Below are 56,815 nucleotides of genomic sequence, written 5' to 3'. Positions count from 1 at the left end.
TTCGGTAAAGCCACAACAATATCAATGGTGCTTTCGTGTGCACTTTCGAATTCAGCCACTTCGCCTGCAGTTGAAGAGTCGTCGCTTACGTTTTCATAAATGCAGTTAACTATTTCCTTATTAGAAATTGAGTTTTCGGCTGTGACTTCACGAAGATGATCGGAAACAGTTGCAATCGTTGATTGTTCATCTTCATCAGTCCATTGATCATTCGAATAAACCAACATATTCCAGCACTTTTTTATAGCATTAGATGACACTTTACCCCATGCATTAGAAAGCAAACAAACTGCATGCCACAAGTTAAATGCTTTGTTTTTGCTTTCCATACTTCGGCCTTCACTTCCGATTAAATGAGCCAACAGATTTTTTGAATTTATTATTATTACTACTAAAGAAAACGAGCGTTTTGTGCTACACATTTTAGCCCTTGTTATTTTGTGATAAGAATCTTGAGGTCGTATAAAAAATGTGCGTTTATTAAACCCGCATTTTCCATCCAATTACGGTGAACTTTGCGAAGGCGTGTCAAATAATTTTTGATAAAGTTCTTTGAAAATGAGTTGGGAACCGATAATAAATCAAAAAATTCAGTTAAGTTTTTTCGCCAAATTTTCACAGTTGCGGGTGGTATTTTCTATATCGATGAAACATATTCATTTAGGTTTTATGTAGAGCTTTGAAAGTAAGTTTGATTCAAATCGAACATAACTTTGAACTTCATCAAAAAAATTTTGAATCGCACTTTTCACCGAAGAAGATTCAAAACACGTCGCAAATGATTTTTCATATAGATCCTTGGATATGAATTTAAGCGCCTAACGTTACCCACTTAAGCTTTGACCCTCATTTCCACCAAGGAGGAATGCATTTTTGGAAAGGTGTGAAAAACCCCTTAAATGAATTTGAACAAAGATCTTTGAAAATGAGTTTGAGGTCGATCGGATGGTAAAGAAAAAAGTTTCATACAAACTCCGCCTTCATCACATAAGGTAACTACAGTGAAAATTTCAGCTTCCCAAATCTAACTGTACGGGGTGTGCGTTGATCACCAATCAGCCAATCAAGCAGTCAGTCAGTCAGACAGGACAAACAGTTTTATACATAGAGATTTGTGTTCGCGCAGCACTAAACATTTTTTGGAATTGTTTATTTCTATTTTTCTTCTTTTTTTCCGCGGCGTAATTTTTATTTTTTTTTGCCCTGAACACATTAAAAATGGTTAAAGGGGTCTAATGTGTTTGTGCAAATGTATGTAACAGGCAGAAGGAAGCATCTACGACCCCATAAAGTTTCTTTATTCTTGATCAGCATCAATAGCCGAGTCGAATTAGCCATGTCCGTCTGTCTGTCCGTCCGTCCTTCTGTCCGTATGTATGAACGCAAGGATATCCGAACCTATAAGAGCTAGGGACTTAAAATTTTATCTGTAATTCCTTCTAGTGCCCGCGCCGATCGAGTTTGTTTCCGATATTCGATAACTCGCCCCGTTTTCAAGTAATCGATAAAAATCGATATCGAAATTCTGTTTTTTGAGCAATTTTGGTAAATAATAAGAGCTAGATTCCTACCTATCGCCACCTCCACGCTACAACCTCATAGTTATAAATCAAGTGAAAGCACCAATTTATGATTCCCACCCATATAAGCCACAATTTCAATGCAATTGTCATTTTGAAAATACACCAATATTTTATAGTACAATAAGATCTACTGCTGAAAATTTCATCAAGATCGGTTAAGAAACACAAAAGTTATGTGATTTGGCTGCCCACGTGATTGCGGCAGCTAGCGCAAATTGCAAGAATTTCTGTATACTTCTACACACACACTTTCATGTGAACCTCTTACTTGCACCATAACAACAACAACAAGTAAGAGGTTCTAGTCGGAAAATCCCGACTAGGAGATACACTGATCCCTCTTCTTCCAACACCAAATGCAGATCGCGCTACGCGCTCGTCTGCTTTAGTTACAATAAAGACGAGAAGGAATGGCTATCTTCGGCACGCCGAAGATTTAATACCCTTGCAGACCCAACCTTTTCATAACGCTCATAGTGCTTTGCCCGTATCTAAGAAGCACAGGGAAAATAGTTAATGACAGTTAATTAATCGATTATGGTTAAGATGTCTTGAAAAATAAAAAAGATTTCCATACAACTTAATTTCGACCGATCGTTCCTATGGCAGCTATATGATATAGTTATCCGATCTTAATAGGATTTTGCATATATATGAGGAGCATAGCAAAACTGATAAATGCCGAGTTTGCTCAAGATATCTTTATAAACAAAAAAATGTTCCATACAATAACTTAATTTTCGACCGATCGTTCCTATGGCAGCTATATGATAAAGTGGGTCCGATTTTAATAGAATTTTGCAAATATATGGGGAACATAGTAAAACTAATAAATGCCGAGTTTGGTCAAGATATCTTAATAAACAAAAATGTTTTTCATACAAGAACTTACTGTTCGACCGATCGTTCCAATGGCAGCTATATGATAAAGTGGTCTGATCCAGCTGGTTTTGACATATGAACTGCGTGCAACAGAAAGAGGGACTTCTGCAAAGTTTCATAAAGATAGCTTTAAAACTGAGAGACTAGTTCGCATAGAAACAGACAGACGGAGAGACGGACATGGCTATATCAACTCGGCTGTTGATACTGATCAAGAATAAATTTACTTTATGGGGTCGGAGATGTCTCCTTCTATGCGTTACACATTTCACGACAAAATTATAATACCCTCTGCAAGGGTATAAAAAATTAAAAAATAAGTTTCCTTGGCAAGGTTCGAGCTCGCAACTAACCGAAATATTTGCCGCCGCCTCTAACAACAGCCACACAAATAATTAAGTCTAAATGAGAAAAAAACGAATTGAAATAGCAGCACAGAAAACAATACAATCGCAAATGCAATGATTTGGATAGAATTCAAAGCTGACGCGCATGAATGTGTGTATGTATGTATACAGAAATTCTTGGAATTTATAGGTATAAAATGAAAGATACTTGACATATACATATGTATATACTATTCTAGAAGCTACATGTCAAGTTTGGTGACTCTAGCTCTTATTATTTACCAAAATTGCTCAAAAAACGGAGTTTCGATATCGATTTTTATCGATTAATTGGAAACGGGGAAAGTTATCGAATATCAAAAACAAACTCGATCTGCGCATAGACTAGGAGGACCTACAGCTAACATTTCAAGTCTTTAGCTATTTTAGGTTCTGTGATCCTTGCGTTCATACATACGGACAGACAGACGGACGGATGGACAGACAGACGGACATGGCTTAATCGGCTCGGCTGTTGATGCTGATCAAGAACATATATACTTTATGAACTCTGCATTTGCAGCTTCAGACCCGATTCCGGCTCTGCGCGAATTCCACTTGCCACAGACGCCGCCGCTGCTACGTGGTGCAGTCTGTGCTGCCTGGCGTGCAGTTCCTGGACGGCGTGGTATCGGTCGGCTCCGCCGTTTGAGCTGAGCTTACGATCTTCGGATCGAAGGTGCCCGCTGCGCGAGCAACTTAAACCAACGATTTCACAATAATCATATTAATTAGCATTAGCTTACGTACCGGAAAATCGCTCCAGGCACTGCAGGTGTATGCATGTCTGTGTGCAAGGTGCGCTGAACATTTACTGAAAACAAAGAACTGTAGAAATAACAAAGAAATCAAGAAAACCTTGCAGACATATGGCCTCCAAATGTTTTTATACGATTGTTCATTTGGGAGCTTTATAAAATTAAAGTTAGATTTTATATAGCGCTGCAGAATATCTTAGAAAACAACAAGATACGGCAGCTAAAGAGCATAGTGTTACTAATACATGTCTAGGTTGGTTAAGATATCTTAAAAACCAAAAAGTTTTCCATAAAAAATTTCATTTTCGCCCAGACGTTCCTTTTGCAGTTATATTATATAGTGGTCCGATTCCGCCGATTCCGACATCTAATTCAAATTGGACCATGGGACTAAGCTATATATCTGCGAAATACATATCAATTTTTGTTTAACAAGATACCTAAGCTAACTGTAACCCCAAAATGTAAGCAATATCTTATTCAATGCTGGATCATTTAGCTGCCATTGGAACAGCAGGTCAATAATCTAGAAAACACCTCTTGGTTTCTTAGTATATATGTGCATATAACAACATGTGCTATTCCTTCTGCTGTTACATTTAACCAGCTGTTTCTGTATGCTATTTATTCTATGTAATCCCAACTCACCTGAACTGAGGAGCGACTCTTGGCCAGATTACAAAAACGTCTGCTCGAGAGATTGTGGAAATGTTTTGAGAGGAATACCAAGGAATTTCTGCGCAGCACATCTTTGCAGGGCCTGAAATATGTGTGGGATAATGATTTTCCAGGTTGGGTGTAGCTATATTTCGCCAAGGTGTTTGTTATCGTTGTATGTCTAGCCATGTGTTCAACACAAGCACGCCAGTTATCATTGGTATCAGTTCCACCCTGACACCATCACAGGATATACCTTTCCCGGCGATAACTGTGTGCATGCAAAAACCAAAGAGCTCAAAAGTAGCCAACTTTCGACCGTGAGTAAATTAATCTATGTGTATACATCCCTATATGTTTTTTTTAAAGATCTTTGGAATATGCGATTCTGCAATAAGGATTTCAATTTTACGAATTTTAAATCCTTGAAACCTAGCTCCAAGAGCGATACGTACGTGAATTCTATTGTAAACGGTTCCCAATAATGCAAGGAGATGATCGTTCCGTGTATTTTCGGACAGAAGAGCCTGCCCTGCACTGATATCTTCCGAGAGTTTTACGTTGATGAGGGCTTATGCTGCGTGTTCAACTTCCTTCATCCGTACTGTATATACAAGCATAGGTAAACCTTTTTATTAAAAACCATATAAAAAAAGGAGGTTTGGAGGATTAAGTGCATCTTCAATACAGGACGACACGTCTTCCAAAGGTCTCTCAGAATTACCATGGATTGGAAGCCCATTAGCGGCTATCCAAAGCATCTGCCAGCGGGCATATATCCTCGTCGGGGCAATGGCATAGGCGTTGCCAATGGTCTTCAAATTGTGCTCAATCGGCATCCACAAATGGACAAGGACAAGGTATGACTTACACAAAATTTCATAGTAATAATTTCAAAATAATAATAAATGGCTATGCCAACATATTTTAGTCCAATTACATACATTATTTTCTTCTTTGGGTGCTCTTGTACATCTCGATTGATCAGCCGCGTCTGAAGGAATCCGGTCTGCCAATAATGCTCGGCTCGAGACTAACTATAGGATCGTGCCGAATAGCTATGAGGTCGTTCCAAACTTACGTAGCATCGATCGGAAGAGGCGCCAATGCAATTTCAGCGACGAGCGGGAGCTGCTCTTTTATAAGTACTACACACGCCGTAACTGTGAGGCCGAGTGCGATGTGATGTACTTATTGAGGCTCTGCAACTGCAAACCATATCACCGGGGGCAGCTAGCGCAAATTGCAAGAATTTATTTATGCATGTACACACACACACACACACACACATTCACGCGCGACTTCTTTGAATTCTATCAACAGCATTCAAGTTGCGATTGTATTATTTTCTCTGCTGCTATTTTAATTAGTATTTTCTCATAAAGACTCAATAATTGGTGTGGCTGTTGGGAAGAGGCGGCGGCAGGTAGTGCGGTCTGCTGCGAGTTGGAGACCTACCGAGGGAAATTTTCTTTTTTTTTGTTTGCTGGTGTGGCTGTTGAGTAGAGGCTGTGGCAAGTTGTGCAGTACGTACCCAGTTCGAACCCTACCGAGAAAACTATTTTTTGTTGGCTGGTGTGGCTGTTGAGTAGAGGCATCAAGTAAAACAAATGTATCTTTATTACTACTTAAGTATTTGGTGTTGGAGTAAGAGGGTTCAGGGTATCCCCTAGTCGGGAGCTCCCGACTAGAACTTTTACTTGTTTTTTTTTTGGTATTTTAAATTTCTATCTCTGCGTTTAATTTGGCAATGTACATTAATATTCTACCAGCGGGTATTTATTTATTAATGGTCGACAAAACGAGTGTCTTCCTAATTATTCAATACATACATTATGAAAATTAAATGCTAAAAGCCTAGTTAGAATACACAATTTTCTAATAGCTTCACCGACCGATGGAGGTGTTTTATTTGCCAGTCCGGCCAGCTGTGCCCCTTTTCACAGCTAATTTTGTCAGTAACACTATTAGAGCCTACAGCTAAGAAGAAGGGTATTAGTAGAGAAAATATAAAAATAATCTTAATTTACTATATTACTTTAGAAAATACAATAAATAGGAAAAAGGAAAGTAAAAAGTTGTTAACAAAGTAATGAAATGTATGCTAGAAAAATAGAGTGTTAAGTAGATAGGAGAAAGAGATAGTAATGGGAAATCACCGACCCGGTGGGGGAAAATTTATAGCCTGTCCGGCAAACTATACCCCTGCTCATAGCTGTGAATGATCAGTGACTTCCCGAAGGTATCCTGAAAGCAACGATTTTATTGGGGTAGACAAAGTTCGGTAGAGAAAACGTGATGCAAACTATTGTAATTTTTACTTAACACGGGAAAAGGATTGTGTAAGTTTCGTTATAAAAGGATCGTTAAACTCTGTAGACCATCGTTTAATGAATCCAAGTACACCTTTTGTCCATTAACGATGATATCTATATGCAGATTGAAGCTGAGTTTAGAATCAAAGAGAACGCCTAGATCGTTAACTGTTAGAATACGTTGCAATGGAGTATTGTCAATTGTGTAACTAACAAGATAAGGTGTAATACGATTAAAGGTCATAAACATACACTTTGAACAATTTAGATGCAATTGATTGGCCGAGCACCAAAGCTGCATCGCGTTCAAATCATCTTGTAGACGAGAATGATGTAGGGGATTATGATAAAATAAGTTTCACATCGTCCTCATACATAAGTACACGGGCATGTGAAATAGCCGAGGGGAGATCATTTATAAACAAAGTAAAGAGTAAAGGTCCAAGATGACTACCTTGAGGAACACCAGAAGTATTGTGAAGCTGTTTTGAGGTAGTCAGCCTCAGCATTACTCTTTCTGTCCTATCTTATAAATAAGAAGAAATCCAATGCAAAAGAGACGGGGGGAAACCTAATCGGTCAAGTAAAAGTAAAATATCATGGTGCACAGAATCAAACGCCTTACTGAAGTCAGTGTAAAGGACGTCAGTTTGCAATTTAGAAATGAAAGCATAGTATACAGCTTACAGCTAAAACCGGCAGTAAAAGCACAAGCACCAAGATATATGAAAAAAAAAAACGAAATAAAAAGTAAGACCACCTCAGCCAAAGGAGTGGATAACGGAAGAGACAGCGGATTGGTGAAATAGCTGTACTGGAGTCGTCACCAGCAATAGCAGGTCGGCGTCGCAAGTTTTTCGCACCGATAGTGACGCCACGCCACCGCCACCAACTCTGTCTGCTGGTGTTGAAGCTGAGGCAATGAGGAGTGCCCAACGTAGCCAAAGACATCCAGCGAAGGCAACGGGCAACTCAAACGAGGGGACTTCTAACCAGGTCACCAGAAGGGGCAAACTGGCGGCAGGGCGACGACTGACGACTCTCTCACCTAACCGACATCTCTTTGCGGCGCAACGCGCCAAAAGTGACGCCACGCCACCGCGGCCGTTTTGCACGACGAATGTAGAGGGAAGCCATAAGCAAAGGCAAAAGCAGCGTAAAGCAAATTTTTGACGGCCGGCATTTGCGCGCGAAAAGTGACTCCACATCGTTTGCACCTCTTGCTGAAAACTAAATACCAAAAAAAAAATTTGTTAAAATCAAATGAGTGTTAAATAGTATTGTCATTTGCAAAAGGGAAAATAACATTAAGAACAAATATTACCCAAAACACGCGCCACGTTGCACGACGAGTGAAGTAAAGCCAATAAGCAAAGGCAAAAGCAGCCACGCCGTTTACGCCGTTTGCTGAAAATGACAAACTACAGCACAAACCTCTGGATGCGTGAAAAAAATAAACAAAATTTATAAAACAAATAAATAAAAATAAACAAAAAAAATAAATAAAATTAAGAAACAACTATATAGGAAGAAACAATAAATAAACATTACTAAAAATGCAAGCAAAGATTAACTTTAACCAATAAACAATAAAAACAATTAATTAGCAAACCGGCTGAACAAGTGGCGTGTGTGGCAGAAACGGTACGGCATGTTCAACGGATTTAAACGATTGCGAGCGCTGACAAAACAGGAAAATGTCTAATCAAATGAGCAATCGTCAAAGTCGCCGAGGGAAGAACTCTAAGCAACATTAACTACTCTAAAGAGACCAGCAAACCCAAGGTGGGTAAAGTGTCGGATAGCCAAAGCGATAAGGAAAGGAACACAGCGACAAGGTCACTGAGGTCGAAGGCAACCACTGAGGATAAATCTAGAGGCGGCATCCCGGGCAAGTCTAAATCGGAAGAAAAAGGTTTGAGTACAAAAACAACTAACACTTAACACTTAATAAAAACGACTTAAGATAATTTAAATGAAAATGAATATGACCAGGCCCAAAGGTCCATTTACTGTATTCGTTGACGCTACCGGTGAAGATAATTCGAGAAAAGCCATAATCCAGTTCGACCTCACTGAAGCTCTCCACAAGCTAAAGGTGGACGGCAAAGAGGAGGTCTCAAAGGTGGGTCACGGTAGACGCAACATCAGATGCAGCTCGGCTGATAAGTCAAACAAGCTAAGCAGGCTAGAAGAGCTAGCAAATCGTGGCTACAAGCCAAAAATTTTCAGGCACCACCTGTTCAAGGCAGGAATTATTTTCAACCCCCACTCACATCTCCGAGGAATCTCGGGGGGAACTGATATCCTCGGTAGTCAAGATTGCTAAGATATCGAGGGTTATGATAAAAGGAGAGCCTAATAGCAGGTTAGTCCCCACGGGCAGGGTGAGGATCTGGTTTAGAGGCACAATCTTGCCATCGGAGGTCAAGTTTTTGTACTCGAGGGTGGAGGTCCGTCCGCTTATACACTTTAAACACTGCTTCAGATGTTTCAAGTTCGAACACTTGGCGCAGCACTGCAAGGGGAGTTCCACATGCTACAAATGCGGAGTGTCACACGAATGACATCCTGTGCACAAGAACCTCCTGCGCCAATTGCAAGGAGGATCATGTGGCCACCTATCCGCAATGCAACGCTCGCAAAAAAGCGTTTGCTATTTACAGCTGCATGGCCATTAAGAACCTCTCTAGATTTGAGGTCAGGCACAGGTATCCCCATCTATTTGCCAAAACAAGCGCCACATCGGCTCAATAGGGTCACCCTTTCTTCAATCCGTCCGCAAGGAAGGGGTGGAACTCCGAGCCGTTGCAATACGGCCAACTATCCACTACTTGGAGCTACATGACTTTATAAACAGAAGCAATGTAGAGCTAGATATATACCAGATCTCCCTATTATCGACGAATGACCGATGATAATTCTCCAGCTTATTATCCAAAGTCTGAACCAGAACAACAACAAACAGCTTCTAAATATGTTCCTAATCCACAACAACATAGACTTTGCAATTCTATGGGTAAGGGATAGCGCGGATTGTAGCATCCCAGTACATAAGTTTCACGGCAGACCTCGGGACGATGGGTAAGGGGAAATCGGCATTTTTATCCGTAGTCATATAAGATAAAAGTCATCAACCTCGACAGCAGCATTGAATCAATAGGAATACAAATGCGCAACCTTAAGTGCAACATAAACTTTAGAGAAGGAATCAGAAGTGTGTTCTCGGTGGCCTCCGCTCTATACATGTAGGGACGGCCATTCGATGGATTTCACAAGCACTTGAGTTCTTTATGTTCTTATTATTTTATTTAAAGAAATTGGTGAATAATCGTAAACTTATAATTATTGTACATTTTCCAATATGTATGTATTTCAAAAGACAACGAGCAACAGCGAACACATCTTCACATTGACTCTTCTAGCTTAAAACTGAGCTTCTCCTTCTTGTATTTTTATCGATAAATCTATCGTGGATTTAATATCCATAGCAGGGTTGCATATGGTAAGTGATTTTATATTACCAAATGAGTATAATGCCAACATTATACTCGCCTGTTTAATTTAACTGATTGTAAGTTCGACCACTCCTAGTTCTGTTTCCAACTCCTACACTCGGCCATACTGACTCTTCATTCGACCCGAATGACGAATCTTCTGTTAAATTAGCATTTGGCTCCCATTTTTTCATGTATTCTGCTACAGTTGTAGTTTTCCCTGGACCTTCGTGGTCGCCTACCTTTTCTACGTCATATCTACCATGGTTTTGAATCTTTACTATTTTATATGGACCAAAGAATTTAGGTTTCAATTTTAAACCAGTACCATACTGTGTTCTCTTAATGGCTACAAGTTCGTTTATTTTATAATTGGACTCTTTTTTGCGATGTTTATTAAAAGATTTTCGGTTTTCCTGCTGTATTTTTGCTATATTTTGCAGCGCTTCTTTACGAACTTCTTCTCTTTCGTTACTTAGCTCCTCTATAGCAGCTTCTTCTAATAGTTCTTGCAAGTCCGATATTCTTTTAAGTTTCATCTCCACACCAGTCAACAATCTAAACGGTGAAACTTTAGTGCTTCTTGGCGGCGTACTGTTGATTGTTTGTTGAACGATATCAATATGCTTATACCAGCTACAAGGATTTTCACGACATAGTTTAGACAACATTGGTATTACGATTTTGTGGATACGTTCTACCTGGCCGTTTCCTCTTGGAACTCCTGTAGCTATCGTAAGATGCTGTATACCTTCTGTTTCACAGTACTCCTTGAACAAGTTTGAAACGAAAGCTGCACCCCTATCTGATATTATGCGCTTAGGATTTCCAAACACTGCTGCCTGCTGTCTTAGTCGATCTACAACTCCTTCTGCGGTGGTATTTTTTGTTGGATAGAGCCAAACAAATTTTGAAAACGCATCGACTATCACTAGAATATAGTTATAGTTTTTACTTGTCTGTTCTATTGGACCGACATGATCCACATGGTACGTGCCTAAGGGCTTGTCTTCTTTGTCAATTGGTGCCAAAAACCCTTCTTTCTTGCCTGATTTGCTCTCAGATATTATGCATTCTACGCAACTTTTTACATTTTTGGCACTTTTGACGATAGCTGCGGAATATAGAATGTCTTCTCGATTGCTTCTTGAGTTCGTTTCGCTGAGAAATGCCCTTGCTTGTGTGCAATTCTTATGATTTCGTCTTCCATCAGCGATGGTACTACTATAAGTTCCTTGATGGGATCCTTTTATAAAATACCATGCCTAACATAAAAATCTTCGTATGTGCTACAATCCAAAACGGTTAGCACAGCTCGGACCCAATCATCTCTCGCTTGTGCTTGCTGCAATCTGTGCTGCAGTGAGTCTTCAAGCATAAGACAGGATACGCGGCTTAAAGCATCAAAATGCCTCATTTTGCTGCCATTTCGATGCTCAATACTGTAGTCAAAATCTTGAAGGAAGAGTGCCCAACGCGAGACTCTCAATGGAATGTCTCCACGTTTTTTCATAGTCAAAGCGAAAGCGTTACAGTCGGTCACAATCTTAAATTTTATGCCAAGTAAGTAAACGCGCCACTTTTTCAAGGCCTCCACTATAGCCAGCACCTCAAGCTCATAAGAATGATATTTCTCTTCTGAGGGTTTTGTTTTTCGACTTAAATATTGAATTGGATGCAACAATTGATCGTCCGAGTCTTTTTGCAAGAGTACACCACCATAACCATTCATTGAGGCGTCCGTATGCACTTCAGTCTGAGCTTTCGGATTATATAATCGCAATACTGGAGTGCTAACTAATGCTGATTTTAATTGCTTGAATGCGACGAGTTGTTCTTCATCAACTTTAAACTGCACGTCTTTCCGTAACAAATCGGAGAGCGGTTTGGCTATCAGCGCATAGTCTTCTACAAAGCGCCTAAAGTACGATGTTAATCCGAGAAAACGCTGCAAACTCTTTAAGTCATGCGGTAAAGGAAAATTTTGAACTGCCTGGGTTTTTTTTACAGATGGTCTTATTGTGCCTCCCTGTATAACGTACCCTAAAAAGTCAACTTCCTTCATGAGAAACTGGCACTTGCTCCACTTAATACGCAAGTTAAACTCTGCTGCTCTGTCCAGTACGCGCTTTAACTTTTGGATACCTTCATCTATATCCTTGGAGGGAATTATAAGATCATCCATATAAGTTACGACTGTACCATCCTGTACCAGATCTACAAGAATTGCATGAATGAATCTGGAAAATACAGCTGGGGAGTTCGATATTCCAAAAGGGACGAACAGGAATTCATATTGCCCTGCACTTGTTACAAATGATGTAAATTTTCTCGAATTCGGCTCAATTGGAACATGAAAAAATCCGTTTGCGAGATCAAGTGTAGTAAACACACTTTGGCCCTGCAATCTCTCAATCACATCGTCCATTAAGGGCATTGGAAAATTGTCCCTCGCGATCTTTTCGTTTAAACGCCTGTAGTCACAGCACAATCTTTTGGTACCATCTTTTTTCGGAACGAGGACAACAGGAGATGCATACTCCGATGTACTTGGCTGTATGATCTTTTCTTCTAGCCAAGTTTTGATTTGCGAATCGACAATAGACTTGTCCGCATGTGATATGCGCCTTGGGCGTTCGAAAACTGGACGCTCATCATTTAACAAAATTTTCATTTCAATTGGACATTTCTTCTTCATTTCAGGTGAATAGTTTTTAATTATTGCTTGAACTGCGTCTGCAACAGGTTTTTCTAAGTGATATAGATCGATCTCAGCCTCCTGATTTTCTGCAAAAAAACATACATCTTTGAATTCTTGTAGAAGCTCTATGTCTGGCTTCTTATTTTCGACAGTATCTTCTGTTATTGTTGATGTCTTGTCAATTACTCTCTTGTTTGCATTGTCCTTCACTTTGGGTCGAAATTCTACAAAATTTTCCGATACTATTAAGTCCGCTTGCTTCAATACGCTGTTTCCTATTACAGCTGAGTATTGAATGTCGTCTCTGCTCGTAACATGAAAGGTTATATCCAGTAAGATACCATCAACTTCGACTTGAGTGACAAAGCTTCCCAGTGTATTTAGCTCACTATTACAGATGCCAACAAGACATTGTTTTTCATTATTCAGTTCAACTTTTCCTAGCTCTTTAAGGATATCATCGCGTATCAGACAGAGGTCACAGCCTGTATCGATTAATGCAGAGAAGCATATGTTCTTACAAGACAACTCCTTAAAAATGCATTTTCCACTACTGTTGGCCTTGTTTATCATCGTGTTCGCATTTTTGCCTTCTTTCTTCTCCACTGCACGCGATCCTGAACAGTTAGCTGCCTTATGCCCTGGTTGAGCACACTTGTAACATTTTATTGGCTGTCCACATTCTCTGGCTAGATGTGATGGATCGCCGCATTTGAAACATTTCTTAATTCGTTCTTTATTCAAGTCAGGTTTCTTTTCTTCGGTATCGTTATGCATCCTACCCGTATTAGACGCTTGAGGGCGACTACTACGGATTTTCTCATATACCTTGATCTGTTCTTTTAGTTGCTGCAGAGTCTTGGCCTGATACAGATTACTTTTGTTACTCCTCGAGTCAGGTATTCCCTCAATAAAATATTCTATCAGGCTTGAGTCATCCAGGTTAAGAGGTCCGTCAATTTCCATAAGGCTATACAGATATTCTATATAATCTTCACCTTGACGCTTACGCCTATTCCGCAACATGCGGTGGACGTCTATTGATGAAACTACCGTCCCAAATTCTTCCAATAGCGCTTGCTTTAGAGATATCCAATCTGAAATTCCATGCTGACTGCGCACGAATAATTTTGCTGCACCTTTTAGTAATTGCTTTGAGTAAATAAATTTCTGAAGGTCGTTCCACTGCACTGCCAAAGCGTTATCTTCAAATTCATGAATCCATTTTTCAACAGCTGGTTGATTTGACCCATTGAATTGCGAGAGTGAATCTTCAATGTCGCGTAATGTAAACGTTGTTCGGACTATCTGCATTGGTGAGCTTTGACGAGTATGAGCCGATCCAGCATCGTCATACTCAGATTCATTGTCGTCAACCTGCAACCCATAATATTCTAAAAGTCGGTCTTGCAAAGTTTGCTTTCTACCTGTGGTTACCAAACTAAGTGCCGATAACTTTTCTTTTAATACGTTAACTGTTAACGCCAAAATTTCGTCTCTGTTCATTTTGTTATCGTCGTTGCTCGCTTTTCACAATGCTTAAAATTGAGTCTTACAAATAAACAATTCAATGTACTTAACTTAATGGTATAAGTAATTAAACTCTTATGAATCAAATTTTAGTTTTTTTTTTCAGCAACTTTAGAAATTATTAAATAATTATATTCGTCTGTCTCAACTTATACATTTACTTTGTGTTTGCTTACACTTAATTTCTTCTTTGTTATAATTTAATTCGTTAAAAATTTTTCACTGATTAAACTGATTTAACACTCTTTACTCAACAACTAGTTAATTATTTTCATATAATGACGAAATAACATACTCTGTTGTTGATCTGCAACTTGATACACCCAGTCACACGCACGTTCCAGTCACACGCTCGTTTATTGAAAGATTCCGCGCTCTTCGCTCTTTGCCTCTTTGATCTGCAACTTCTTATTTCATCACGAAGTGAAAACTTTGCGCTATCCAGCCTTTGCTACGCAGAATTTAAAACATCGCCTTCTCGCTTGCGCTTATCGACCACTGTCACGCAATACACGACTGTTTGTCCTCTTATTTCATCACAAAGTGAAAATTTTGCGCTATCCAGCCTTTGCTACGCAAAATTTAAAACATCGCCTTCTCGCTTGCGCTTATCGACCACTGTCACGCAATACACGACTGTTTATCTCGCTCTTACTAGAGCTCTCTAGGCATACTTCGCCGCTGTCGCCATTAATCCTAGACGATTCTTGACTTTTTCCATTTTTTCCAGGGCATTCGAATTTTGATGAATTTTCATGCACCCGCTTCGTTTTATGCTCCGATTAATAGTCTTGCATACGTTTGTACTCGTTAATCAATTTACGAATTTCACAATTTCTGTCTATCCCACTTCTGACACCAAATTTGTAGGGACGGCCATTCTTTATGTTCTTATTATTTTATTTAAAGAAATTGGTGAATAATCGTAAACTTATAATTATTGTACATTTTCCAATATGTATGTATTTCAAAAGACAACGAGCAACAGCGAACACATCTTCACATTGACTCTTCTAGCTTAAAACTGAGCTTCTCCTTCTTGTATTTTTATCGATAAATCTATCGTGGATTTAATATCCATAGCAGGGTTGCATATGGTAAGTGATTTTATATTACCAAATGAGTATTATGCCAACATTATACTCGCCTGTTTAATTTAACTGATTGTAAGTTCGACCACTCCTAGTTCTGTTTCCAACTCCTACATACATATCCTCCTTCATAGGAGGTGACTTAAATGCAAAATCCACGATATGGGGGAGCAACAGCAGCGATAGCAAAGGGCACATACTAGAAAGGGCAGCCTGAGGGCTAGCTTTATTTGCCTAAACGACGGTTCTCCTACTTTCTCGCACAGCCCAGTACATTTCTCGGCGCTAGACCTATCCTTCTGTAACGCAAGCATGTCTAATATTACCTGGGAGGTCAAGAGAGACAAAATCTCCAACAGTAATCATTTTCCGATTGTCATATTAGTAAACGACATAAGTGCAATTACAAATAGCAAGAGAACGCTACATCACGAAGTAGTCAGGGGGCTCAACGCTTGCAATTTCTCTAGTATAGAAGAACTATACCAAAACGTTGCCAGAATCTCAAATGAAAACGCCATAATAGTCCTTAGCTCAGACCGATATGTGGCCAAGAAATAGTGGGACACAGCGGCGGAAAGACACTTCCGGTTACGGAATGCGTGCCGGAAAAAATTCTACCTCACAAAGAGATTTGAGCCGAGAAACGGCTTCAGGCGTATATCAGAAATGCAGAAAAACGAATTTTGAGCAGTTTGTGCAAGACAGGGTTACAAATCTAAAATTTTACATACAGGTTAAACCTATAGGCAACACCTGGTCGGATAAAGAAAATGAAGATTTCCTTAGAATGGGTAAACACTCCCCGTCAGTCCGAGCTGCACGTTACAAATATCACCGCCTGTCATAGGAATCTCGGGGCAAGTCCCAGAGCGAAGACTTCCTGATCTTTTTGGGGGCAAGAAATCCTAAATCAGCAAGAGGTCTGGGCGGTTTGTCCTATAGCCTGCTCCAGAGGCTATCAGCAGAAAAGAAAGTAGAGCTATTCACACTTCTGAATGAAGTATGGCAACGACAAACAATCCCAGAAAGCTGGAGACTTATAAGAATTGTACCGATCCCAAAAAACAAGCACAGACCCGACAAATATATGTAACTATAGACCCGTTTCGCTGCTCAGTACTCTGTTCAAATCGATAGAAAGGCTAATCAAAATTAGGTTTGACGCGTACATTTCGGCCAACTCGCTCTTGCCCGCCGTATCCTACGCCTTTAGAAGGCACATGTCCACAGCGCAATGTATCAACGAACTACTAAATGAAATTCAAGAGCTGAAACCTCCAATAACGTATTGTTGGACAGATTAGCACACAGACTTGGGGCCATGGGATTCAGTGCAAGCGAGGTTACTTGGATCGCAAGCTTGCTCATTAGGCGGAAACTCACCAAGGGTAACACGAGGGTAGTGGTGGACAGGTGAGTATGTCAAGGCAGCTGTCTAAGCCCGACGCTATTCAACCTATACCCAGCGGAGCTGCATAGCTTGAACGACAGCAATTGTATACTTTTCCAGTACGCGCAATTGTATACTTTTCCAGTACGCGGACGATTTCTTCTTGCTATGTTATCATGCAAATCTTCAAGAAGCCAAAAACAATCTAGTAGGAAAAATAGGAAACTTTGAGGAAAAATGCAACTTCCTCACCCTTTCTTTTAACCCCACAAAGTCTAAAGTCATTCACTTTAACAAGCGTAGAGAGCCCCTTAACATCAGCCAAAATGGCGTACCGATCCAAGAGGTAGACCAGATAAGGTATCTAGGTAGAACAGTGGCAGCAAACAATTCGGCATGTTCCCATATCAATAGAGCTATTTCGGATGCAAACAGGTCCGCATGTTCATCTTTCAATAACCTATCCAAAGCGGCATTAAGAAAAATCAAAACACTTTGTAATGCGCACCTCAGAAGGGCACTAGGTCTCATAAAATGCACTCCGATACGCATCGTCTACCACCTGGCCGCGGAGCTCCCTCCCGAATACAGGGTTAAATTTCTAACGCCAAAAGAGTTGGCAAAGGCCATCGCCTATGACCTGCAAGTATGCGAGACGCTTGATGGTGATAAGGTGCTAAATAGCAGCTACTACAAGGTATATAGAGAATTCGCTGGGATACTCCAAAAGATAGAACCGCTCTATCAAAGCATAATCCGACAAAATCAAGTCCAGCACAGACTTCTTTAAAGGCGTAACCAACAGGAAGGGGCATACCATTAGGGAAATTATTCTACAAATCCATAGGGAACAAAAAGGAAAAGCTGGTCTCTGAAGGGTTTGAAATATATTATACGGACGGGTGCGTCACTAGTCGTCACACCAGCGGAGCCTTCCTACAGGCCAGAACAGGGCAAATTTCTAGTTTCTACACTGACAAGGTTCTTTCATCACTTTCAGCACTTGACCACGCCCTAACTTGGGGCCTACCACGTGTCGCCACACTAACAGACAGCAAAAACGGTGTTGCACTGCTAGCCAAGCCTGACCCGGATGGCTACATCGCCCACAACATCCGGGAAAAAATTCAGAAGGACAGCGCCCTGCAAAAAATCGAATTTCACTTCATCCCAGGTCACGCATGCATCGCGCAAAATGACACGGTGGACTTAGCCGCTAAGAATTCTCCAGGACGTGGAGCTTTCATATCAGTGAATTAGACTCTCAAGGACGCCTTAAGCATCATATACAGAACAATTAAAAGCGAACGGGAAAAATAATATGCAGAGTTCACAGCCACGAAGTTCAGAGGATTCTACGAAATGTTCCCATCCACCCTCAATAAGCCGTGGTTCACCAAAAAAGGAATAACACTAAAACCAAAGGAAATTAAACTATTTAACAGATTGCTCAGTGGTAAAGTCTTCGACAAACACTACTGTAAGACTACAACTACGGCAAATTTCTGACTTGGAAATTTCCGCCGCAAGGCGGGCGGCCAAATAACCCCCCACTCGACACGTGTGGCAACCTAAATCCAAAAAAAAACAATTCTAGCAGACTGGTCGTAGTTGACCGATTCTTTACGAATCCATTGGTCACAGGGGAGATTACTGATTTGCAGAAATGCTGCAAACTCAAAGTTATTATACCCCCGTAATTTTGTATATAAGACTTTCCAACTTTCTTGTGGAGAGGAAGGAGAATTGGAAGGTTTTAAAGATTTTATAGCTAAAAGGCGAGAGGAATGGGAAATAATAGGAGCAGGTACGGAACTAGAGGAAGTAATAGTATAAGGGTATGAATTATTATTAGAACAGACCTGATTGGAAAAAATTAGCAAAGAGGTTTGCAGAATCAGAGTCATTGCTTTTCAAAACGGTAAAAAAAGCTCGGAGCAAGCCTTCAGCTCTGTCTCTTTGTTACTCAATGGGGCTACTGCAGGTAATAAGGGGTCAACATTCATTCACCAATTCAAACCCTAAATCATAAAAATAAGGGCGCGCGTCAAACGCCTGCCAATAATGATATTTTTAAATTTGTGCCTGTGTGTGGGTGTAGAGCTCGAAATTTATAAATCACAAAATATTGTCAAATTTGCATCGGACAGGCAGGCAGGGACCAACAGGCACACAAGCGCATAAATGCTTCTATTCATATACAAAATATGCAAGTATGCGTGAATAGCAAGTCCAAAAACTTTTAAATGCACACATGCCAACGTTTAGGTACACTTTCCAACAATAACGAACTAAAACGAAAGAATTTCGCATCGACGTGGCAAACCCTTTCATTATTTCACATTACTCGTTCCCTGAAAAGGGAAGAAATGCCACCGATTTTTGAGAAAAATTGAATTTGTGGGCATATTAGCTTGTGCGGACACTTACACACACAAACATTTAATCGGTACATAGACAAATCGAGATAAAAACAGCAATGCTGTTCTATCGCACAAATCATATGGATGAGAGTAAGCCAAAGCAGTTTCCTGTAGAGGGAGCGAATAACAGCGAGGTCATATGTATTTTTACTCTCTTGCTGTGAGAGCATGCGGGCATGTCTCGAACCCGAACAAAAACGAAGGTGACTTTGGACCAGCCGCACGGAAAACGCTTGTCCCCGTCTTTAATACTGTTTGTCCAGTCGATATGCTATTTCTTATCGTTTCGAGAAAGAGCTTTTGATCCAAAAGCCTCCTCTGTCTCTTTATTACTCAATGAGGGGTTGCAAAGCAGAAGAGAGCAAAAATTGAGAGAGAATTGGCTCGCGCTCTCTCAATTTATTTCTAATTCTTTTGCTGAAGCCGACGCGTGGATTTTCATGTGAAGAGTTCTACCAGTGCAAACGTACAAAACGAATGCGACAGTGGCGGACAAAAGGCTTCGGGAGCTTCTTAAGCAGTTTGGTTTGGAGCACCTGCTTTCTTATTTAAAGGGTACGTAAGTACATATATATGTACATGATGATATTACATAGATATTACATATATTTACATAGATAATACACATAAGTTTTATTGTTGCAAGCGATACAACGTCATCTCGACGGCGGCGTCTTTGCTATTTTCTATGATTTTGGAAATGTATCGGCGTCGATTCTCATGCTTTTCTATGTGCACACACAGTATGTACATACATATGTACGCATTACTTTGCCCGTTTTGATCATACTCTTGTTCTTGGATGATAAGCTATTTCGTCATAAAATAAATGTAACGCACTAAAGGTGACATCTTCGACTGAAATATATGTGTGAAAGCAATTAAATAATTACATTTTTACATTTATTATAGTTTAGAATAGATGATGAAACAATAAAAAATGTTTCGAAATGGCTAGACTCGACGCAAGAAGTTAATTATCATGCACGAATGGTCCTAAACAAGGTAAGAAATCCATTTCCACTATTTCAACGTTAATTGAAACAGATCGTACACTATCTTTTCTTTTCATAATTTGTAATATTAAGGTATAACTAGTGAACAACTAATACTATATAAAAATAAAAAATAAGTATACTTTTGTTTTAATTTTATTATGGGCGTTCCTGGTTCAAGATTGATTGGGGCTTATATCAAGCATAAATTAATCTCCTACCAATATTAAGGTATACTTGAAATATGATCAGAAAATCTTGTTTAAAGACTGAATTGGTCTTAAATAAAGACCAAAATGTGATTAATACAAGTATTTTAGGTCATAATTTTGTATGATTTAAGTTTGTTAGCTGTTGAATCAAGATTTATATAAACTTATTTCAATCTTAAACTGGGATTTTCTTAAGGACATATTGGTCTTATATTAAGAGTCTTCAAAACTTGATTCAATACTATTCCGTTCTTAAATTCAGCCTAATAAGGCTGAAAACGTAACAAACAAAGCTTGATTCAAGTATTTTCGTACTTAAAAATTAATACTTGAAATAAGAATTACATACTTGAATCCAGTATTACCGGTCTTACCGTACTTTTATGACCAGGTTGACTTGATTCAAGTACGAAATTCTTGATTTTTTCTCTCTGTGTACGGACGGACAGACGGACATGGCTAGATCGACTATATATTCTTTATGGAGTCGGAGATGCTTCCTTCTGCCTGCTACACACATTTGCACAAATACATTATACCCTTTTTAGCCATGTAAATGTAAATCTTACGTTGTGCATTATTCTGTAATGGGCTCAGATAAGCGGAAAAATCATTTAGTCCCAGCTTTAAAGCTTGTGGGTACAAGGTAAACAAATGTATCTTTTTTGAGGATGATCACTCATTCGTTTTATTAATTAATTAATAAGTTAAAACACAACTGGCTCATAGATTTAATATCTTCATTGAAGCAACAAAAAATTTCAGAATATAAAAGAGAAGAGTCAATGGTGCAGCAGACATGGCAAATTGGAATATTATTAAGACGACGTGAATAACAACAATTGCAAATATTCTAATAAACAAAGGGTTTGTAAAGATATATTGAATAACAAAATTGTGTTCCTTACAAGAACCTACTTTTGGACCGATCGTTTTTATAGTAGAAATATGACATAGTGGTTCGATATGACCAATTCCGGCCGCAAGACGGACCTATTCAAAGTTTTAAGACGACAGCCTTAAAACTGAGAACAGTTTATATAGAAGCAGAGAGACAGACATGCTTAAATTGACTCAGCTGTTGTTGCTGATCAAGAATATAAATACTCTACTAGCGGGTGCAACCCGGCCTTGCCCGTGTTGTAAAATCAATTTTTTCAAAAAGCTTTGAAAATGATTTTGAAACTGATCGGACGGGAATCAAACAACTTTTATGTAAATCGGACAAAACTTAAAATTCACCAAAAAAATCTTTGAAATGCATTTTCCACCGGAGAAGTTTAGATTTTGCGAAAAACGTGAAACGCGTCTTAAATGATTTTTCTTTTAGATGTTTGGAAATAAATTTGAACACAAAACGTCATCCACCAAATCTTCGACCCCCATTTGCACCAAGGAGGGATGGATTTTTCAAAAAGTGTGCAACACCCCTCAAATGAATTTGAACAAAGATCTTTGAAAATAAGTTTGGGGCCGATCGGATGGTAAACAAAAAACTTTCATACAACCGTTTTCCGCCAATTTGCCACTGTTGCGAGTGGAATTTCCCAAATCGCTGAAATACGTATTCATTAAGTTCTTATGTAGAGCTTTGAAAATAAGTTTGAAGCAAATCGGACATAACTTAAAACTTCGCCCAACAAATCTTTAAGTCGCATTCCCCCCGAAGATGTTTGAATTTTCGGAATGTGTGAAATACGTCTCAAATGAATTTTCTTATAGATCTCTGGAAATGAATTTGAGCGCGAAAAGTCACCCACCAAATCTTTGTCCTCCATTTCCACCAAGGAGGAATGGACTTTCCTAAAAGTCTGAAACACCCCTCAAATGAATTTGAACAAAGATCTTTGAAAATAAGTTTGAGGCCGATCGGATGGTAAACAAAAAAGTTACATGCAAACGTTTTTCGCGATTTTTCCACACTTGCGGGTGGAATTTCCCGAAACCCTGTCTTAACGTGCACCCACATCACATAACGCAACTACAGTGAAAATTTCAGCTTCCTAGCTCTTACGGTTTGGGCTGTACGTTGATCACCAATCAGTCAGTCAGTCAGTCAGCCAGCCAGTCAGTCAGCCAGGACAAACAGTTTTATATATAGAGATTAGCGGGTATAACCCGGCCTTGCCCGTGGCACGTATATTATAAAATCAATGTATTCAAAAAGCTTTGAAACTGATCGGACGGGAATCAAACAACTTTTATGCAAATCGGACAAAACTTAAAATTCACCAAAAAAATCTTTGAAATGCATTTTCCACCGAAGGAGTTTAGATTTTGCGAAAAATGTGAAACACGTCCCAAATGATTTTTCTTATAGATCTTTGGAAATAAATTTGAACACCAAATCTTCGACCCCCATCTGCACCAAGGAGGAACGGATTTTTCATAAAGTGTGATACACCCCTCAAATGAATTTGAACATAGATCTTTGAAAATAAGTTTGGGGCCGATCGGATGGTAAACAAAACACTTTCATACAACCGTTTTCCGCCAATTTACCACTGTTGCGGGTGGAATTTCCCAAATCGCTGAAATACGTATTTATTAAGTTCTTATGTAGAGCTTTGAAAACAAGTTTGAAGCAAACCGGACTCAACTTAAAACTTCGCCCAAAAAATCTTTAAGTCGCATTCTCCCCGAAGAAGTTTGAATTTTCGAAAAGTGTGAAACACGTCTCAAATGAATTTTCTTATAGATCTCTGGAAATGAATTTGAGCGCGAAAGTCACCCACCAAATCTTTGTCCTCCATTTCCACCAAGGAGGAATGGACTTTCCCGATCGGATGGTAAACAAAAATGTTACATGCAAACGGGATTTTTCCACACTTGCGGGTGGAATTTCCCGAAACCCCGTCTTAACGTGCACCTACATCACATAAGGTAACTACAGTGAAAATTTCAGCTTCCCAGCTCTTACGGTTTGGGCTGTGCGTTGATCACCAATCAGTCAGTCAGTCAGTCAGTCAGTCAGGACAAACAGTTTTATATATGTATAGAGATTGGGTCAGACATGTCTCTTTCTTGTGCTACACATTTCATGACAATATTATAATTTTCTCTTTAAGCGTATATGAAGTGAGAAGAGTTTTCCGATATCGCTTAATCTTGAGGCTTTCTTAATTTACTTAAAAAATATATTTAAGTTTTGGAGACAAACCATACCACTTGCCAATCTCAAGCAATTATATCATATCTCTACGAAACAATAAATCGGAAACGGAGATTTTGTTTATGCTTAATAACTCACAAAGCAGTCATAAATAAGAATTTTAGGTATTCAAAGAATTGTTTTCTTATGTAAGTATCTTTAAATCTTCGACGGATATTGCCAAGGGTTCTGTAAGTTCATAATTATTAGTTAAAATTCTCACAAATTAATTTACGGTACTCGAGTATCTCCGAGTCGGAGACTGTAGACTAAGGGCATTGTTACATACAAATTAATTTTTTTTTTTGATTTTGACAGTGTTATTAAACGACCACTTTGCATGCTAATAACACGCAGGGTTCAGCCACCCTTTTCATCGATTTAAGACATTTTCATTTTCAACGATCTGGCAGTATGCTCGCTAGGGTAATAAATTGCTGCTTACATTTCAAATTGTTAATGTGAAAAAGAAAACAGTTTAACCAGTCAGTAACTGATGTATGCGCAGTGAGTTCAGAATACACAGATCATTTTGATTTTAGCTGGCCTTTGAACGTTTTATTCTGCCGAAAATAATCGATATGAGTACTAATAAGGAAAATAGTTTAGTCTTTAGACTTTAGGGCGAACTTTTTTATTTCCTGAATTAACGCATGCGCAGCAAAAATCCGTCACCGGTTGATTCAATTCAACTCATATATGTATATAAGTACTGCAACACCCTGTGAACAACCCCCGAAATATTATAGTGATAAGACAACCCAGACAGCCAGTCAGCCACACTAGAATTACAACCTCTATCACAAATATACATACATATATGCGAAGAGAAAACGGTTTAACTTTACGCGCTCTCTTGCATTCTCATGATGTTCTCCCATGCAAGACTTCAAGGTTTTACAGTTACGAAAATTTAAAGGGCTCCATCAGCTCGGACAGTCAGTTATTCGACAAAGTTTGCCACTGTCGTGTGCGCTTCACTTGAGAAACGGAAGAGAAACAGGGATATGCAAAACGGCAACGTAGGCAAATATAATAATCACAAGTTTTGCCCCTCTCCCAATGTGTGCTACTTATGTGTGTGTAAAAAAAAAATCAGTAAAATTTTAGTGCAAATGTCTTGAGAATTGTGAGCCCAATGCGTAAATGTTTTCAAATGTAATTATATAATAAATAAAAGAGCTGCAAAATAATCATCCCTGTCGAGTGGCCGTGCACCTCAAGTTGCTAAAAGTAGCCAACACAGAGAAATAATTCATAGAGGCTCTGTCTACGTGTGTTAGTGTTAGGAGTAGTAATTTGAGTGACGTATTTTTTTTTTTTTTAATAACTGCATTGTATGGACGCGACGACAATCTTCATCCGGAAGTGATTTGTACACAGCTACAATGACCCAACCATTGGCAAGACCACCAGTAAGCAAGGAGGTAAGCGGAAAATGTTGCCACTCGGTAAATAACAAAGTGTACAACAGCTTTTCCTAATCCCCGATTTTGCTGTCTCTTTTATAGACATTTGTGCAAATCGATTTTAAAATAATCAAAACTACGCGCAGCAATGAAAACAAAACAAGCTGTCCAGAGAGTCGGACTACTAAAGACACTCGCCGCCAGCTGCGTACCTTGCATAGCGGCAGTGTTTGGTTAGTCCAGCTTGTACTTGAAAATTTAGTTTTAAATAACTTTTCTGGTTAAAATAAGTGTTTTTTCTCTTAAGACAAAGGAAAGGGGAGGGGGTGGTATTTGTATTGGTAGAACCTATTTACCAACTAAGCTGGTTCTGGCATCCAAATTAACTAAAATATCGCCACAAACTTGCGCTGGAAATCGATATTTATGGATTTTACACAAGCGGGGGAATAATCGAATACGTGTAATAGATATAATCCTCCATCTGCCTGTTATATACACTTGCACACCCCTTGCCCTTTTTATACTCTTTTTCACAAAGTCGAAAAGAGTACATTGGTTTTATTCAGTCGGTTTCCCTGCCCCTATGAAGGTAATTTTTACGCGATAGAAGCTAGCCATTTAATTCTTACAATATATGTATTTTACTTGTGTATATATCCGCGTCAGATAAAGTGTTAAAATCTTTGGACCACGCCCACTAGAGTGTGGGCAAGACCCTATAACTCTCAATAGATCTTGATATGACCGTCAGTACCAATCAAATAAAAATATTTAGTTTTAAAGGTGGATTTACCAAATTGCTACTGCTACTGATAGATTCGATATATTTGACAACCTCAATTTCCACCTGTATACTACTTATGGCATATTTTAATGAATGACATAAAAATATTGCGGCCAAGTCCACATATGGCTCCACATAAATTGCCAAAAAGAGATTTATTTTTATATTCCCATTTTAAAATGTATGTTGTTTACTTTGTGGTTTAGATTTACAAGCCCAATAATTAACAAGTCTAGTCAGGAGTATCGACAAGGAGATACCCTGAACCTTCTTCTATCAACACAAAATGCAGCTCGCGATACGCTATTGTTTGTATAAGCATTTAACAAAGTTACTACCCTATAGCGCTGTCGAACGTGCAACTCAATTAAATCGTCAGAACGCCTCATACCCCTCAGTCATATCAAGAACTCAGTTTCGATGAAAAAAATACTGAAATCAAATAACAGCTCATACGCAGAGCATGGAATACGATGCAATTGCAATTGCAATTCTATTTGTATGAATGCATGTGTGTGCATGTGTACACATATGTACATCTATACAGAAATTGTACAGCTTTGAGCTTGCAGTCACGTGGCTTGCCATATACAGGAAGTACACGTTTTCTTTAGTATATTCTGTGTTTCTTAACCGATCTTGATGAATTTCAAGCAGTATATCCTATCGTGTTATAAAATATTCTTATATGCTCAACAGCATTAAAATTGTAGCTTGAATTGGTAGGTAGTTCCAATTGATTTATTTATTTTATTTATAGCTATGTGCGGAATAGCTATAAAAGGAAAGAAACATGATTATTATTAAAACTTTTCTCGAAGCTACAGCTGCAGGATTAAAACCTAGAAGATTTCTCAAAAAATCGGATTTATATATCGATTTTAATCGGTTGCTTGGAAACGATTTTGGAAACGAAGTAAAATATGACGCGATACTAGAAGGAATTACGATCAACATTTCAAGTTTCTAGCTCTGACAGGTTCTGAGTTCGACGCGTGCAGACATACGGACAGACGGACATGGTTGGATTGACTTGGCTATTAAGGCTCGATGCATCTCTGAGCACATAGAGTATTTATAAGAAGGTGCAGGGTATCTTCTATTCGGGAAACCCCGACAACAGCACTCTTACTGTTATCATTTGATGACGCTTTTTTCGGTTCCAGGATAGTACGCCCCTTGTCATTCATTCAGTTAGGCGACGAAAAGCTCTCTACAGCCGTTTGTTTTTTATAAAGCTTCTGTTTAATAACCCTTTTCTTTATCGTGGAAAAGTGCACAATTCAGAGTAGGTTGATGGTATTCTCCTTTGCATAGAGTGCTCCTTAGAAATACAGATTTGTCCGCTTAATCTGTATTACTGTATCGTCACACGATAGAAGGAGAGTAAAAACCAATTAAAAAAATTTATATTGTTTTTGGTAAATGACCATAAAGCGTAAAAATAAAAAAAAAAACCGAAACTATAACGAAAATTTTATCAACAATGAACTTATTTATTATTTAGCACAAAGCAACAAAAAAAAAATTCTTGGCAAGATCACAACGGACCACGATTAAAGACATTTAAAGGTTTCGTAGAAAAGGGTAGTGAAGAATTGTGTAAATAAATATGGTAAGAATAATAATTTTTTTTGCATTTCCTTTGAATCCTAAATTATTGATTTGTTCGTCATTTGGGCCATTTCCTTACAGCAAAAATCAAATCAATGCAATAATAGTTGACAAAAATGGTAGGATAATTGTGGTGAGGCTTTATCAGAAGCCATAGGAGTATATGAATGGAAATGGCAAACAGCAGGCAATGTCCAAGAAAATCAAATTAAAGTCTAAAGCAAGTCAAATTAGATAAGCATAAGTCACGAATAACTATTAGCGAGACAGAAAGGATATTTTCTAATACCCTAGTAGCCATTTTCTATATTAAAAAGGGTTCAGATAGGAGCTACCATATACCTAGCGACAAGTAGAAAAGTAGAAGATTAAGAATTTCTTTTAAACATATCTATGTATATTCTCAAAGCACACATCCACACGCATGCTGCAAAGTACCATCTTTGGACAGCTGTTGTGCTCCCTCTTCCTTAAGCTCGTAGACTATGGGAAATGCATTCAATATACTAAAAAGGAAGGAAAAGGGAAGGTTATTATCGATACTTATTATAACAAGTAATAGGTTCTAGTCGGGAGCTCCCGACTAGGGGATACCCTGAACCCTCTTCTTCCAACAACAAATGCAGCTCGCGCTACGCGCTCGTTTGCTTTAGTATAATAAAGAAAAATTAAAATAAAAAAAATATTGTACCATAAAATATTCATGTTTTCTTAAAATGACAATTGCATTTAAATTGTGGCTTATATCGTTGGGCGGAATAAATTCGTTTATAAACTTGATTTGTAGCTATGAGGTAGTAGCGGGGAGGTGGCGATAGCTGAAAGATACTTCATATATATATACTATTTTAGAAGCTACATGTCAAGTTTGGTGACTCTACCTCGTATTATTTACCAAAATTGCTCAAAAGTCAGGATTTGGATATCGATTTTTATCGATTACTTGGAAACGGGGACTAGGGGACTAGGAGGACCTACGTCTAAAATTTCAATGGTAATGTGTACGTGTTTGATTGTAGCGGTGTACTAATTATTATGACTATAAGTGTATTTAAATGAGGAAGTATATGCATAAGTAAAATCTTATGAACGTTGGACTACTACACCATATTTTGTGATGGTATTAACCCCTCTAAGGGTATACAGTCTTTGGTGCCGAAGATAAGTGTTCTCTCTCATTCAACCTGCACAACATGATGGCAAACTGAATAAAACATGTGGTAATCGAGGAACGAAGAGGACGGTTTTATAGTTCTCATCGTGTTCACACTGCAACTTCAACAAAAACATAGACGACTAATGACCTATAGGATAACCGGTAGACGGTGTCATGCAGCTATACGAATACGTTCCTTAAGGAAAATGGTATTCGCTAGAGCCAGAGCTTTGGAGTATTCTGGTAAAAGGCGATGGGCTTGCCGGTAGGTTGGGCAGTCGGACAAATGACATTAAAAATGTTAAAAGTAACCCCACGACGTACTGCCAAACAACAACCACCCCAAACGGCTCGTGCGCCAAAGAAAGGCAAAAGCTCTTTTACTCTCTATCATTTTCTCTTACACTTACTCTTTATTTTGTTCTTACGCATGCGTAGATTTTGAATTCTCTTATATTTAAACCCGTTTGGCTGTCAACAGTTTAGTTTCCGCTTCCATTTTGTACCTTTCCCTTTTCACTCTCTTTAACCATAGTTCTTATTGCACTCCGCTTTTTATACCCCTGCAGACGGTATTATAATTTGAAACGAAATGTGTAACACCTGAAAGGATACAACTCCGATCCCATATGAACAATGATCTAAGATATATTGTTAGTTATTAGCATAATTTAACATGAATAAAATGAAACTGCTTTTTCCTGCACACAGTGTATATCAAAGTTAATCAAAAGCAGCTTTTGAAAAAAAATATTTTTTTTGGTAAATTTAAGATCTAAATATCAATATTGTATTGTGTATATATATATATATCGGTTAATTCATATTGAGTTGATTAACAGAAATATATCATACAGCTTCATTGTGGACATGCCAGGCTATTGAATCTTGTCTTATAATAACAGCTTACGCTATTTAACCTTGAAAAGGGATTTTAAAAAATAAGTAAGAGTGTGCTAGTCAGGATTTCAGGGTATAATATATATAAATTCTAGAATGTTAGGATAGTTTAAGATTTAATATCATTTTAAACATTTTTGAAGTAAACATAATTTGAAGTTTGCAAATTATGAATTTGATGAAAATATAAACAAATAGAATATTTTCAATAGATTTATCAATTACAATATACTACTGTGATATTGATAAGATTTAGCTCATATATAAGCAGCATCGTTTAAATAATAAAAGCCTGGTTTGGTTAAGATATGTGGATAACCAAAAAAGTTTTTCATAAAAGAACCTACTTTTCGTCCGATCGTTCATAATATAGTGGCTAGATCTGGCCGGCTCCGGCACATGTACTGCGTGCAACACAAAGACGGGTCTATGCAAGGTTTAAAGATAGTCGGGCATTTCGAATATAGTACTCTTTCATGCTTACAACTTTAAGGCCATATGTGTATATGTATTTATGTCTACAAGGGTATGTAGAGATGAAATATACTACCACTTTTATATAAAAGCACTATTTAAGTAAGACCGTATTTTTGTCATTATTTTAACGACCACCTACGTTATATCAATATAGTTATTATATATTGTATACATTTGTACATATTTAAGAAAAAACAACGCTGTTGCATCACCTGTTTACGCGTGGGCCACAAAAGATATTTTGTTCTTGCGCTTAATTCGTTCAGTTTTTTGTTTTTATCAATGTTTCGACTGGCACAGCAAAGCACGATTCATGGTAAACGACAGGGACACTTGACAAATGCTCTCACGCCGGAATGCTACTTGATCATTACCCGATTTCAATGAGTACAGGGAATAAAAACAAACTGCGTTAGGTCTTTCTGTGCAAAAGTCGGCATGACCACAATGCTCATTAACGATGACCGATTGAACGCTTGAACCGCTTATACTCAAAAACGTACTAATAAGCTAAATATTGTTTTTTACACCCTTGTAGAAAGATTACAATTTTTTCATAAAATGTCTAACGCATAGAAGGAGACATCTTTGACACCAAAAGTAGGAGTAGGCTCTTTTATTTTAAACATTTATACCCTGAACCCATTGAAAATGGGTAAAAAGGGTATAATGTTTCTGTGCAAATGTATGTAATAGGCAGAAGGAAGCATCTCCGACCCCATAAAGTATATATATTCTTGATCAGCATGAATAGCCGAGTCGATGTAGCTATGTCCGTCTGTCTGTCCGCCCGTCCGTCCGTCCTTCTTTCCATCCGCAAGGATCTCAGAATCTATAAGAGCTAGAGACTTGAAATTTTAGCTGTAGGTCCTCCTAGTACCCTAGTACCCGCAATTTTAGTAAATAACATGAGCTAGAGTCACCAAACTTGACATGTAGCTTCTAGAATAGAATATATATACCAAGTATCTTTCATTTTGTACGTATCGCCACCTCCCCGCTACCACCGCAAAGCTAAAAATCAAGTTAATTATCCAGCTTGTATTGCCCATCAATTTAAGCCATAATTTATATGCAATTGAGTATTTGAGAATACACAAATATTCTATATTCTATTCTACAATAAGATGTACTGTCGAAAATTTCATAAAGATCGGCTAAGAAACACAAAAGTTATGTGCGCACGTTTTAGCAGCAGCTAGCGCAAATTCCAAGAATTTCTGTATACATGTACACACACACATTCATGCGCGCCTGCTTTGAATGCTATCAACAGCATTGCAATTGCGATTGTATTGTTTTCGGTGCTGCTAAATAATTATTGGTGTGGCTGCCAAGGGAAAAGTTTTTTTTTTTTATAACTTCTAACCGCGTAGCGCGAGCTGCAATTGGTGTTGGAAGAAGAGGGTTCAGGGTATCCCCTAGTCGGGCGGACCCGACTAGAACCTCTTACTTGTTTGTATATCAAGATATCTTGATGAAACTCAGCATTTATAAGTTCCACTATGATCCTCATATATACGCAAAGTCTTATTAACATCGACTCATAAAGCTGCCATAGGAAAGGTCGATCGAAAAGTTGGTTCTTATATGGCAAAATATTCTGTTTTCGAAGATATTTTCATCGAACTCAGAATTTACGAGCTTCACTGTTCTCACATATCCGCTGAAATAAAATGTCTACAAGGGTATTATATCTTCGGCTTGCCGAAGATACCAATACTTTCCCGTTTTTCATATAATTACCAATACAAGTAAGAGTGCTCTAGTCGGATGTGCCCGACTACGTGATACCCTGAACCTTAGCGCTTGTTTTATGTAGCACTAAGAAAATAAATTTTAAAAATGTACTATTCCCTCTTCCAGTGTCGAACCCACAACCAACTTCAACCCACTGAACTACTTGCCATCGCCTCATTCGTCACAGCCATACCAAAAATCGAATTTAGGGAAAAGAATTTAACTTAAAAAGCATCACATACACAGAGCAAAGCAAACAATATAATCGCAATTTTAATTCAATTTATAAAATTCAAAAAAGAATCATTTATTAATGTTTGTGTGTAATTTAGACTTTCTTTGTCTGCAGAAAATCATATTGTACTGTAAAATATTCGTATATTCTCAGAAAAACAACAGCATTGAAGTTGTGGCCTTATTTAATGGGCAGTTCCAATTGATTTTTTTTTTTATTTTACGTGATGGAGTAAAAGTTGGTGACTCAAGCTCTTAAAATCCAAGAGATTTAATCAAAAACGGGATTTCGATATCAATTGTTATTGATTGCTTGGAAATGGGGGACGAGCATTTGTAGGACCTTCATCCCAAATTTCAAATCTTTAGCTTATAGATTCTGAGATCGAAGCGAACCAAGAATATATGGGGTCCAAGATTTTTCTTTCTTCCTGATACATACATTTGCACAAAACTTATGACTCGAATTCAATGGGTTCAGAGTATCCCTGTTGCTTGGCCAAACTTTAAATACAGTTGATTGCATTTGAGAACGCATACGTATCTATGATAAGAGGCGAGGATTTTCTGAAAAGTGTGAAACACGTATCATGAATTTTCACAAGCTACTTGGAAATTAATTTAAGCCCGAGACTTCACCCACCAATTTCTTGACCTCCATTTCAAACGAGGAAGGACAGATTATCCGAAAAGTGTGAAACACCTCACACATGAATTTGAATAAATATCATTTAATGTATTGTACAAAATTGTAAAAGAAAATTTCTGTAGTGATGGTCTTGGGCTTTGGTATTTGCATTTGTATGCCATATTTATGATCTTAAAATTTAAAAAAAAAATCGGACAACAGGAATCGAATTTACCCACGATAGCCGCAGCCTCAAATGCCCAGAAAGCGGGGTATGTGTATTTTTGTGTATGACTGTATAGAAGTATGAGGGAATGTTTGTGACGGTAGCTCAGCGCTAGATTGAGGGAATCTCCAAGTCGTGCACTCCCGACTAGAGCAGTCTTCCTTGTTTTAATATGATAAAATGGATTTTAGATCAGCAGAGTCTATATCGCATTCAAATTAATTGCAAACAGACTTTTTCTTTACCGTTGCAGAATTCACTACCATTACTGTTTGAATAATGTCGCATGAAAAAATAACAACAGTAAAAAACGTATATGACAAATTATTATCAATGATATCCTTAGCACTCACAACTAGTTTGAGCGCATAGACTGGCATCAATAAATACAGCAATTAATCTTTGAACATAAGTTATTAAAGGCTTTCAAGCCAGCAATTTGTTGTGAGGCTATGCGGCAACTTAGCAGCAACAGCTGAAGGCAGGAGCAACGACAGCACCAGGAGTGTGAGCGAATGGCCAAACACCAGCTTACACTGCCTGTAAGAAATAGATAACAGTTTACAGCCTTAAACTAGCAAAGCCGCAAAATGCAAAAGGAGAACAATGTAATGGCGGAAAACTGTCAATTCGTAGGTCCATATCGCTTGGAGAAGACACTGGGCAAGGGTCAAACCGGTAAGTAGCCAACAATAATTTTAAATTCTTTTTACCAATTTTAAAAATAAACTTCTTCTTTTTGGTCAGGTCTCGTTAAGCTAGGCGTACATTGTGTGATTGGAAAAAAGGTAGCCATTAAAATAATCAATCGTGAGAAACTTAGCGAATCAGTGCTCATGAAGGTAAGTATTGCAGTCCATCACACCACTTACCTTGAAGATTCTTTTTATCAGATATCAGTTCTATATGACTTGACTATTTATACCATTATAGATTATTTTGACACAAGATGTCTAACGAACAGAAGCAGATATCTCCGTCCTAATAAAGTATATATATATATCTGACTGTTTCTGTAACTTGTGAGCTAGATAATCTGAATCAGTTTTCTTTGTCGTCACACACAATAAGAAAGGCTTTGGCAGCTTCTAATATGTAGTTATATTGCTTCTTAGTCAATTGCTTTGGGTTGGCCTGTAACATATTCAAGGTTCATCAACCTTTTCGATTGCATTCGTGCTTTATTTGGATTTACTTGATTCACTTACTATACAATCTATATTCGACTCAGCGGCCACGTCAATTTTTCAGCTATTTCTAAAATTTAATATTCCCGATGTACTTACTAATTTAATGGGTTTCTTGACAAAATGTTCTTGCCTATGGGCTGTGGTATTTATTTTAGTTGCCATCTTGAATGGTATAACGATGAACTCCTTAAATGTGCTTTGTGCAGAACTAAATATAAAAAAAAAAAATAAAAATTCCATAAGTACCTGAATTTAATACCTGGCAAACTGCAGTAATCCACTCATGTGACCATAGAGCTTGTTTTATTTCATATCTAATTTAATAATTATTTAACTCTACTTAAAGCATCGGCATCATCTTTGATACTTTACGATACTCAATCACTTTCTTGATATCTTGCAGAAATATTTACATTGATGCATTGCACTAAATAACCATCTTTGTTACTTGCACTTCTTTGAAGTCTGTACTGTAGCAAGTACTATTAATTCTTACTCAGTTGGTGCTGTCTACCGGCAGGTTCATGTGCTCTACCGAATGGTAACACTAATCTTCTTGGGCTTTTTATAATAATAGAGGTCCGTACCCAAACACCAGAAGAAGTGTACATACATCTAAGAGCCAAGGAAAATCCCTAGAAACGGATAGAGGGGGTGGTCTAGAGGCATTCGCAATAAAGCAATAGTTATTAAAATTAAAATTTACCGTTTCGCGGCTTAATATGCGATCTTAAAATTGTGCCTGGGGCCCAATAATTTTGAGAAGATTCATGTGCGGAAGAGTTTCAACCTTGTGAATAATTTGGTTGTTGATCGCCACTAATTTTCGCCACTAATTTGCCACACGGTTATTAGCCTTATCTAACGTAAGCGTGCGCTGCGAAGCAATTGGTAACACGCGGTTTGAAGTCGTTCAATAAGTGCGTAACCGCGTATGGTGTGAACAATTACGTACCCTACACATAATGCATTTCTTGCAACTTGCATTTTTTTACAATGTGGGATCTCCCAAGGCAATTGTGATAAAGTAACGCAACCGCTGATCTGATGGCTAAAGGATTTGCAGAAAATACAAGGGCTAGGTTCATTTGCTGCGAAAAACCTTAATTTCCATTCTTCTTTTGGATATGTCAAGTTGACTATTGCCACTAAGCGTATACAATATATAAGGCCTTCTTCTTTGCAAGAAAGCCCCATAAGTGATTGCTTCCATTCTGTTTTGCAAATACAGAGTAAGACTATTGAGAGTAATAGCCGAACGCTTTGCCAAGCCGTATCTCGCAAATTGCAGAACGGCAAATGTTCCGATGGATGGCAAACTGTCGTGAATGGCTGTAACCCTGTCGACGAGATGAGCACACATACATACGTATCAGTGGAAATGCCTAACAGAAATTGGTGTTCATTTGTCGAAAGGGGGAGAACGTAGACTATGCATATATATGAATGCAATTTTATACACATTTTATACAATTTTGAAGTATCTACCGTATGTTGCACAGAAATACTGATCCCGAATCCCTTACACAGCTTATTGTTTTTTGTTTTTTTTTTTTACTTTAACTATATAAGAGCCATTGTAAGCCATTGTTATTTCTGTCACCCTTATTATTGGCGAGAGAATTGAAACTGGGTTCCATTGGAAGAACTCAAACCGAAAGTGGCAAAACAGGAAGGACTCGCTCAAACTACAAACCTATGAATCCGGAATGCCCTCAATATTATATTCTATAATGTTTTCCCCATCCAGATTAAAGGGATTTTGCTAGCTAAAGAAATATTCATTCAAAGGTTACTTAGCTTTACCTAACTCTGCCATAAATAAACTTTTGTAAATCGCTCCCCATTACTAATACAAAACTAAGTTCAAAATATCAAAGACATTCTCAATGTCTCTAACGGTTAAAAATATTTTATAATTATGTAATTACGTATGAACTCTCACTCTTAGCTTTCTGATTGAAAAATGTTGGGTTTTAAGTTTTGTCTCTGTATACATAGAACGCTCTTGATTTAAATACTGATTCGTCATCAATTTATGCTGCGTTATTCGGTTGAGCCCAAAAAAATTTAATGATCGATTTTCTTAAACCATAAAACACAAGTCTGCTGCAGGGTTAACATATAAAGTAGGCGTAGGCTTTGCTAGCTTTTAACTTCTTTTGCTATATTTCTCAAGCGGTTATTAGCTTCGGACTGAGGACAAGGCCTTTCATTAACCTAACCTAATTTACGCATTAGCATTAAAATTCGCATTCTCTATCCCGTTTATTCAAGGTTGAACGGGAAATAGCCATTATGAAACTAATCGATCATCCGCACGTGCTTGGTCTGAGCGATGTATATGAAAACAAGAAATATTTGTATCTGATATTAGAGCATGTTTCTGGCGGTGAGCTTTTCGATTATCTCGTTAAAAAAGGTCGGCTTACGCCAAAGGAGGCGCGCAAGTTTTTTAGGCAAATCATATCCGCGCTTGATTTCTGTCATTCACACTCCATATGGTAAGTACTAAATTACCGAGAAAAAAAACGACTCATTTTTTTTTATTGTCACAACTGAACTTGAAGCCATCGGGACTTGAAGCCAGAGAATTTGCTGCTAGATGAAAAAAATAACATTAAAATAGCGGACTTTGGTATGGCCTCACTTCAACCAGCTGGTAGCATGTTGGAAACCTCGTGCGGATCCCCACACTATGCCTGTCCAGAAGTCATACGGGTGAGTCTCGAAAAAGTAAAAATTTTTAAATTACTGCCATTGAACCCTTTTTGATGTTTCTAAGTGCAAATAATTTTGGATCGCATTAGCAACATACCGATTTTATAACAAAGCAAACTACTTAGTTAACGCTACTGCTAATATTATTATCAGAAGCCATAAAAGAAATGTTTTGTCACAAAATCATCTTGATAATCAATTCCAATAAAATGAGAGTTTTATAACCACATAATTACTAAATTTAAATGATGATGATGAACTAGAAAGTAAGAATATCTTCGGCAAGTCGAAGATTTAATACCCTTGTAAACATAATCCTGATTCACATATGTGGGAATCAAAAGACATACAAATGGCGCATAAGGCGACCTTACAAGTTATTTAATAAAGAAAAATATCTAAAAAAAAAAAGATATGTGAAAATAGTGAAACTCGAAACTCGACCGATCGTTCCTATGACAACTATATGATATAGTGTTTCGCTCTTGATGAGATTTGCCATACATGTAGGAGGCATGGTAAAACTCATAAATGCCGAGTTTGGGTTAGATATTTAATCCCTCCCTCCTTGGTGGAAATGGGTGTCAAATATTTTTTGCGCTCAAATTCATTCCCAAAGATCTATCTGAAAAATTATTTTAGACGTGTTTCACACTTTTCATAGAATCCAAGCTTCCTCGGTAGAAATGCGATTCAAAGATTTTTTGACGCAGTTTTAAGTTTTATCCGATTTGGTTGAAACAAATTTTCAAAGTTCTACGTAAGAACTTAATGAATACGTGTTTCAGCGATTTGGGAAATTTCACCCTCAACAGTAGTAAAAAGGCGGAAAACTGTTGTATGAACGTTTGTTGTTTACCGTCTGATCGTTTTCAAACTCATTTACAAAGATCTTTAAGAGATTTTATTTTATGCACGCCACACGCAAGGCCGTGGTATACCCGCTCGTATTATATAGAACTAGAGATACATTCGGTCGAGAAATTAGGTTTATATAACAAAACTTCTATTTTCCAAGATAATTTCAACCAAGTCAGAATTTACGAGGTTTACAATTATGAATCATCTACAATTCCGTAAGACATATGTCAACGAGGGTATTGAATCTTCGGCGTTCCGAATATATGTTTAATTTCTCGCTATATTCTTACAAGTCCTTTACTTATATGAACAAATAATTCACTACTAATAATCAGGTCAGTCTTATGAAGATTAATTTTGCCGATATCGCGTCATAATCGCCTAAGTGTAAATCACTTGCAGTTACTGTCCAAATCTCATTAATTTATTGACGGTCTTCATGAGTTTTTATTATCGCAGGATAATCCAGGGCGTTTTATTAATTTATACAGTAAGGTATTAAGTCAGTCTCCCCCCGACACTCCATCTGAAAGCCTCCACTTTCGCCGTCGCTATAAACCCAGTGCATCAGTTTCGGAGTCTGCTTAGGCTTCTGATCCCACTTAAGACGCCTAGAGCTGAGGCCGTGCAGTTCAGACATTTACACTGACCATGCCTTCCATTTTCGTTGGAGTTCTGGTTCTAAAGTTCTTTCTTTAAAAATCAATGCTTATTACGAATTCTTTTTAATAAATTGCGTGCTTGATTATGTGTGTGAGGGTGTATGTTTTTGTGTATTTATAAATGAAAGAAAGCTCGAGCTGTTGTAAGGGTAGCCTTAATCAGGCTGTTTACTATTCGTCAGTTTTTTTTTTTTTAAATTGTGGATACAATAATTTTTGACGTCATTTTAACGGTTGGAAAGCATTTAGAAAAACCTTTAGTCCCCATTTTATATGTATATCTCAAAGCTCAATATATTCCCATTGTTCCGTGTTGACAAATCATAATAGCTTATTTACTTTACTTTTTTTTTCCGTTGCTGCCACAAGGGTGAAAAATATGATGGACGCAAGGCGGACGTATGGTCTTGTGGTGTCATACTGTATGCCTTACTGGTTGGAGCGCTGCCCTTCGATGATGATAACTTGCGCCAGCTGCTAGAAAAAGTGAAGCGAGGAGTGTTTCATATTCCGCATTTCGTTCCGCCCGACTGCCAAAGCTTGCTACGTGGTATGATTGAAGTTAATCCAGATAGACGTCTAACGGTGAGTTACAATTGAAATATTAACCTCTAAGATACTCTGTCACCAGTCTGATCTGTATGTTTAAAAGAGTTTGTTGGACTGACTAGTAAAAGAATGTATGAAAAATTACCAATTAGAATAAGGTTTTTTTTATTAAATATTTGAGTTTTATCAGAGAAAATTGGTCTGCTAGAAAGAAAAAAGAGAAAGAACGATATTCTTTTGACGGATTTTATACAAAAGCTGAGAAGTTTTTATATACATGCTCATGTTTGATTGATTCCTTATATAAAGCTAGATATTAGCCCGAATTGATCATTTTTTGCTCATATTAAAAAGGTATTACAAAACTAAGTAGCAACTGCTAAAATGGGCTAAGATCTTTTGAAATAAAAATATACATCCATCTTTAGGCAGTTATCTGTATTCTCTATATATAAAACTGTTTGTCCTGCCTAACTGCTTGATTGGTGATCAACGCACAGCCCATACCAAAATAACTAAGAAGTTTAAATGTTAACTGTAGTTACCTTATAAAGTTAAGGGGTTGTTGGGAAACTCCATAAATATCGCGAAAAACGTTTGTATGAAACTTTTTTTTTTGCCATAAGATCGGATCAATTTCATTCTAAATTCATTAATTTATACGAACATTGATTTGAGACGTGAATCACACTTTTTGCAGGACTCAAAATTTTTTGGGAGAAGTTTTAACATCTGTCCGATTTGCTTCAAACATATTTTTAAAGCCCTACATAAAAAAAAATGAATTCGTGATTCAACGATTTTGTAAACTATATCCCCGACTGTAAAGTTTTGGCGAAAAAATTGTGAAAATTGATTTGATACGTTTTCCGCAAATTTCGATGCTTTTGGATAGAAAATGCGGGTCAAAGTTTTAATAATAAAATTTTAATTTTCGGCTTCAAGCTTTTTACCACAATAAAACATTGATGGGAAACCTTGATTCCAACATTTGGTTCATCATACAATAGACTTTAAATATATTACATACGTGGAGTTCAAGATAGTACGGGCAGATTTCAATTTTCTACGAAATCGATCTTTGCTGTCACCTTACATACCTACAAGCACCAGCTAACTCTTCTCCTACTTCAATGCTTGAAAATCTTTTAATGGATTGCACTTCTGTCCTATTTGTACATCTATCTACTTTCAGAAACTTGGTTTAATTCTACCGCATTTGATTGTCGAAATTTGTTCGACAAATTTTCTGTTTATAGACATAATTGAGAAACTTGCACCTACATGCTTTATTCTTATGATATTAATGTTTATATTCAACACCTATTTTGAAATAAATCCATTAAAGTTTCTGATCATGTACGGGAAAATGACTTATGTTTTAAGATTTTAGTTTTAATTTACCAAACGTCTCTCCGCCCTTAAATACCTTGTCAATCGATAACATCAGGAGAACTTCTTTATATTAAATGGTAGACCTCTCATTGCTTTAATTACTATCCATTTTGAGAGAACACTTGTTCTTGTCATGTTAACTATTACTGTTATTTGATTTTATTTGTCAGGATGGTTTTTCGTACATTCCATGACTTTGATTATTTATTCTTATACTTTATACTTGATATATAATATTATATACATTAAGATAATAATATTATATACTTTAACTTTTAACTTAATACTTTCTTCCAACGAGTTCTTGAGACCGCGGTTTTCATCACAATTCATACTATCGATAATTCCTTATTTCTAGAATTGAACATGTAACTTATTCTCCTATCTTATACTATTCTGCATCTGTCTTTTGACATTATCTTATTTCTAACGACTGATCCATTTAAGATGAATATTAAATAAATTAGAAGTTGCGTTATTTTTTGCGATCCTTTAAGCTCATAAATACAAATATCTAACAAGCCCCTTAGTTGCTTTTGGACACTCGGTTAATCAACTTATTCATACAACTGATAAGACCATTTTATGTAACCGATTGATATTAACTATGTTCTTACTATTGTTTAGATCAATTCATTATCAGTTTGAGATTAGTGTATCACCAATCCTATATTTAAAGCGTATGGTTCGAATGTTGACTTGTTTAAATAGCCTAGTAACATTTTTTCATCCGAGTTCTCTGTGCTATCATTACAAAAAACAATTTGCACAGAATTTTGATGTCGATAAAGCCAGCATTGAAGCGTCGCTGCTAGCGTTCCGACTCGGCTATCTGAGGTCATTGTGCAAGGTTGAATTTCCCACGTACCGCTCAGCTCCAATTACTCAGAACATTTTGAAAGTCTGAAGTGTCTGGATATAGAACCTCTAAATCCTTACGTTGCAATGGAGTATTATCGATTGTATAACTGGCAAGATAACACCCAAAACGATTTAAAAGACCATGGCTTACTGTGTTAAATGCCTCATTGAATTCAAGTACGTTGGTCGTAGTTGCCCAATTCTTTGATGAGCAGGGAAGAAAACTAATTTGCAAAGCAATGTCCCTATAATTAGTTATATCAGACTTCCCATCTTTAGGGTGGAGGAGAATCCCAAGAAATGCAGACAAAGTATTAAAGGGAAAGCAATGGGCGAAGAGGGTGAACTCTACACTCATTGAGTAGACAACTAGGAATATTGTCAGGCCCAGAAGAGTAGGAAGAGTTGATAGCTGATAGGGGAGAGCAATGGGAAATAATGGGGGAGCTAGAAGAAGAAATACAAGCACAAGATATTAATAGAAGAGACAGACGAGTAATACTATCTCAGACCTTGAGCAACTTAATGGAGTGGATGGGAGGTGAGAAGCAAAATTTTTAATTGATCAGCTGCCATGTCTATTCCTAATAGAATTGTAAAGATCAGAAATTATTTTCCTGGAAGTATAGAAACTTTTAGATGTTCTGTTTAGCCTTGCATATACAATCCGGATTTGCTAAAAAGGGTAAAGTGAATAACCTCTTCCATGATAGCATTAATGAAGGTGGACTTGCACTATAGTAAGAAAACATTCGATGGTGTAATCTATAACGCCGATTGTTTTTGTTTTTTTACTCACGATGGGAAAGCTGACCACGATATATCGGAAAATTTGGTAACTAATCATTGGATTGATTGAAAATCAAGACCTGAGAGCTGAAACCAGATATAGTAGATCTCAGGGAGTCCCACACAATCAAGACCGCCTCATAGGCAAAAATTACGCACCGAACAGCTGATTACTGCAGTAACCCGGTGGAGGCTGGCACACGGGGGGTTGGCGCAGTTAGCATCACAGCCATGTATGTATAAGAAGGAGCGGATGTTGAATTGAGCTTCTAATATATGTCATATCACGGCTCTTCAGGGAAGTGCATAAAGCCAGTGGTGCTTCAGATATCTTGTCTATAATGAGACCTCGCAATGCGAGGGCGCTGGGACATTCACAGCATAATCTAAAACTCGATATTGCGCTGATGCGTTCCAGTTGTCTATACAGCTAAGAAGCCTGTCTTGACCAGTGTAACCATCCGGAAGCGAGAGCAGAGATCCAGGGGGTGCCAGGTGCAAAAGCTGGCCAGTGGATCGAGTTAAACGCCAAAGGGGGTGGGTGCCAGACTGCTAATAGGCTGCACTTGCACTTCATTTTCGTGTCACATATTTTAAAACACGGCATCCCAATCACAAGTAATTAAACCTGATTTACAAGCTATATATTTCAAGTATCAAGTTTCTAGCTATAATAGTCTACGAGACCAATGTTAATAACAACTCCTGTCTAATTTATGTGTACACATTGCAGTTGGCTGAAATAAATCGTCATGCCTGGGTCACGGCTGGTGGCAAAGGTGAGTTGGAGTTGGAACTGCCCATGATGGAGGTGGTGCAAACACATGTCATACCAACAGCGACCGCTGTAGATCCGGATGTTTTAAATGCCATATGCTCGCTGGGCTGCTTTAAGGAGAAAGATAAACTGTTACAGGAACTGTTGAGCGCCAGGTATTGCCTAAATGTCCTCAAATTACAATTACGTTCATAAATTATGCTTTACAGCCACAATACCGAAAAGGTTATTTACTTTCTACTTCTGGAGCGCAAGCGGCGCCGTCCTGCACTGGAGGATGATGAAGAAATTGCACTAAAATCACGTAGCGAATTAGATGCAGTAGATCCACCACGCAAGCGGTTGGACAAGTGTCGTATTAATGGCACTAGTGCGCCCAGCTACGGACAGATTTCTGAGGGTTCACCATTGACGCCGCGACGACAGGCCTTCAAGTTAGTTGGTCGAAGTCCTCTTAATGCTCCTCCACTAACTGTTATTATAATCTGTCTACAGCTTTCGATCATACAGCAGCACACGTAACCATCAACGACGCTCACCAACGACGGTGTCAACGTCGGTACGCAGCTCTTCATATCATAGTCCAACTCGTTGCAACTCACCAATGAGCTTAACGCAGCAGCAGGCTAATGCGATATCGCGGCCAACCTCGCCTGCAGCAGGATCACGCCATTCAACTTACGGCGATCGAGAGCGTTCCGGATCGGTACATCATCCTTCGGTTAGTCGAACGCCATCTCACAGCTCACAGAAAAGCATTGAGGGCGATGTGATAGTCGTCAGGGAGCCGCGTCTTGAGCGCCGTGATTCCGCTCGCCAAGCGCAGGAACGCAGTGGCGGTGGCTCTCCGCGAGAGCGTGGAGATTGTGTCCCATCGTCTAAAAGTCCGGTGGGCGATTCGTGTGGCAATTCCGCGACAGCTTTACCCTCGGTGCATCATCGCGCTACCTCAGGTCCGACAATTGCCATTGGTATGTATGCATGACCAACAGATCCTTTGCGGTAGCTTTTTCTTTGAAAGCAGAAACTTACTATATGTATATATATTTTTTTGTATATAGTTGTAAATCCTAATGGATCGCCGTTGCTTAACAATAGTAATCCTGGTATACCAGGCTCGCCCTGCAATACGCCTGGAGGGCAGCTGTGGAAAACCCGACTCACCAACATTAAGAACAGCTTTCTTGGCAGTCCGCGTTTCCATCGGAGGAAAATGCAGGGTAAGTTTGGAATATATTCTGGCTTATAGTATTTAGACTGATTAAGCTGCTTCTATTTCAGTCTCCGCTGATGAGGTGCATTTAACGCCAGAATCATCGCCAGAGCTTACCAAACGCTCCTGGTTTGGCAACTTGATAACAACGGAAAAGGATGAAACATTCACCATATTGGTGAAGGGCAAACCTATTGCAACCGTCAAAGCGCATTTGATACATGCATTTTTATCCGTAAGCCTTCTATTAAACTTTTATTTTTAAGTCTACCTTTAATTTTCCAATTCTCATATTCGGACTTACAAAATTATACCAATATTCGATTCTTAAAACACACATCCGTTACCCATATGCTGAAATTTAACTTGTCCGTATATACTTATGAACACTAGCGGGAAATTCCTGGTCTTGCCCGTGGCACGTATGTTATAAAATCAATGTTCTCAAAAAGCTTTGAAAATGATTTTGAAACTGATCGGATGGTAAGCAAACAACTTTCATACAAACGTTTTCTGCCAATTTTCCACTGTTGCGAGTGCAATTTCCCAAATCGCTGAAACACGTATTCATTGTGTTCTTATAAAGAGCTTTGAAAATAAGTTTGATGCAAATCGAACAAAACTTAAAATTCACCAAAAAAAATCTGTGAAATGCACTTTCCACCGAAGGAGTTTAGATGTTTCGAAAAATGTGAAACACGCCTCAAATGATTTTTTATGTAGATCCTTGGAAATGAATTTGAGGGCGAAACGTCACTCACCAAATCTTTGACCATCATTTCCACCAAGGAGGGATGGATTTTCCAAAAAGTGCGAAACACCCCTCACATGAATTTGAACGAAGATCTTTAAAAATGATTTTGATGCCGATTGGATGGTTATCAAAAAAGTTGCATACAAACGTTTTTCGCGATTCTTCCACACTTGCGGGTGGAATTTCCAGAAACCCCGTCTCAATGTGCACCTACATCACATAAGGTAACTACAGTGCAAATGTCAGCTTCCATGCTCTTGCGTTGATCACCAATCAGTCAGTCAGGGTCAGTCAGGACAAACAGTTTTATATATAGAGATATTTTGCATGTTTTGTATATATTTTGACATAGCGATGCATCAGTTTCTTTTTAGATTCTGTCCTATTTTAAGAGACAACAATTATTGTTTTTTTTTATCATAGGTAGCTATAATGTATAAAACTATAGTTACAAAATATTTTGCATTTATAATATTGATTTTTTTTTTATTCAAAACTAAAAGTAAAGAAATTCAATAGGTGGCATAAGTATTTTGACAAAATGTTGTTTATCAACTAAATATAATATTATGTTTAATCAATTTAATTTAAACCTAAAATTAATTAAAAATATAGCCTCCTTTTGGAGCTAGGTCCTTTTGGAGGATTTTCGGAACGGAATCCACCAAGGTTTGGAGGTTCTTTAATGTAATAGTTTTCCACTCCTTTGCGACCTCAGTGATCGTTTCGTCCCTTGTCCTAGTCAGATCGGCGACCACACATATTCAATAATGTTCAAATCTGGACTTTGGGGTGGCCAATCTAGTGTTTCCATCCCAAGTTCTTTTGAAAATGCGGTAATTCATTTCCGATCAATTTCTCGCCGAAGGAAAACACAAAATCGTTTAATGTTCTTAGACATTGCTTCTGGTTCATTGAACCGTTAATGGGAATCAAGTCTCACACCATTATAAAAAACGGTGTGATGAGTGGAACTCAAAACTATTCTCATCCGCCCACAGGACATTGCGTTAAAATGAAGCAGGCTTGATGATGTACATACCTTTTCGCGAATTCCAAACGCTTTATTTTATTTTTAGGGGTGATGCAAGGTTTGTTAGGTATATATTAATCGCCAATGCAGTCTTATTCCACTTCAAGTCCACAGCTTTTGGTGTTATATATTTTGACAAATCGACGATAAGACGGTCTGCATCAGCTTTTGTCTTTCGATTTCTGCCTGTTCGTCGTACATAGGTTATTTGATTTAGGGTTTTATTTTTATTGGTTTCATAATATATATGTAGCTTGACGTGACAAATTACATATATTTGTAAGCGATATTTATTACGGAAATATCCAAGTTATATTTTGTCACAATTTCTTTTCTAATCAATGTACCATTTTTAATATTTAAATCACGGGTTTATCAAATAATAAGGAAGATTTTTCAAAAACATCTTTAATAACAATTTGAACTCGCCAAATAACAACTTAATCACTTGATGTCAAAATACTTTTGCCGCTGCAAAAGTCGTTGTTTGGTGGCAGGAAGACAAAATATTTCGCATATTTACAGTTATTAATGTGCACTTCACTTTCATCATAATTTTCGCTTTGTTGAATACAACGGTACTTAGCAAAATAGACTAATAGTTAAATATAAGCTACATATGTATGTATGTATGTCAAAATATATATGTATGCCAAATTAAATTGATATCTGTTCAAATGTTCAAATGTTCCCTGAACCCAACCCAAAGCTGCCGTTACGAGCATAAGTGCTCGTGTATGTATACGTACATTCACATTTAGCCTAGTACGTTTTTGTTTATGTATGTATGTATGTACAGAAAGAATTTTGAGTGTTCTAACGGCATCTTAGCGGTGGGCTTCGGGTACACCCGAGTCGGGAGTTCTGTCTAGCGCCTTCTTGATATACCCTACACTAGAGGTGCTCATGCTGCAAACCTAGATCGTGCTATTCCGTCTAAGTCTCACGAGCAAGATCTCAAAAATCAAATATCATCAATTGTATCTTTTGACTGAAGCCGTTGTTAATTCCCTAATTCATGGTGTGGCTGTTGAGTAGAGGCGGTTGCAAGTAGTGCGGTATATTACGAGTTCGAGGACTATCGCCAGACACTTCTTTTCTTTTTTAAATTTATTTTTATTACTGCTGAAGCAAACGAGCGCGTAGCGCGAACTGCATTTGGTGTTGGACGATGAGTGTTCTGGGTATCCCCTAGTCGGGAACTCCCGACTAGAGCCTTTTACTTGTTTTAATTTATCTTAATTATTTCTTTAAAAAAAACAAGCGCTCGAGCTGCATTTGGTATTGGTAGTAGAAGGTTCAGGGTTCAGTTGGGCACTCCCGAATAGAGCACTCTATTTAATATTGTTTGTTGTATCCTTTTACTTATTTAATATGTGGAAAATAAGATTTTTTTCTCCTGGTTTTGCTAATAGAAGGTTAATGATGTCGAGCACTCCCGACTAGAGCACTCTTCTTCTTTGTTTTACCAATCAATTAATACAGGGTATAATATTCAATACGAACTTAATCGATTAGCAATAGTAAATCAGTTGATGTCTGCTTATATTTCTATATCCTATTAACTATATTGAAATTGATAACATTTACAGATGGCTGAATTATCTCATAGTGTAGTTTCACCCACATCTTTCCGCGTGGAGTATAAGCGTAACGGAAACGGATCAGTTATGTTTCAACGTCACGTCAAATTTCAGGTATGTAAGCATTTTTGATAGCCCCCTCCTAAATAATACTAAATTTTCTTTTAAATAGGTTGACATTAGTCCCATATGTAAACAAGGTGATATTGCAGATATGCTATTTGCTTTAACGTTTACACTGCTATCAGGTTAGTAAATCTTAAAAATAGTTATAACAATTTTTCACAGAAATGTTTGTATACAGGCAACATTAGGCGCTTTCGTCGAATTTGCGAGCACATACAATCCCAGGTCTGTTCTAAACGTTTTCCGGGTCCAAGCAGTCCACCAACAGTAGCCTCAGTCACTCAAGCGGTCTCAGAAAGCTCCTCCTGTGGCTCTGTGTCGAGCGAACGATTGTCTTATAAGCGACAGGTGGTGAGTTTTACTGTGTATATCTTTTTTAAAAGTGCAAGGCACTTGAATACAGACAATCACAATCATAAAAGCAATCTTATCAAGCTGATGACTGTCCTTTGCAGATTGAAAATGATTTGGAAAATGATTCAATATTTTCGTACAAATCGGGAAGTGGACGTCGGGCTTCGACGACGAATAACAACAATGCTAATGCTGTGGATGTATCTGACAGTCCAATTGCAGTGCGTTCAAAGTAAGTGATGCCCAATCTTAATACATAGAACGACTATTTATTATAAGTTTCCCACAGTTCTGAAACAGCTGAACACGACCGCAACCGTAAGCTGCAGAGTGATAGACAGGCGACAACGATGTCCGGGAGTGCAATTGCATGAGAATTATTTCTCTGATTTAGTTACGTTTTTTCCAAAAATATTTATTTTAAGCTACCACAAAATAAAACCCTTTATTAAAATTAAGTCATCAAATGGAACAAATGATAAATTGAAGCTGTAATTCTTTGAAAATACTTACATCAGAAGTTACATGAAAGCAATAATGGTGCAACTTGCAAATTGTTTGAAAATCTTACATGCTCTTATAAAATCAAACAAAAAAATAATTTAAATTTTAAAAACTGCTTTTATGAAAGCGGAAGGCTTTGGACTCGAGTGATTTGATTGCTATTTTTTTTAAATTTAATTTTGGATGCCTTTACATAACGTTTTCATTTGTATGGATATTGTTGCCGCCGCACCTATCAAGCTTACGAACAAACTAAACAAAATCATGTAAAAAATACCAATTAAAAACATATATAAGAAAATTTAAAATGTTACCAAAAGCTATTGTATAAGACCCAGCTTAATTCACAATGTTAAACTTTAGAATACTCATAATCTAGTCTAGGAATGCTATTAACTATAATATTAGCTATGCAAATTCAATAATACTTATTTAAACTAAATGCCTAACATTTTTATAATGTCTAAAAACAAATTACTCAAAAATGTGTTGAAGATTGACTAAACCAACCAAAAAATGTATTTGCAAAGGCTTCTTATTGCTTTTCTTATAAGAAAAAAATGCTTGCCACCAATAAAGTAAAACAAGCAATCAAAATAGCCTTCACCGCATACTCTTTCCCAAGCTGCAAACAAATCAAGGAAGAACAGCTTTTTCAGACTGTTAAAGATACCCCTTGCAGATATGCCATATATTTCTATATGTAGCAACACGATGGTGGTTTTATTATAAAGTTGTCTGATATTGATTGTGTTTTTGTTAATCTTCAATGTCTCATAGAAAATATGCTAATTTGTGAGTCTGCTCAAAACATCATTACAAACAGATTTGACCAACAGTTGACACGGAGCTAAAATATCTTTTGTACAAAGCTATGATTATATGCGTAAAATAAGTGTAGTCTGTGCTTCTGTTTACCTTAGCATAAGACTATATCTAAGTTTTTACCATTTTAAGGGGAACAGAAAGGGATCTAAAAAGGTAAAATATTTAGGATCTGTCACTATAGAATATGCAAAACCCATTATATCGCTTTTATATTTAATGGGGTAAAAAAACGATCTAAAAATGTTTCGTCAGTTTAGACCCATCAAAAAAGTAAAAATTTTTAATCACACATGAATTTCAAGGATGTTGTCTCAATGCGAATATACGAATATTCTATGGCAAAATAATATAAACTTTAGACAATTTTCATCAGTATCAGTTAAGAAATACAGAATTTATCAAAGAAAACGTTAGCAAGATTTGACAAGAATATGGACTAATACATTCATGTGCGTGTATTCTTTTTGGAAATCTATAAATAGATGTGCGATTGCGATAATATTGTATGCTGTACTCTGGGTATATGTGGTTATTTTACATTAGCTTTTTTTCTTGGTATGGCTGTGAGGTAATTCGATCTGATAATCAAAAATAAATATAAAAAGAAGATATAGCTGGCCCTGCCGGTGTCGAGCTCGCCACCTCCCTCGTCAGGCCGAATTTCTTTCCATAATCTCGTATCTCACAGCCATACCAAGAGTTCAGTTGCAAACAAAAAGAAACTGAATTAAAATAGCAGTACATACATACAGCACTGCTTACAGTACATTTGAAATTGAAATTCTATTTATAGAATTAAAACGTATGTAGAAATTATTGCGCTTTGCGCTTGCTGCCACGTGGCTTGCCCATATTTCCACACATTATCGTTAATAAACTCTGTGTTTCTTAACTGGACTTTATGAAATTTTCCGCAGTATATGTTATTGTACTTTAGAATATTCGTATATTCTCAAAACGACAACAGCGTAAAAATAAAATAAATTACCGATTGGTTGGAAAAGCGGTCAAGCTATTGATCATAGAAAACAGACTCGTAGTGCGCGGCAAATCTCTAGCTCTTATAGATTCTAAAGACGATGCGTTCATACATACGGATAATCGGAAATAGCTCGCTCGACTCGGCTATTGAAGCCAGCCAAAAAAATATATTTTTTCGGGTCGGAGACGCTTTCTTCTTATCTTAAATCTTTTTTAACCATTTATAATGGGTTGAGGATATGAAAAGAGAATACAAACACAGTTGCCTTTTAACAAGAACAAAACTAAATCAATTTATCTAATTTGATTTGGGATGTGGGATGCAGCACACACAACTTTTGACCCGAAAACTAAATTTTTTTTTTTAAATATTCGAAATTAAGTTAGATTCAGATCAGATGGTAAACAAAAAATGTTTCATTTCAGGTGGAATATTCTTATAACCTGTCTTAGAACGCAACTTGTATGTATAGTTCCAATTTCAGAATTCCAGTCCTTACGGTTCGGACCAACTTTTATACTTTATTTAAATAGATTCTCGTATGTATAACGAGGACATCAATTTTTTTCTCCCCCCCCATTTTAATAGTATTTGTAAGAACCCATTTGGAGACCTGGTTTGCTAAGCTTAAATTCAAATTAAGAGTGCTAGATACACGAAACTCGAAATGTATTTTCTCGTATAGTATATACAGATAAAGAATATTTTACTTTTTTAATACCTCCCCTTTCCTTCAGAATTTGGCATAAACTTATTTTTAAAAGTATAGTGGTATGCTTTGGTATATATACTCATTTGTAAACCATATTTATGTCCTAAGAATGTCTTAAAAACCTATAAACACCGAAATTAAAGGTGGATGCATTTCGCATATGCTTATAGCGTGGGGCAAAAGGTAGAAGTAGCATAACCGCTGATCTTTCTTGTTTATATGTGCGTTTTTGTGTATGTATGTCTGAAGAATTGTTGTATTCGCGTACAGAATATTCTTACTTGTTATAGAATATCTATGTCCAAAAATTGGAAAACTTTCTTTCCTTATATAATCGATAAGCCAGATGAGCCGAACGACGAACTGAATAATCAAGATGAGCCGGACGTCGAGCGAAGATTTTTTTGCTTTTACTCACATACTTGCATTCCATTTTAATGCCCTGAATTATGATCAAGATGGGACAATACTCACCGGGGGTAATTAAAAACCCCTATCCCAAAATGCTGAGTAACGAAGCACAGATGCTTCAGAAAGTGCGCAGTTCGCGAAGTGCTTATGTATGGCTGTGTGAATATGTGTGGTATTTCCTAATAGTAATATTATTGTGTGGTATAGTTATAAGGTTGGGGTTAAGGAAGGAAGATGTGCAGTCATTGAGTGAATTGCGCGGATTGTGACGTGCATACGTGTGTGTGGACGTCCCCGATTTGGACTTAAGCTCGTGACCTATCAAATTCTATCTTCTATACGCCGACGACTACATACCACAAGTAAGGCAGAAAACCAAGTATTATTCGAACGATTCTCCTTGCAGATGCGAGCTTCTCTTACCACAACTGAAGAAATAATTTGCATAGACACAGGCAAACGGTCAGCAGATAATGGCTGTATCGACTGCAGTTGATAATAATAAAGAAAACATCGCTCATATTAATTGAGTATCAGCTTGTAGAAAAAAATGTATACTATCATGAGATATATACAAGATATCAATGCGGACTTATTAGCCAACATAAAACATGATATAACGAATAATTAAGACAACATTTGCGTTTTGTGGCTTTTGATAGTCTTTAAGAAACGCCATTTTTTATATATATTTCGTGGGAAAATTACAATACCCTCTGCAATATGAATGTCTATATGGTTGCCCAGTTTTAATTTTAACATTTTCTTAAGCAACTTCGCTTTTTTAACGATTGGGGCAATCGATTTTTTTTATCTGTTAAATAAAGTTAAAATGGCAATAACCCATCGATTACCTATGTATATGACAAGAATGGATTGCCTAGCTCTTTTAATTTATAATATAAATATACAAAACACGTGAGGTTATGAATATTTTTATCGGCTAATCGGCAAAGAACACATACATATATAGATATATACCTTATTTAACTGGGCATTGTTTATATGTACATTTGCACGACATCCTTTTTCACTCATATTTGCTCGAGCTATGAGGTCGCCTCAAGTTAATTACCTGTAACCAGACCCGAGTTGCTGCAACATTAATTTTCATTAAAACAAAATACAGAATAATTCAAATATACTTACCTTAGCCCCAATAGCTACTGGTAGATTTTCCGAGAAGTGTGAAACACCTCAAAAACTAATTTTCATTGAAATCTTTTTTAATGCGATGCATTGAAAATAAGTTTAAAATCTGCCGGATACCGGATTCTTACAACCGGTATGCATACATATATGTATGTTAAAAATCCCTTTAAACATTATGTAAAATTTTCGGGTTTCTAATTCTTTGTGCTGTGCGTTGATCGCCAATCAGTGAGTCACAGTTTTATATACATGTGTATGCATGTACATACGTACACACCTATGCGGGTAACTAGTTCTTACAATCCCTGAGATATGATTAAAGCCCTATGGTGAACAATTTATGTAGACCGATATGGGACGCTATTGATAAGGAGATTAACATGTTCTGCGCATAATGAACTACAAAATACGGTCAGACGACGGACTAACTTGATCGACTTGGCTCGTCGTCCTATTTTACAATTTGTACATATATACTTGATCGGTTCGGAGATGTTGCTTTCTGCCTTCACACATACACTTGCATAAAACTACTGTCTCTTTCAGCCGTTTTCAAAAGTTACACGATATCATTACTGGATATCTTACAAATTTATGACTTAAAATTGACTAAAAATTAAAATAAAGCAAATCCAAACAGCAGCCGTCCATTTTTCCAGCTTAATTCAAACAACTTGAAAGTTGGAACTAAAAACTTACTTATGTCTAATATGTTTATGTTAGAAATTATAAGTCGGCAATAAAAAAGTTATAATAACGCAGTAGGAGTCTCCCGAATACACTGTAACACGGACATAAACTAACGCATTTTATTGTGTTTGGAGTATGCTGTTCCCTTCATGATGAAACTCTTCAAAACTCTAATTTTTAGACTATGATTAAGAATTGTAGGTCATAAGGGTTTTGCAATATTAGAGCGCTGGTGGGCATGGCACCTATATTTATTTTTGAGGGGAACAGATATAAAATAAAAAAATAAAAAAGACATCGAAAAATTCAAAAGGAAGAGAGCGATTATTTAAAATATAATATGCGAATATTTAGCAAGTAAGCGACATTGAAAAGAACAAAATCAACAAACTCGAAAATATGCATATTTTGTATGAACGTGAAAATGATCACACATCAGTTTATATGTATGCTAAAGTATATATTTATGTACATTAATAAATACCTTAGGAATACCACATTGAGTAATAAAAAGCAGAATGAATTCAGCTCATGTATTTAAACACCCAATGGAAACATCCAAACCAACAAAGAAATCACGCAATAATATCGAAATTACTTAGCGTATATATATTGTTATTATTCATACTCATTCAATACGACTTACATTTAAGATTAAACTCACCGAATTAAACCAAAACTATTTTATATATTTTTCAAGCGCTCTTTACACGATGCAAATCATATACACCTTTTTTGCAACACCTGTTTGCATACGTGCCACATTTCCTGACGGTGTAACAGTATCTAGCCATATTTACAAGTAGATTCTTAACTATTCAGTCTATTCGGAGCCTGAAGTCGCACAATATTTTGCACGATTGTGGAGAGAAAATAGTCTACTTATAGTTCTACAAGTCAAATTTCAATTAAATTTGACAAGTTTTAAATGTCGATAACCGAAATTAAGAGTTATAAAACGCAACTCTTGACAGGTTACACATTATCTCGGTCGCATCGTTGTAAATTTATATTTCACTTAATTATTGATTAGTCTCGTTCAAGCACAAGAATGGTCCAATATAAAAACGCCAAATATACTTGTGTACATTCATATACGAATTAATTTTACAGACACATGAAGGAACTTCAAAAAAGAACAGAATTTTGGCGAACGTATGTGGAAGGCTTGAATCAGCTGATTGAAATGCTGTATTTGGCATAGTGAAGCAATAAAAAATAGTGACCACCTCCGTTTTGTGTACTGTTTGCATTCACGGCCTTAGACCAAGATGCATCACAAGAACAAACGGCAGTACAAATTACAATAACACTCGGATGCTGTCTCGAACAATTGTAAGGATTATACTTTATCGGGCCAAAGATGTCTCCCTTAATTCCTTACAAATTCTCTGAACACGATATATGAGTATCATAATAAAGCGTGTCTAAATTTAAATGTTTGCAAGGGTGTGTAAATCATATTAATTATATATTTATATATATATCTGTACATAATCTAATCTCCAATTATATGTAATATGATTATGCATTTCTTTCTCATACCAGTATGCTCGAGTTTCTGTCATGCACAGATACATACCTAATGGGTTTGTGTACATACATACGAGTACATAGATAAATATGTTCTTATGCTACACATATACAAAAACACGTACACATATACATAAACACGCAAGATAATCTATTTTTGACATGTACGTATCTATAGATCGATAAAATAATTTACCAACTAATAAAATGTATGCATTCTAAACACTGATCACAGTCAATAATGTTAATGCTTTATAATTAGAATTGCAATCTTATTCTTAATGATAAATATTGCCACGCCTAACTTAACCTTATGAAGCCTAAACGAAATAATATTTTTGTTCAAACTCTTATTAATTCAAAGGTTCGATGTGCCGATGACTTTATAGCTTACCAGATATGTTTTAATTTCAATTGCTTTATTGTTTGGATTGAAAATTTAGAATTATAATATAACGATAAATACCAAAACAAATTATTTTCGAAACATTATAAGTCACAAGCCTACATAACTCATTTCTTACCCACACGCATGCAAGCGAATTTTGGGCTTACTTTTAAAACAACATTCAAGGTAATTCCTTCTTACAATGCGAATATTAACATAGCACACTATATATTTAAAACAACATAAATTGACAATGCTTTAATACTCTGTTCACAAAAAAATAAAAAAATATGTTGATTTTTGGAATATGAGGCGTGCAAGCCGCAAGAATCTGTACCTACAACAATTTTAGATATGCATTCATAATATCCGGCAGATTACTAATGACATCCTTTGATCCTAATGAAAACAGACTCTTTTCGACTTTTATTGCACGGGAACAGAGTATCGCGCAGTCGCTTGTATCTTACTGCGTTCTTAGGAGCTTTTTAATGTTCATTTGTTACATTTTAGTTTAATTGCTTTATATGTTATAATGACCACTGAATTAAATGTAATGCATTAGTTCATTTGTTTTACATTAAAGATCTGACACATGTATAGGTTGAAAATGTATTCAAATTTTACTTTAAGATGGCGATGATGTGTCCAAAGTATTTAATAGGACACAAATAACTCCTAAACACAACAATCATCTAAGAACAATTTTTAGGTTAAAACAAATATTTATATTGTTTGCAAAAGAAATGTGAAAAATAAATATAATAAAATTATAAATTCTAGCATAAATAAATATACAAAAAGTAAATATGAAGCTAACAAAAATTGTAATTGCAATTTAAAAATAAAATTATAAACATTTCACGTAATGCATTTGGGGATTTCAGCTTCATGGGATTGCACACATGCGCATTCTACTTAGCTTGCATATTCAATTGATAGCAATATTACAATTTATCTCGTACAACACAAGCTCACGATCGATTAGAGAATTTGGGTAAAAAGGGTTGAATGATTTTGTGCAGACAGAAGGATCAGCATTAATAGTCAAGTCGATTTAACATGGGTCGTCAATCTTTTCAATTATCAATTATATATCAGAATATATAATAGCTAGAAAAAAAAGAACAGCATATTAAACACTTACTTAAACTTCACACTAAAAATGTGATAAGGAAACGGAATCTAGCTTTACTTGAAGCTGAACAGGCGCAGAGCATAAGTGTTTTTTCCTCTTTCTTATCGCGGAAACTTCTGAAAAAGTTGTATAGGCGGCCAGAATTCTAAAGGTATGCCGGCAGCCGACATAGCTCTGTGGAGCTTGCAATAGGGTATTCATTTATGGGTGCTCTCCGCAGAAAGGGAAATTGGTAGATCCTAACCATGACAGCTCGTCTGCTCGGCAGTTGCCATCGATGTCCCTGTGGTCTAGGACTTATATGAGGTTCACTGCAAACAGCTTGGCTATCTTCTGGAGAGATTTGTGGCAGTTGTGAACATATGTTGCATTTTAATGGCATTAAATACGTATGACAGGCGAAAGGCGGCATATCCAACCTCATAAAGTATTTACCAAAAATGCATGCACCAGCATCATCACAGGTAAAGAAAATAAAATAGGACAATAATTTGTGTGAAAATAAGAATAGCTCACGAAATATGCCAAGTGGCTAAGTCCATTTTAAATGTTTCAAAATTGTATGTTTTTTGAGCAACGGTTTGTAATAGAAAGAACTACCTTAAACCCCATAAAGTGGTCAGTGTTAATAGTCGAAGTTGATCTTGCCAAACACAAAAAGCCATTTTTAATGGCTTCAGGGTATAAAAAAAAGTTCCCTTGTCATGGTTCGAACTCAACATCCACACCAATAATTAAGTTTTGATGAGAAAAAAACGAATTAAAATAGCAGCACAGAAAACAATACAATACAATCGCAATTCCAATGCTGCAGCATCAACATGCATGTTGATAGAATTCAAAGAAGAGGCGCGTGAATGTGT

At 37.1% G+C, this 56,815-nt stretch overlaps 1 protein-coding gene across 1 annotated transcript; it reads left to right on the top strand.

The window, feature by feature from the left end:
• Positions 1–24,968: 24,968 nt before the first annotated feature.
• On the top strand, positions 24,969–48,122 carry sff (sugar-free frosting). The gene is made up of 16 exons (XM_064691160.1): positions 24,969–25,001; positions 32,999–33,423; positions 33,493–33,587; positions 36,213–36,439; positions 36,506–36,656; positions 38,549–38,764; positions 42,507–42,706; positions 42,761–42,985; positions 43,047–43,522; positions 43,613–43,771; positions 43,833–43,999; positions 47,144–47,248; positions 47,307–47,382; positions 47,439–47,611; positions 47,716–47,846; positions 47,904–48,122. The coding sequence occupies exons 2-16, from the start codon at positions 33,336–33,338 to the stop codon at positions 47,986–47,988; spliced, it is 2,574 nt and encodes an 857-aa protein (XP_064547230.1). The 5' UTR covers positions 24,969–25,001; positions 32,999–33,335; the 3' UTR covers positions 47,989–48,122.
• Positions 48,123–56,815: the final 8,693 nt, after the last annotated feature.

Source organism: Drosophila montana, unplaced genomic scaffold (genome assembly GCF_035044405.1).
Source record: "Drosophila montana isolate Dmon_TW-CO22-7 unplaced genomic scaffold, ASM3504440v1 contig_3394_1, whole genome shotgun sequence".
Lineage (NCBI taxonomy): Eukaryota > Metazoa > Arthropoda > Insecta > Diptera > Drosophilidae > Drosophila > Drosophila montana.
The sequence above is the reverse complement of the archived record's forward strand: the minus strand, read 5'-3'. Positions and strand labels throughout refer to the sequence as shown.

Coding starts and splice junctions, on each gene's coding strand:
- sff (XM_064691160.1), top strand. CDS start 33,336: ATGCAAAAGGAGAACAATGTAATGGCGGAAAACTGTCAATTCGTAGGT. Junction 43,772..43,832: donor CCATCGGAGGAAAATGCAGG/GTAAGTTTGGAA, acceptor CTTCTATTTCAG/TCTCCGCTGATGAGGTGCAT. Junction 47,847..47,903: donor CCAATTGCAGTGCGTTCAAA/GTAAGTGATGCC, acceptor AGTTTCCCACAG/TTCTGAAACAGCTGAACACG.